General features: G+C 38.5%; 3 protein-coding genes across 6 annotated transcripts; all 3 read left to right on the forward strand.

The window, feature by feature from the left end:
- The first annotated feature begins 6362 nt into the window (after positions 1-6362).
- On the forward strand, positions 6363-36879 carry RGS17 (regulator of G protein signaling 17). 2 transcript variants are annotated; one of them, XM_053937389.1, is made up of 4 exons: positions 6363-6502; positions 28100-28189; positions 30053-30287; positions 33389-36879. In XM_053937389.1, exons 1-4 carry the CDS (start codon positions 6384-6386, stop codon positions 33575-33577), a joined length of 633 nt encoding a protein of 210 aa, XP_053793364.1. In that variant the 5' UTR covers positions 6363-6383; the 3' UTR covers positions 33578-36879. The 2 variants fall into 2 exon arrangements, with proteins under 2 accessions (XP_053793364.1, XP_053793363.1); XM_053937388.1 differs by having other exon boundaries at positions 6376-6502; positions 28112-28189.
- Positions 36880-39914: 3035 nt separating this feature from the next.
- On the forward strand, positions 39915-51402 carry MTRF1L (mitochondrial translation release factor 1 like). Of its 3 annotated transcripts, none has more exons than XM_053937384.1 (7): positions 39915-40368; positions 41751-41830; positions 43038-43221; positions 46772-46935; positions 47839-47956; positions 49758-49894; positions 50495-51402. In XM_053937384.1, exons 1-7 carry the CDS (start codon positions 40086-40088, stop codon positions 50708-50710), a joined length of 1182 nt encoding a protein of 393 aa, XP_053793359.1. In that variant the 5' UTR covers positions 39915-40085; the 3' UTR covers positions 50711-51402. The 3 variants fall into 3 exon arrangements, with proteins under 3 accessions (XP_053793359.1, XP_053793362.1, XP_053793360.1); XM_053937387.1 differs by lacking the exon at positions 39915-40368 and adding an exon at positions 40529-40724 and having other exon boundaries at positions 41693-41830; XM_053937385.1 differs by lacking the exon at positions 39915-40368 and adding an exon at positions 40529-40724.
- Positions 51403-55006: 3604 nt separating this feature from the next.
- On the forward strand, positions 55007-59400 carry FBXO5 (F-box protein 5). Its single transcript, XM_053937383.1, has 4 exons — positions 55007-55742; positions 56053-56143; positions 57324-57485; positions 58727-59400. The coding sequence occupies exons 1-4, from the start codon at positions 55021-55023 to the stop codon at positions 58976-58978; spliced, it is 1227 nt and encodes a 408-aa protein (XP_053793358.1). The 5' UTR covers positions 55007-55020; the 3' UTR covers positions 58979-59400.
- Positions 59401-71645: the final 12245 nt, after the last annotated feature.

Here is a 71645-nt window from a genome sequence, read left to right on the forward strand (position 1 = left end):
CTTTCCTCAGTGTACATTTTGGTTCTTACAGTGAAGCCTGGATGGGGTCTTAAATGAATAGTGTCTACCTTAACACTTAGGTTTTAAAGGCTTTCAAAATCCCTAAACTTAAAAACAATCCTTGTTAGGAATCAAGTGAATGCCAGTAAAGACAGTGAAAACAAGTATGGTTAAGAGATTGATAGATTCACATCTGGGTCTGAAATAAACTAGTATAAGGTACAAATTTATGTAAACTACACAGTTGAGATTTTGGCCCTTTATTTTCAAAGTCAAAAGAAGAAAAGCAGTGCGGGAGAACTGATGTGATAGATCACAAATAAAAAAAGAGATACTTTAAGGGCTAAGTTTCTTGCCTGCAGAGTAAATCACCCTCTATATCCTTAAGTCGTTGACTGCGCCTTTCTTTTGAGAGGTGATCTTTCTTGCCTATTGCAAAGTTTGAAAAAGGACAGATTGCTCTAGCTGATTCTGCACTGCAATTCTGCACTGCAATTCTGTCCCAAAATCTTAGCCATTATGTGTCCTACCTGCAACACAAGACAAAATGCCACTTCTTGGCTGTATAAAATGGTACATGTTTATCCTCACTATTATATGATCTCTCTCTTTCAAAATAGCTGTTAGATAATGGTTCCAGAAAATAGGATGGAAACTCTTCTCAACCTCCTGCAGAGTTTCAAGATTTTTCTCTGATTTCATAGCGCAGAAGCCTCTCCAGGGATGCGTTCGCAATGCTAAGAGGGGGACAGAAATTACTGCAGGGGGGTGATGTGCAAGGGGAGGCTTCAAAACAAGAAAAGAGGGCCAGATGGGACAGTGCCAAAAGTTCAGAAAATTGCAGTACTGTAATGACAGCCTTTTGAGGAAAGGGGGAAAAAAAAAAAAAAGAAGAAAAAATCTCTTCATCATAAGAGAGACATCAAATTAAATGATTGAAATGGTACAGCCTGTGGTTTTTGCCATGTCCAATACCTTGGGAATCTCTGGGGAAAAAAACCTTAAAAACCTATCTAAAACTTAGCACAAATCCTACAGGAGGTGGAGAGTCAGGGAAGTGCAACAATTGAAAAATTGCCTTCTTTTCATTTTCTAGAAGTACTCTGTGGAATTTGAAGGGACTGTAGTCTTTATTCAATAGGGCTTCCCAGGTATAAATGTAATAAACCAAATAATTCTTCCATCAGTTATTTCTTTTGAGCAGTCTTCCCAAGACGGTGCTCTGTGCACGAGGGGATTTTTGTAATAATTACTCCTGGGAACCCAGTGGAATAAGTGGTAATTACACTATCTAAACACAGAAATAGATCCTTGTGCCACTGGTTCCAGAACTAATAGGAAACCTTACTCCAAATTTCTAAGGGCTTTTTAGTATTCATAATCTTCCAGGACTGCAAGATTGAAGGGTTGCACAGACTTTCTTACTCTGCAGCTTATAAGAACCAGCCACCTGTCTCATAACTGGTATAATAAACAGTTGCTGTACCCTTGGGTTCCTTTCCTCAGCTACAGAGTAGGGCCAGCAGATGTTATGCAAAACGAGGTCCTCCATGATTATGGGATTGCTCAAAGGGCCATAAAACCAACCTACCCTCAAGAGAATGAGTCAGTCAAGCAAGCTCGAATACTATTGTCATTTCCTATCAGTACAAAGGGAAATCACATCACAGTTAGTAAACCATGCCACCAAATGGAGGCAAAGAACCAGATGCAAAACTAGCAGAAAAAATTGATACTTGTGACGTGATGGTCGGAGAGATGATATGTAGTGTACCAAGAAGAAAAACCATTCAATTGGACAAAAGGCCCACCTTCACATAATACTTTTGCCAAGCTAGAGGGTCTCAGGAAGAGTGAAAATGGTGAAAAAGCTAAAAGGTAAACTGAGATCTTGGAGACAGTGTGTATTATTTGTACTATTATTCTAGAATGTGTACTCAGAATAAGTTCACAACTTTCTAGTCCTTCATAATTATGGACTAACTTTCACACTTCAGAAAAATCATTCATTTCATCATAGTGACTTGCTGAATCAAAGATTCTAAATTTCTTTTTATGCCTTGGACCAAGGCACCAAAAATAAACCCTCTGTCTGCTCAGTCTCTAAATATAGCCAAGAATTAAGATATTCCTGCTTCTGCATCCTAAATAATCTAATGGAATCAATTACTGTTTTGCGTAGATGACATCTGGTATTTGCAAATAAAACATGAAACATGAAATCCAACCAAAATAAGCATGCAACTAAAGTTTCCAGCCATCCAACTACATCCTCAGTAAATGTAATAGTTTTGCTTCACAGGGTGGATTTTTCATGTCTCTTATAAACTTCAGCTTAAGCTCTCTGAGAGAAAGTAACACAAACAGAAGAACAAGGCTGATGACTTTGACTTCAGCCACTGGTTAAGCTGGTGAACACTTCATGTATACACTGAGAACACTGTCCCATTGCTTGGAGTTTCAGCCTCATTATTATTGAGCAGAATACCAGTCATGCCAAGCAAAATCACTTTTTTTGTACCATGAGACACAGCAAGGTTCAGAGTAAACACCAATGTCAGCTGTGGAAAGAAGAGAATCTGAAATGGATTAAATACAACTTTTTCCCACTGTGGCAGTAAGATCTTTCCCCATTATATTTTGCAGGTAAGAATAGTCCTACTATATAATACCCATGTATGCAACCCATTTCAAAATATATCCCATTGTAGCATGTCGCTGGCATTGCAATTAATACTTTATTCTGCTAGAGCCAGAATCTCCTTGGATGTACATATAGGATTTGAGGATGTTGCTTGCTCTTTCTTTCTTTCTTTCTTCCTTTGTTAGGAAAAAAATCTTTACTGTGAGAGCAGTGAGGCACTGGAAGAGGTTGCCAAGAGAAGTTGTGGGTGCCCCATTCATCTCTGGCAGTGTTCAAGGCCATGTTGGTTGGTGCACTGAGCAACCTTGTCTAGTGGAAGGTGTCCCTGCCCATGGCAGGGAGATTGAAATCAGATGATTTTTCAAGTCTTTGCTAATTCATTCTATGATTCTGACTCTATGATCTCTTTCTTTCTTTCTTTCTTTTTCTTTCTTTCTTTCTTTCTTTCTTTCTTTCTTTCTTTCTTTCTTTCTTTCTTTCTTTCTTTCTTTCTTTCTTTCTTTCTTTCTTTCTTTCTTTCTTTCTTTCTTTCTTTCTTTCTTTCTTTCTTTCTTTCTTTCTTTCTTTCTTTCTTTCTTTCTTTCTTTCTTTCTTTCTTTCTTTCTTTCTTTCTTTCTTTCTTTCTTTCTTTCTTTCTTTCTTTCTTTCTTTCTTTCTTTCTCTTCCTTCTTTCTTTCTCTTCCTTCTTTCTTTCTTTCTCTTCCTTCTTTCTTTCTTTCTCTTCCTTCTTTCTTTTCCTTCTTCCTTTTCCTTCTTTGTTTTATCTGTTCCCCTTTTTTTTGCTTTTCGAAATACAGCCTAAATAGATAAATATAACTTTACCTGCAATCAAGGACTGCCCTGTTCCTTCACCAAATAATGCATGGCCAGAAAGGGGATGGGTTATGTGCCTCTCCATATTCCAGATCTGTTAGAACATAGCAAAGCAAGCAGTTCTGCTCTAAAGACTGGCTAGACTGGCTCTGAGCAACCTTGGAGGAAGCCATTTCTCCTGAAATGCTCTACAGCGGAGACCCATATTTCCTCACGATTCTGTGTCCTGCTAAACTTGCAAACCTCTGAAACAGTTGGCCATGGTAGTTCATACCAAAAGATGAATGCTGGAGACTTTTCAGTGGTTGAGGTTGCTGGTCAGGATTAAAGGTGTGAACCACTCCTTTGAAACCCTACTTCTGACTGTCCCTCTCTGCCATATTCTGTGTGTTGGGAACTGCAGTTGCAGATTTTTCCTTTCTGCAGCTGCATAATTCCCACCCATTTCACCATCACTTGCTGACAGTGGGAGCAGGAATGGAAGAAAGTGGTCCCCACATTCTCCTTGCTTGCCTGATGTTCATTTTCTCCCCTGCTCTGTCCAAGCACTCACGTCTTCCCAAGGTAAATGAGAAAGTCACTGGAAGCAAGGTAAACCTATTTTTTTTCTTTTCCCTCTAGATTAAATTTCAATCATGCCTATTCTTTTATCAAATTCACCAGGTCCCTATACAAATGCTGCTTCCAACACAGAGAAGGAGAACAGCTCAGGTGAGGGAATGAGTGACTGTGAGCTGTGCAGGAGAAAAGGGGGAGGGATATTTATTTTAGTGGCAGCAGCATCTTGTGGTGTGGTAAAGTTTTTGTGAAAATACAGCAAAGTCACCAAGTGTCATCATCATGTCTGAATGGATAACCTTCTTCCTGTTCCCTTTATTATGGTGCCACATATTCGAGCCATAGTACATTTTATATATATATAGCTAAAATGGTGAAAAAAATGCTTGACTTCAGGTACACTGGTGGATTGAATGGGATTACAGCCTAACAAATCCCTAAATATGGATAACTTACTGGTTTCTGAAACTAATACATTTGGTTGTTTTTGTTTTTTTTTTTTTTTGTTGTTGTTGTTGTTGTACAAATATTTCTAGAATCACTATCTTAAAAGAAATGAACATTCAATTTGAAAATATCTGGCTTTAATTCCTTTAACTACAGTCATTGCACTTGCTGAAAAAAATACCAATTCACAGCATGACACAGCTATCTATGAAATAATTTAACTGCATCATGCACAGTCAGCAGAAGTTCTGCATTGTAATTTGGAGAAAAAGACTTCATACTGTCACTTACTCTCTGAGCTACATATTATGCTTCAACAATTTCCTTTCCTTCCTATCTGTTGAAAAAATATGGGCAGTTATCCAGTTACACCAGAGCATCCCTTTTAAACCCCAGAGGTTTGCATTTGACAAAAAAAAAAAAAAAAAAAAAAAAAGGCACAGGTTTTCTTTGCATGTCATTTTAATTTATTATAAACCATAAGTCATATCAATGGCATAAGCAGGTGCAACTACCAGTGGTAGTTTAATGGTTCTTCATTGGTTGATTTGACCAAACACTACAGAAATTACTTGATTCTACTCAGTGACAGTATCCATGAAAAAGGTAGCTATGCAAGAAGCCAGAATAACCACCAACATTGAGTTTTAGAGCATGGGTTTGCGTTCTGAAGCTTAGTATCCTTGCTGTGTGTGGTTGTGTGTAAGCTGTCTGGAAGGACACTATTGCAGAATAAAAACCTTGGGAGTTTTAGCAACCATGTAAGTGATAACTCTCACAGCTGCTGTTTGAGTGCGTGTAGAAGAAGTGGCATGTCTCTTGTTTGTCTGTGCATGGTGTACCCAGGTGGCAAATCTTGCCCTGGAAGTGTGGAGCACAGTGCATGCTGCTCACACCAGGCCATCTCGACCCACTTCTGCTTTAAACCAAGCTCCTCCCCACAGTAATCTGTTAGTACTTTTGCAAAGGCAAAAGTACCACATTTTACTCGAATTTATATGTTTGTACTAGCCATTACTCTGGGAAACTTAAAGTTGTTGTAGAAAGATGTGAGTCATCGGAAGGATCTTGACATCTAAACCTTCCTAAATAATGTAACTTATCAGTAAGTGTTTAACTTCTTTTGAAGACTAGATAATACATGGTATACTGCTTCCAGCTGCATGTTTGAAGTCACTAGGAGGAAAAAATCTTGGCCTAATGAAATCTAGGAAAAATTGGCAATGAGCAAAGAAGATATGTGACCAGAAAATAGTCTCAAAGGTGGAAAAGTATTTTATAAATGCATATTTATTATTCATTTTATTTACCAAGAATAACTCTTAAGTAGCAAGCCTCTCAGTTATGACATGTAAAAATCTTGGCCCTTACCAGACAGCTGCCCTCAATATAATATCACTTACATCAATTTCATTGGTCCAGCGTAGATTAAAGAAGTCAAAAAGTAAAAAAAAATCAGTTTCCAACTCATGTTGAAGGTGAATAATCATCCTGCTGTATTTTTAGCTGTATATTTAGTACAATGGAAACAGCTGTGATAGTCTTATGGTAAGGAACAAAGCAGTCTCTCTCAAGTGCTACAAAAGCTGTATGGCTTGCTGCTAAAAACACTGATAATAAACAGCTCTTTGAGTCCAGCCAAAGCAGTAAGAACGGGCGTGATTCAACGGCACAGGAGCGTAAGCGTGTCACTGAGATGTGCTCTTCTGGAAACTGCTTTTAAAACAGCGGATCTATTTCTTGGCTGGCTCAGGTGATGGACACATGCTTTTGTTGCCATGTGCTGTGAGAACCAGTTTCATCAGGCTTTGCTGTAGAAATGTGACAGAATTTATGTGAAGAATTTATGACAGTCTGTAGTAATTCTGTACATCTCTTATGTCTGTGTTCTTATAGCCACTTGGGCACTGAAGTAGCTGAAATGAGAAAGAGGCAGCAGTCACAAAATGAAGGAACATCAGCTGTGTCTCAAGCACCTGGAAACCAAAGGCCCAACAACACATGTTGCTTTTGTTGGTGCTGTTGCTGCAGCTGTTCATGGTATGTCCTGTAGTATATTTGCTTCCATATCCGCCACAGGTAAACAATGAGAATGGAAAGCACTGGGAACATGTTAACTTCTGGGAGAGGAGACACAATTTAACTTTTCACTTAAAAATTTGATTTAAATATTCCCTGATTTGGTTGGACATCTTGTGATGGGGAAGAGGAAAGAATAGTAAATCCGAGCTATATTTATCCTACTTAAGCCATAACTAAATGAGGAAATTTCAAGTAAAACTTGTATTTGTGAGTGAGAGACTCAGTAATTAATGTTTTTAGCTTGCATTCAAAACACTTTTTTCTGCTTGTACTTTTGATAGTGCAGTTCTCTGCATTCAGGAGAATAAAAGGGAGATGGTCATAAATGTGAATATGTGGTGTCCTATTATATTACTAATATAAATTCCATAAATCTGAAAACATGAGCCTTAAATTCCACTTTTAAATGGAGTGGCATAATTTTAGCGGCTGCTTGTCCCTTCCTCAACAAAGTGTTCACTTGTAAAGTCAAAGATTTAAAGTCAGTTTCAGAAATAGCTTTAAATTCTCAGTGTCTTGAGATGCATCAGATCTCTATTTCTTATTTTTATGAACACAGTATTGAAATATAAGGTAGATGACATGTGGTACTGTTCAGAGACTGTGCATCATATTAACCAGACAGTTCAGTTTGTTTGGAGTCACCATTCCTCTGTGTATGTGTTATTTTCACTTCAGTCACCCATCTGGCCCCAGTCTAAAACCTGAAGCTATTTTCTTCAGTATATTTAAAAATACATACCAGTATATATGCACTAGGGACAGGTTTTTTTCCAAGATCCTGACACATCCTTATGGCTGTGGCCGGGTAGACCTGCCTTAGCTGTTACTTCCAGTTTCACCAGAAGGCAGAGTATATTTGGAGCAAGGATGAGCTAGAGCTCATATTTTACCAAGTTAATTTGCAGTATGTTCAATCCATATTGAGAAATAGGTGGAAGTGTATTAAACAGGAAGTAAAGAGAGGGTATTTTGTCACTTTCCTTTCTGCTCTGGGACAAGAGCATAGTATCAGCTGTACTGTTACAGGCCAGAGATTCACTTACCTCAGTATCCTATTTCAGGAAGTGAACTTTATCAGATGCCACAAGATAAGGATAAAACAAGTAGATATGAACCTCCTCAAACTACCTACAGGAAAACACCTCACAACAACTGTAAATCTGCAACTTAAGGATTTCCTGGCCTGGAGTTTCTTTTTGTGTGGTTTTTCCTTAATTTGTCAAACCATTTTCTAAAGCGACTTCCTAAACTCATCTAAAATTCTGGCACCCAGGGTTTCCTCTAGCAATAAATTCTACAATGGACCTGTGTACTCCCTTTTATTTGTGTTAACCTACTAGAAAATAATTTCATTTGATGCTTCCTTGTTCTTATGTGAAGAACAGTGACTAATCCTTCCCAGGATGGTCAAGATTTTACAGAGCTCTCTCATATCTCCCTTCACCTGTTTTGTCTTCCACAGTCTTCTGTATTCTAATCTCTGTGATACAGAAACTGACCCAGATCATGATTTATCCTTATCTGTCCTATTTACTCACCTACCTTATGTCTCTCTATGTACCTTTCTTATTCTACTATTTCCTGTCTGAGATGTGTGACTCGATCTGCTTTTGTGGTTGACACATGGGTGCACCATGTTTTGTGTTTGCTCTTGAGTTTTGTTACAAATTCTTAGCACTCTGCTTATTTTTTAACAGCCCCAGAGATGATGTTTTCATGGAATTATCCACCCTGAATACAACATCTCTTTCCTGAATGACAATAAAACCCATCATTGTGCATGTACAGCTAGGGTTGGCTTTTGCCTTGCATGCTATAATATCAATAATATTCATATAATATCAATAACATTCATGTAATACCAATAGTATTCATATAATATTAATAGTATTCAATAAAATAGCCATCTAATTTCTAAAATGTAATGACAACTGATTTCATTTTTAAGCATGCTGCAACTCAAGAAATCTTAAATTTGACAATGATATTTTTATTTTGAAGCTCCTGTGACCCTTGGAGTGCTTCCAGTCCTTAGAAGGCAATGCCATTATATATGTAAACAGCTTATGCATCTTAAACCTAAATTAGAGTAATTATCGATTTAAAACATAGGATGTACCTTCAGCTGCTTTAGTATTTTTTTTACTGTATTTCAGGGTTTTTCAGGGCTTCAGGTTGGGATTTTTCTTTGCAAAAGTAGATTAGACAGAGCATGGAGAAATCCTGTTAGCTAGTTTTCAAGATTAAGTCACTTTGATAAGTGATCAAAGGAATAGTTACATCACTCATGTTTGCTAAAATCAAAAAGACAGAAAAGATGATGTAATAAGTATTTTCCAGCTTTAACTTCTAAGATTCTGTAGTAGAAACTCCATTAGAGGAAAGATGGGACAAAACTTTGAAAAATGCAGTATGGAATGTTTCAGAATCTCAGTTAAAATTAAGTAACTGATTGTGATGCCAAATTTGTTTTGTAAATCAGAACTGTCTGGGACGAGTACAGGTTATTGTTCTTGCCTCAGTTGTCTACACTAAAAAATTAAAAAAATAATAACTTTAAAAAAGTAACTAACTTTATTATTCTCTCATACATAGGGGATTCTAGCTAATTAATTCTCTAGGGTAGTTCTCTGTAATAGAAAAGCCTAATCAACAACTGTAACAGGTTCTCTGGACCTAATGTAATTACATGCTTTCCCTAGTTCCACAGGTCTTTTTATTTGAGTAACATTAATTTCTCAAGAGATACCTGCCTGCAAATGTTGCTGGATTCATTAATGGAGAAGGCAATGTTCTATAAAGATTAGAATTTTCTTGAGCTTTTTCCACCTGTGTGTGACTGATGATAGCTCTTACATCACTAATGGGTTATTGCCTCAATTTCTTCACCATTCACAGAAATGGGAGAAGTATGTGCAGATTTTATTAAAAATGTTCCCTTTTTACTGTTCAAAGGGTTAGTTTAGTAGCTCCTATACTCAAATGAATCATTAGAATTCTGAAAATATCTTTTGTGAATCATGTGGTGCTTGTTTTCTTCTGTTCTACCCCATGTTAAAATCAGACTAGGCAGTGTCTTCTGTTTGCACAACAGCAGAGGCAAATATTCACACCTTTGTTTGGGGAAATAGTATCTTGCCTAATAGACACTTGTTAAGAGCAAAAAATTAGAGAAATTATTTGGTACATCTTATTGAAACCCGTTTTTTTTGTTTTTCTTTAATATATATTTCTTAAAGTTAACTGCTGTTTGAAGGACTTCTCTATTGTTATGGGATAATCCTTGTAGGTAGTTCAGCCCCAGGCAGATGCTTACTCACTCCTCACCAAGAAGATGGAGAAGAGAATTAGAGAAGTGAAAGTGACAAAACTCTTTCATAGAGATAAAGAGTTTAATTGAGAAAGCAAAGCTGTGTGTACAAGTAAAACAAAAAATTCATTCACAGCTTCCCATCAGTTCAGCCATGTCCTGAAAAGCCATGGTACATCACACGTTACGGTGACTTGGGGAAACAGATGCTACAACTCTCAACCTCCATCCTTCCTTTTATTTCTGCAGCTTTTATTGTAGATCCCAATGTCATATGGTATGGAATATCCCTTTGGTCAGTTGTGGTCAGCTGTCCCGGCTATGTCTCCTCACAGCTTCTTATGCACCCCCAGCCAGTGACAAGCCCACCGACAAGGCAATGTGAGAAACAGAGAAATCCTTGATGCTGTTCAGTGACTGCTCAGCAGCAGCTATAACATTATTGTGTTACCAACACTGTTTTGGTCAAAAATCCAAAACATAGCACCATAAGGATCCCTATGAAGAAAATTAACTCCATCTCAGCCAGACTTAGTACATCTATTGGCATTGATAATCATCAGGACAATAAATTGCTCAGTTTACAGGGACAAAGTAAGATTTATTACCAAGCTTTGCTCAGATTAAAAAAGAATGGAGATTAACAAGACTATTAAAATGGCTATTTAGTTTTATTAAGTATGCTCATGATGTTGCCCAACTAGTTTAAGCTCTAAACTTGTTTCTGAGTACAAGTAGCGAAGGAAACACTCATCCTCCTCAGTGGAAAAAAAATAAAGTGCTTCTGAAGTTCCCAACAGGAAACACTTGTCCCCTTACAGCAGAAGCAGATGATACATCCCTGTGAAGATCTTCTGTAGACCTTCCTCTCTTCACTGACCAGACATAGACCTTAGGCATTCATTTCAGGAAGACTGCCTAATTAAAGTAGCTAACAGACAAGTACCAGTCATGTACCTATGACCCTGGACTGGATCACCTCATGTCTTAAGCTTCTGCAAAGCTCCCTTTCAATAGAGGACAGAAGAATGTGCTTCTTTATGAGACATAATTTCAATGACTCGGGCAACCTGAGACTTGCAAAATTTGCAGTAAGTCTTCTAACATGACAGTCGATAATTTCCTCAATTATGTTTTCTCCAGAGAGTTGCCCATTTAATACTTAGAGCTGTGACTTTATAGTTTTCAGCTCAGTTTGAAAAGGTTAAAGGAATAAGCCTGCTATTTCACTTCCCCAACCTTATTTAGAAATCCATTATTCCAGCTTCCTGAGCAGTCATGAAACTAGTTGTTTTCTTGCAAACACTTGTAAATTACATCCTTCAAAGAAACTCTTCAGGCAGTAGCACAGTGAGGTTGGCTTTTCAGCCAGTTTTACTTTGCTTTCTCCTTTGTCTCCTACCCAGAGCAGGAGTAATATCTTTTTATTCCCTCTTTCATAAGGTGCTCAGTGAATTTGAAAACTGGGGGACACTGATGCTCAATACTCTGTCTCCTTTTACTGTACACAGAAGGCTCAGAAGGGGTCTGACATCTACCCTGCAAGAGACCTTAGTATTATGGCAGCCTGGGGGACATGAAAAGGCTTCCAGAGGATAAGTGAAGATGATCACTTAGCTTCACTTGTAGCTTGATTGAAGTGAGTGAGCTGAAAGGCCTTTACCCAAAAATGTAACCATTAAAACTGCTGAAGACTTGTGGAAGAGAGTTTCCCACACACAAGAGATCCCAGGGAAGATAGGGTATTTGCCATCTTGGCAATAAACAAGAGTTGCTCTTGGCAAGAATCCTCTCTCCTCAGTTCTTATAACTTGTCTATGACTGCTGTAAGTTACTCTGAAATTTCTTCCTGATGATGTTGCTACACAAATATTTTTTCTTTATTAAAGGGAACATTTTTCTTGCAAGAGTTTCACAGTTTACTTGGGCCTACAAGAAAATATTTCTGTCACTTATGCCATGAATATGAAATGGCAGACACAGTTCTAAGAACAATTTTAACTTGCATTAATACTTGTTCTCTATATGGGGTTCAGTGTTATCCTCCTAATAAATAGTGTGCTCTAAATGAAAAAAAAAAAACAAACACTTTTTTTTTCTTTTTTATTTTTTTCACTTCCCACCTCTCTAGTACTTTGAGAAGAATAACATTTTCCTGGCATATTCAATCTTAGTTTGTTATCAAAAAATTGTGCCAAGGCTTTTCATGAGTCTATATAAGAAAAAAAAAAATTAATGAAATACATATAGCCACATGTTCATAAGTATGTCAAAAACAAAACCCATGTCCTTTTCCCCATGCCCGTCTGCAGCAGAACTTTTAGACTTGGAGCAGACTAGAAGTGGACTGGTACAAAAAACGTCACCCAGACTCCAGGATTTTGATAAAGCTTCTGGCAAGAAAAGAAAATCTTTGCCTTTGAAACAAAAGCAATGATTTTGAAAAATGTATTTTGGCTTTTCATTTTGTTTTAAATTCTTCTTTTTCTCCCTGAACACATAGGACAGCACATCTGAAACTCAATTCTCTGTGTTTTACCTTTTCATCACATCACATCTGTAAAAAAGCAAATATGGAAAAGTGCATCAGGAATTCTATTACTCTAGTGAAGAATACAGAAGTGCAGGCTACTGTACTCTATTTTACTGAAATAGAAGGTGATATTTAAAAAAATATTTAAAGGGAAAAGATGTTCCAATCTGAGCCTTTTTATACTTTAAAATATCACAGACCACCCTTACATTTTTACCACTTGCTATTGCAGAGGTCAAAGATGAAAACATTCCATCTTTTTCTCAGAGAATAATTTATTCTGAGGGAGAGAAGGCTGAGGAACTTGTGCTTTGTGCAACTACAGGACAGTATCATCTGACTATCAGACTGCAATGGGCAGTACTGGTGTTTTCTTAGGAAAGTAGCACCAGTTCTTTGATGGGTAGTATTTAAAGCTGGATAAAATCCATTATCTGTCTTGTCACACAAGCTACTGAACATGATATTCATGAAAATCAGTCTTAAATCATCTTGTTTTTAAATCCACATATCCTCAGTGCTGAACCCACGAGAGAAAGCTGGCAGACATTCTTGTTGTCGATGGAATGCACCATGGGGTGAGTGTGGACTGAGGATGTAAATATCTAGTCCTCAGAAATAGGCCTCTCAAGGTTCCCTGAGATACTTAAAATAAAAGAATTAAATTCTCAGCATTTGTAAAAATAATCAGAATACACACTAAAAATAGCTTGTCAAGTTGGTTTTTTTATACTTCTGTAAGTTAACAGTGCTTATTAAATACTACCCAAGAAAAGCATTTCTTTTCCCTTTAAAGCAAAAGAAAAGGATGATCTCTAAACTGAAAAAAAAATCAGAGCAGGGAAGCATGTCTTCCTAATAAGTATGAAATTTAATAAGCTTTTTCTCCTTTACAATTAAGAGAGAGGAAGTGATTTTGCTGGAAATTTATGGAAGTTTACATCCTCAGGGCAGGCTGGAGACAGGTGGCTCTATGCATGCTTGTTTACACAGCTCTCCTAGGGCAACACAGCCTGACTTGCCAACCTCTGGGCTTGTACCCTTCTGTGACACTGGTCCAGATTGTCAGTGTTAGCCTAATAATTCCTGGAAGCCGGCTCTCTCCTTGATCCAGACCACAAATTTACCTCATATGGGATTCAATATACAGCTTATCTCAAAGCTCCAGAGCTGGCAAGTAAAGGCAGGTTTGACCACTTCTTGCACCTCCCTGTGACGCAGATGTGAAATGCTGCCTTTTCAAAAGAGAGGGGCCCATTTCTTTGCCACAAGGTGTAAAGGTAGGTGGGCTCACAGATATGCTCACTGCTCCTAACTACTGGTCTATAATTTTTCCTGCATCTGCTTCTACAGAGTAAGATGTGAATGCAGGAAAATAAAATGTTACTGGCAAACCAAAAGGACTTTAGAAATAACATTTACAGAAAACAAAAATGTAATGTAAAAACAACTAAAGGAAGCTTAAAGTTAACCTATTCAATGTCATGAGAACCTGCCTTGGTCACTATGGAGCCCTGTTCTGAATCAATCAACTATATCTCACCTCCCCTCATCAAAAAGCAGCTAAGAAATCCCTTAACCCAAGCTAATTCACCACCTTTTGTCTTCTTTCTTCTTCTCAGCCTCTTGCTGCATACCTCCAAATTCCTGTTGGAGCACGAGCTCTTGCACAGCCTTGGAGTAGGTGCAAGGACAGTGAGCCACCAGCTCCCACAGCAGAAAGGGGTTTCCACAGGAAATTTGCCAAGAAGTAGATTTGATGCAGGCCATTGCTTTCTGGGACATGTAAAGTAAATTAAAATCATGACCTTCTCTGAGAAAAAGCTGTAAGCTACACACTGCATTTATTTTGGCAAGTGGTGCAAAGGGGTAATCACTAAAATGCTGCCAGTCTACCATGAAATCATGGTGGAATCACAAAGATACACAAGACACTACACAGACATTCAGCATATATAAATAATTCTGAATTAGTTTCCAACCAAGAACCCTGGTTGAAAAAAACTTTTAACACTGTAAACTAAGTCCATGCAGACTGATAAATGTTTCTATTTTCAAAAGTATGAGGAAAACTTGTTTCTCCCCATAATAAAATAATAAAAATAGAAGGCTAATGTGAGGAGTGGAGCGACAGCTTCTTCTGCAGCTGGTCTGTTAACTTTCATCACAAGCCAGTGTAGAATCCTCATTAACATCAAAATCAGCCCTGGGCTTTTTGTGCCAAGCTTTCCTAGTGTCAGGATTTTATTCTTAATAATTTAAACTTTGAAAGTTCATTTCATTTTGAAAAACAGATGGAGGCTCATGTGTTTACTGATATTTTTTCCCATCTGTGATAACACAAGCAGGTTAGAGAATGAGTAGACTGTAAACATAATAGACCAGCAAATTTTAAATAAATGTTTCTGGAGATTCACAAATAAAATGCAGATTCCTTTGTGTGTAATGCTACTAAGATACAAACCCCTGATCAGTCTAACTGCAGAAAATAGTCCTATTTCAAGCGAACATTTCCGTAAAGAAAATTACAGTGAAAAAAAAATCAGAACTGCAATTCTTCTAAATTGAACAATAAATACATTCTCAGAGGGGATTTGGGATTACACAAGGCTCCTTCTAATTCTGTGGTGCAAAGGATACCAACAGTAGCTCCTTAGAAGGAGAGAGCAGACGGAATCTAGTTAACTTTAGGAAATTATCATGATTCTGTCCTAGCACAGCACACAAGAGTGTATTCAGGGACAACTGCTCTTGAGGAGACTGGAGGGAGACAAAGCAGTGGCAGACTCACTTCCACTGGTGAAAAGCAGCTTGATGCCTCCTCTGAGACTGTTTAAGAAATGGATTGCTTCAGAGCATCAGCATCTTGGCTCTCCCTCACCCCTCATACCCATTTCTCACCTCCCTGTGCCAAAATGCTGTTCAGCTTGGTGTCTGTGGAACACTGGCTGGAGGAAGATTCGTAATGTCATGACAGATTTTCTGTCACCAGAGCACAGCTTGACTGTTGCTGTGGAGAAAATAAAAAAACTTAAGGAGTGCTGAGAATGCCTGAGTCCAGCTTACGCTGTGAATTACAGATATTAGGAGCTTGGAGCCTTTGAAATCTCCCCTGACAGAGTTTGGGCTACTTTTGGTTTTCTTATGACAAATTTGTTGATTAGATATTTACACAAAGATGCATTAACTCAGAAGTCCATGGAAAACCACATAAACAGTGAAGTACGTTAAAGGTCACAGTGGGTCTGAGATCAAAATATCACATGAAGTAAAGGCATGTTGATGGTGACATTTTAAAGGTGCCAAAGTCCCCTTGCAGACCCTCTGAACTTTATTCATTGTGGAATAATAAAAACTTTAATATTCAACATGCAAAAACAATAACAAAACACCCTTATCCAGGTTAAACACAGTGACAGTGTCTACTAAGTGTCTACTAAGTAAACTAAGCGGGGCCGGGGTCTAATGGGCTACAGTCAGCCTGTACAGTAAATTGTTAGCAAGTGTTAACTCCCTGGCAGAGATTTGGCCAGTGCCAAAGTGCAGTCTCAGCCAATGGCCTGTGGCAGAAACCCTGTTTTGGGTATGGCTTTAGGGGACTGGGGCTATGTGGTGCCAGTCAACCTCAGAACTCTCCCAGAACATTTTATCTGCAAGAATAAATGCAGCCTGTAGTTCCAAACCAAAAGGGAAAAAGATTAGGCTACTAAAATCTGTCAGCAGCAGAATTTCCATCTTGCATAGGTTTATTTTTTAACTGTGCATAAATCCAAATCGGTTTAAAATGCCAGTTAAAACAGGAATAAATGTCTAGTGCTTTAAAGAGAAAAAATGAGAATATTTCATGGAAATGAGTCTGAACCCCTAGTAGGAAGCACTTATTAGATGGAGATCCTCTCACTAGAAAAGTGGATCAGACATTCATTATGTGAGTCAGAAAGGCAAAGGAGATAAAAGTCTTGTCTAGGCACCCTTAAAAATTCCATAGCACATGTATTTGTCTAGATGGCAGCTCTGGTTCTTCTGAAATACCTGGTTGAAGGCTGGATACTGGCAGATGCTGAGCACCCATTGAAGGAATGAATAATTTCAATTTTGTTGACATCCATGCTGAAAGTGCTTCCCAGCTGAGGGCCTTGTCTAACAAAATTTGGAAACCAGCATGAACAAAACAGATGTTTGTAATATACACAGACTGGCACAGAGGGTCTCAGTCCTGTTTGTTATCTGGAAGAATGTAAAGTGAATCCCCCATCTTACTTGACTGTGATGTGGGTAAGTGTAAACTAGTTTAGTCCTGGCTAATTTCACAAAATATGGTGTTCATAAACATCATAGTAGGAACTATCCTTTGAAATTTCCAAAAGCTCTCTTTCACTGGATTATTTTGCAACACCTTACGATAACAAAAATGTGAATTTAGTATGAATGTTTCCAGGCATCCCTTCCCATTCGGAAAGTACATCTAAATCTATGGAGTCTATATTACCGAAGTAGTGACCCTATTCAAGCTCAATTCTTTACTGTTGCTCCTACTTTTATATCTGAAAACTAAGAATAATAATGAAAAAGCCACTACAGAAACTGCGACTAGGTTCATTTATCAGAATGAGTTGAGACCATTAGGTTTGCTTGCTAATGATTTGGGGGGCTTTTATTCATCTAGCTACCGTTTGAAGGGATACAATTTCCATTTCTTTGAACAGTACAAAACTGTCATTTTTAATTGTCTCAAATATATGAAGGAATCGTTTGCAAAATAGCTGTAGCCAGGAGTAAGGATGCTGGAGATTGTCTAGTAATTAAATGTATCCATCATACAGATGGAATATGAATGGTAATATTATTCTGAAGGAAGGAATGAAGCTGACAGCCAGACTAGCAATCTGTTGGGTGACCTGACAAGAGAAATATATCCTTAAGTTGAACATTGCCTAAAGCACAAACCATCTCTAAACTAATGGAAGAAAGCTAGAGTAACTCCACTAGAAATCATTGGTAAGCAAACTTCAGCAAGCCTTGGGTTTCTTACCTATACAAAAATTACATTACACATATGAGAACAAAAATCTCAAAAAATATCCTAAAAAGGACTAGCAGTTTAACAAAAGTTGTAATTACTTCTGTTGTGGCTATCATTATGTAAAAGTAATATAATCTCTTTAAGCTAAAATCCAGCAGAAAGTATATTTTCTTGCAGATTTTCAGAAGAGTAAAAAATATTGTAAGTAAAAAAGAGTTTAGGAAAGTCATATTGCTTTGAATCACTAGTTCTTTCCTCTCTTGCACAGCTACAAATTTTGCTCTGTGTTAGTCTGAGGGAGATATTGTCCTTTATTTCAGAAGTTCAAGTACAGTGCACATTGGTAGTTTCCATCTGCCTTTGAGCTCCTGCTGAGCTGCAATATCTGCAGGTAGTAAGATTAAATAAGTCACACAAGAGCAGAGGAAGAAAACAACACGTACAGCAAGGCTGTCCATTAAAAGGGCCAGTCTTCTTTCACATAACATTTAACCTGTATTGACCTTGAGAAAAGTTCTCTCCTTCACTCTGAAGTCATCCTGAAATGTAAATATAATTGCAATTTTTAAGTAGCCCCCCAGAATATTCCTCAGTTGCAGTCTCTTTTTAAATATGTTGTTTGTGGCACTACTGACCATGCCTGGAGCACTATATCCAATTCTGGCTCTTCAGTGCAAGAGTCCTGGGTATAGTGGAGATTCCAGCAAAGGGGCCTCTCAAATGATTAAAGGACTGGAGCGCCTCTCCTGTGAGGAAAGGCTGAGACACCTGACATCATTCCACCTGGAGAAGGTTCAGAAGGATCTTATCAAGATGTATAAAAACGTGAAGTGAGTGAACAAAGAAGATGGAGCCAGGGTGTTTTCAGTGGTACCCAGTAACAGGACACCAGAGGCAAGGAAAACAAGCTGTAACACAGGAGGTTCCCTCTCAACATCGGGAAACACTGAACTCAGTGCACTGAACTCAGTTTTAAGACTGAAACTCAGACCTTAAATTTTTGCAAAACATTTCTGAGGGTCTTTCTGAGTACTTTAGGAGAACGTGCCTTTTATCAAGGGTTTTCCAGCAGGTTAGTTTTTCCATTACCAATACACTTCTGAACATTTTCTAAAAGACAAAAGAATCAATATAAAAATTACATAAAATATCACCTTGCAAATATCAATCTATGATGGAAGAAGCATTGACATGTGGATTTTTAATTCTACAAGGTTTTGCTTTCAAATTTTTCATGGGGTCCAAAAGGAAAATATAGTTTGGACAAATTGTATAATGTGACTGCCAAACATTCACTAATTTCAACTTTGATGGAAAATACAGAAGCAAAATATAACTCATGGCTTTATAAAGAGACTTAATCTGACTGTCCCTTATGAAGAGAAAAGGTTACCAGATTTTATGTCTATTCTATTTTAAAATATTAAATATACAGGAAAGGGAAGAGAGTGAAACACTGCAGATTTGCTAAATCCTTTTAAGTACTTGCTTTACAGAGCACATCCCTCTGTGACTTACTTTAGTTTACTCATATTTCAGTAAGGATGATTTACCTTCACAGTGCCATGTGGGATGCAACTTAATAACCTTATATAATGATCTTACATAAACTCCATCTTGGCCAAGACTTCCCATTAACAAAGGGATGATTATACTCTTAAGCAGTAGATCATTTGGGTACAATTCTGCTTCTACTCATGCTGAGGAATAGCACAACATAATACCATAAGGACAGAGCTTAATGTCTTAACTGACTAGACCTTAATAGCCTGAGGTACTCCAGATACCTTAAACTGTGATTTCCACCAATCTCCTTTTTCTTTTATGGTTTATAGTTGAATCTATATTGACTTTTGACCAGTTAGGCTGAATGCTGCACAGTATTAAGAAAGCATAGCAATTGAAAACCAGTAAGAAATCAAGCCCAGTCTCTCCCAAATTCAAAGTATGGCAGAAAGATACAATCTCAAATGAACTGAGAAGTTTCTTATTTTTCATGGGAAAGTTCACAGCTCTCAACATAGATGATCTGGCCGTATAATAAACCTTTGAACAAAAGAACTCACAGAACTTAGTCCAGGTTTGCACAAGGAAGAAAGGTAGGACCCTATTCAACTGTAGTATTTTAAAGTGTATTTCCTTCTGAACTCTTAAATATCTCACGGGGCTACAAGCTATTCCTTCACACAGAAAAGCTGAAATAGCACTGCAATAGCAGCCCTAAAGAACAAATACGGGAGAATAAGCAATGATTCTTTCAGTCACCCTGGATTGCTGTTACAGCATTGGTGTCAGAAATAAGACAGTGAATAGGCCAAGATACCCATCTGTGGGCACAAAGGATTTTGACTACATCTCTATTCCTGTGTCCACACACTCCAGAGCCATACTGTCAATGCTACTCTTCTAGAAACCTCAAGCCTGTTTTAGGGAAAAAAAGGATACTTCAAATATAAAAGACAAATGCATTTTTTTGCTGTGCTTTGGGATTTTCATGCTGTAAGGAATTATTCTTCAAACTTCTCTCGATAGCTCTTAGTATAAACACAATTCTGAGTGAAAAATGGACATGCTGTTTGCAGCACTCTGAGAGATGAGGCTTTAACAAACACTCCATGTACCATGAAGTTAAGAGTTATAGCTGCTGGATTTCCTGATGAGCTGTTTTCTTAATAGAAAATCTCTTGTCTCATACTCAGAAAGCCTGCTGGAAAAGAAATCTGCTATGACAGAACGTAATTTTTCTAAAGAGCTTCTTAAACACAATATTTCATTTAAATCTATTATTTTACTACATTAACTAGAATTACTCACACAAGAGTAGTAAGAATAATGGTAATTAGCAATGAATAAAACCAGGACAACTGATTATTTAATTTTAAATCGTAATGATAATTATTTTTAGACCTATCAAAAGCAGTTATGAAATGTCATTAAACTTTTCCACAAACACGATTTTGTTAGAAACCCAATTCAGAAGTAAATTAATTTTAACTGTCAAATTTGTGCAAAACACAAACTCAGTTCCATTCAGTTGCATTCTCCATAAAACCCTGGTGGAAGGGCATGTGAAACAGCTTCTGCATCCATCCTGGGTAGGAAAAATCAGACCAGAAAGTTTACACCTTGCACTCCTGCTTGGTCCACAGGATTTATGGTATGCAGAAATGTGCTCATGGGAGCCAGAAGTCTGCCTGTATTTAATATTACTAGATCCTGAGCAGAGGATCCTAAGCTTTTTCATTGAAAGAACATTCATGGCAAATAGAAGTGCCCAACTGTCTGTTACAGACTGTTTCTCAACTGTGCGCTCTTCAAACAGAGATAAAAAAAGGGGAAAAATATGAACTACAACACTACACACATTTCAACATAAACCAAATCAAGGGGGAAAATACAACAAAGAAAAATTGGAAAAGAAAAAATTATAGGCTTTCTAGCCATTGGAAGAGACAAAGCATTGGAAGAAACAAACTGCTTATTTTATCTTACTTTTTGTGACCTATGAGAAAAAAAAAAAAAAAAACAGGCCAGTTATTACTGCAGCTCTTTTAGTTAAAGGCTAAAACAATGAGACTACACTGTAAGCTGAACAAAGAGCTGGGAGGTTTGTGAGTCCACATTCCTCATCTGATTCTTTGAAATACTGGTGGAATTTTAGCTGTAATACAAAATCTCTAGGATGGTTAACTTGCAAATATTTGCATTATTAAGAAATAAAGAATTGTTTGGGGTTTTAGTTACATGATGTAAGACTCACAGAAGCAGATGTCAAGTTTATAAATTCAACTTACATATTTTTTTCTGCTCTAAAACAGCTGAGTCCAAGTTGGAGTCTATGTTTGTTTGTTTTTTTCTTTTAAAAATAATTTGGATGATACATGCCTCTTGCACCATCTTATCACCTAAGGCAAATGTAATCTGGCACTCAAAAGACTCAGCACCACAGGTACCTGGACTTTTTGAAAGGAGTTTATAGTTTCAGTGGACACTGCCAAGTGGGCTGATTATAGCCTTATGGTAATTGTTGGCTTTGCCCCAAGAGACTGCTTTCCTATGTCAGTCTGCTAAACACAATCTCATAATTTAATTTTAAGCACAAGACAATTTTTTACTCAGAGTAGGATCTAGATATTTTTCATTACATTTCTAACTTGTTTTCAATATAAAATTTTACATCCTACATTTCTTTATTGAATTCAGTGAAGAGCTGTAAATCATTATCTTGTTAAAGAACTGGGATTGATACTAAAGACAAAAAAACTTTCACTTTTTTGATCTGTTTCTTATTTGTAAAAAAAATTATTGTGTTCTGCTGACTGAGTTAAGACCATATTCTGATCAGTTCAAGCAAATTATTCCATCAGCTTTTGACCACCATTTTCCTTCAAAGTCTGTCACAGACTACCAAGGCAGACATACGGGAATAACAAGTTTAGTACGTATCACTTGTGTTCATCTTGCAAACCTCCAGGCATCCATGCAAGCCTCCACTCTATAAATCATTTATTGCCATAAATTTGGCTGACATTTTGAATATACTGGTGTTATTGGGAGAGTTGTAGAGCTTTAGTCTTTCTTGCTATTCTTTTAAGGACATAAACTCAGGGTCAGATAAGAGATGGATCCCCTTTCTCTCTAATACAGCCAGGGACTTGAAGGATATACTGCAAGTTTATCTGAGCCTATGAAAATGTCTAGTACATGGCATTGCCTCTTCATAAAATAATGATTCTAGGTCTAGTTTTTCTCAGAATAATCATTCTGGATATTATTCATTTACTGTAACAAAAAAGAGGATTCTTTCCTTAACTTTAATAGAAGCAAGTTTTTTACCCTTTACCTCAGCTTAAAAAAAAAGAGCTATCATTGGATAATATTGTTCATGTAACATTTTGTCCTCATCTTATTTTTGTGACATTAAAAGGGAGATAGAAGACAATGATTTGAGATTAACATAGCTGTATTGTTCTTTATGAATGGATTACAATAATATTGCAATTATTTTTCATTATTATTGCTTTGAAAAGTGTAGCAAAATCACCATTCTCTGTGCATAAACAAACACTTGACTAGTGTTCAGTGACATCAAGCTTAAATATTCCAGGTGTCAGAAAAAAATGAGGTGACAAAATGATTTTGAGTCATAAGTTAAATCAGGTTTCATAAAAGTAATTGAAGAATCCCAGTATAGTTGTCTTTTCCATTATCACACAGCATATGGGATATTGGGACTACATATATCTCTGACATCTAACAGAGCATGCCTCAGCATTTAGGAGTGAGCTTCTGAATAGAATTGTGTGAACAATTGATTTTTCAGTGACTGACTTTTGAACCACAGTGTTGAGAACAGTTTGATCAGATTGAACTACAATCAAAAATGAAAAATGAAAAAGGTACTAGCATGCAGGTTTTTTTGCATCTGAAATAAAACCAGAAAAAAATATTTGTTCATATAGCATGTTTTAAGCTAAACACTTGTAATAAAAGGAAAGGAATCAGAGACCAGGGAGATCAGCAGGAGCACACCCATTTTGAATTGAAGAGTGAAGGTATTTACCCAGCTGGCAAAAGATTGAGACAAAGATGGGCACCAATGCTGAGTGTTTACAAAACCATCTTCTCCTCCTTTCAGGAAAATGCACTAAACATATGTTCTTGTTTTAATGTGTAGTAATTTGTTTGTTTAAAGGCTTTTTCTCTTCCAATCAGAAGAAAAAAATATATTTCCTGTCTGAATCTATTTTGTAAATTAGGTAAATTTGATAAATTGTGTTTTTCAAGACTTTTGAGGAATGGTCATTTTACATCATCTACCACTGTAATCTTAAAATCATAATTAAATCTTGATCTCTTGATGTCTTTTGTTTGGAGAGAGTTGTTGGGGTTTTTTAAGAAAGCTAAAAATATTACGTCTCTTGATCTGATGCTAATAAAAATTTCTAGGAGTAGCATAGGGTGAAGTGCAGTGCCAGTGAGATATATTCATTCAAAGGGTCAATCAGTGAAGGAAACCTATCAGCACATCTGTTATCCAGAAAATCTTATCTGAATATCGATTTTCATGTGAAAACAGAATTCTTCCTTCAGATTATGTATGAACAATTGACTTAATGTGACCTTTGACCTAGAATAAAGAAGATTTTTCTGTTACTTTTGTGGCTTGAGGGCTCATGGCCCTACTGCATGACATAAACAGGTCCAGCCTAAAATGCAGTCACTGCCCAGCAGACTACAAATTTCAGCCAAAAAGAAGAAACTGAGCACAGATCTCCTAAACGGCCAACCCAATAGCCATTCAGTGTCCCAGTTTGATTTCTACTCATCTGCATGGCAGTACAAAAAAACACCATTAAGGCAAGAGGTTTTATAATAGTCACATTATCTTCAGTGCCAGACCTAATTGCAAAATACTGTGAGGATATATTGCATATGAGGCACATAACAGAAAATACCTGAATGAATAGGACCTGGTGAGCCATGTGTGGGCAGAATATTAATCCTGGCACCTCTCATAATGGCATGGTTCTCTTGCCATAACGAAAACAGTAATTTCACTGATTTACCAGATTTAGGCTACTGGTATATGAGAACGTGACTCTTGGGAGCCAATTAAATACCATTTATTTACTGGATATACAGAGAATGAAAGATCCAGTGCAAACTCTAAATTTGCTCTTCAGTTTCTTAAAGGCAGTAGAATTACCTGCAGCAGTGCAGCAGTAGGGATGCAACTTACAAAAAGGCTAAAGCCTGGAAGAAGATTCAGTGAGATATTTGCTCTTAAATTAGTTCAACTCTTAATGATTCTATGCAATTAACTTGGCTTTTTTATCTTCTCATGCAATAGGGTGCTTCAATACCAATTTAGCTACATAATTACTCAACAGAATAATTACTTAATTGCTTAACTTTAATATTAACAGCCAAATAATAGCAGCTAAATGAATAAAGATCAGTTCTCTAAATCCCAACAGTACCCCCAAAACACATCAGCTAGAAACCTGGACACACTCACCCTTATTTGTGGTCATTTGTTCAATACGTATGCTTCATCAAGTAGTCCCTGATCATTAACTTTTTTACTATAAAGCAGGTGAAGTTGCAAAATAGAAATACCTTCACTCCAAGCAGAAATTACTCATAATAATACTGTTGCAGTAGTTCAAGAAACTTACTGGTTTTGTAGCAGTCAAGAACCCAAGACATATTTGAAAGGTACATCGAGCTCAGGCCACTGAAGTATTTTCTACTATACTCTCCAGAGCAATAAAATCAGCATAGCAGTGGGCAGAACAAACCTTCCATATGAACAGAGAACAAACTCATACTAGCGCTTTTCATTTAAACTCTGCCTTTAGACATCCCAAACTCTCCCTTTTTAAGGCATTAGTAGTTTTGTTGTGCTTTTATCATGGGTATTTTGCATCTCTGAATTTTAAAGATATCTGCTGGGTATATTTCAGCTAATAAATAATAATAGCACCAAAGATGTTAGTTTGCATCAGATGTCTCTCTAGTGCACCTCCCTTTCATTTAACTATTTTTTGGTAAGATGTATCAGCAATTTCCTTTTCTTAAACCCTTAACTAAGATCATTTTGTTAATCTTTAGCCTGTTACTTTTAGTCTGTCTAGTATTACACTGTACAGCATAATACTTCTGACACAGACAGCTAGCCTCAATGATGGATTAATGTATCAATGACATCAGCTCCAGGTATGCAGAACACCTTTGCTGCTGCAGACTGCTTGAATTCCACAGAGAAACATGAACAGATAAGGTGTTTCCAGCTGAATACAACAACATAGGAAAGAGCAGTGCAGTGTTGTCATTTCAAGTTAAAAGGTAGCAATCTGTTATTGTGATCAATTACTTAAAGGCTGCTTTCAAGCTAGCTTTGCAGTCAAATATTTTTAAATATTTCTTTTTCTAAGAGATCAAGAAGCAGTTCCTTGAGTGAAAACAGAACATACCTGAATTGAGTGTACTTCAGTATAAAAATGATGGTTTCATTCACAGGAAAAGCATATCAAAAATAACATATCTGATGGAACTCTATCCTTGACAGATGTAGATAAGTAAAAGTTGAAATGTAGTGCTAGCTTTGTCACAGGAAACATAATGCAGAATTTAGGCCAAGATGTATTACAAAAGTAACACCGTTTTAAATGCAATACCCAAACATGTCCCAACTCAGTGTGACACTTCTGTCTTTGAAGTGTTCTCTGTTTTGCAGCCCTGACTAACTTCAGCCATTAAACTCCAATTATGATTGCTGAGATGAAGGAATCAGGGTCAAGTGTGTACCTTGCATTGTCACTACGGTATAGATACCATAAAACTACATACTACGTTCCAGGCCCACAGCCTGAACTTTTTATTGTTTGTTTTGTTGTTTGGGTGTTTTTAAAAGAAAATAAAAGTGCATACTGTCTATTAATTATTCCTTTGATAAACAAACATTGCAATGAAGTCAACATGGCTTTCTTGCTCCTATTCCTATTTCTCTCTTTCACCACTCACTACTTCACTCATTGCTTCCCCTTCATCAACCCATGATGATTTTCCCAAGTCTGGCAGAGATTTTGCACGAGCAAAGCAAACAGTATTTGATCCCAGACAACAATTAAATTAATAGTGTATACCGACTGCTCTCAGATGAGTCACTTTCTACTTCCAGTAAGACTCTGCATCGAAACCTTGAATGTCTAGTGCCTGACAAGTAAATTATCTCAGTACAGCTTAGTTGCTGCTCATGTGATGGAAGAAGGAAAACAGGCAGCTTCATTCTCTTTTAGGCAGACTCAAATGAACACCCTATTGCATTCGCAACCTACACAGGATGTTTCCTCCCTCTGTGGGAGGGGGGAAATTCTTCCGTGGAAACAAAGGACACTCTGCTCTCTGCACTCAGCAGAGAAGACAAATGCTGCTCTACCTATGGACTGCAAAGGAGGGAAGGAAGGAGGGAGGGAGGGAGAGAGAGGTTTGTGCCTTCCCTGCTTCTCCCTCGCTCCAACTTTGTGCTCTAGCCAGATGCAAGGTGACTCTAAGCAGTTACATGTGTGGACTTAAAGATTACAAGACAGAAAGAAAGTGGATGACCCCTTTTTTTTCTCCTGTATATGGAACTCATTTTTGACTTTCCTGGGTGCTCCCTCTGTAGACTGACGAACAACAGGTCAGAGGAGACAGAAAGGCTATTTACCTGCCAACCCCAGAGTTCAGGATGTGTTGTTTCTCCTGCAGCAGTTGATGACACCCTAACAACCTTAGCAGCACTGGAGCTGCATTCCTACGCTGTAACAGGGGAAGCAGGACCAAGGGCCTGAACTAAGGTCTTGGCAGGTAAGTGAAGGAGCAACCAGTATCAAAGAGCTTCGTTTGCAAGTGTACGTCTCTGTAATGTTTAAGTCTTAATATGTGCTCTGCTTTACCTGGGAGCTTAAACTTCCAGTTTTCAGAATAGTATTTGAGAATACCTATTAGCTCTGCCAAATGCTTGAAAAAAATGTTGAAGAAACTCATAAATGCAGAGAACCTATAAAGAAAGATTATTTGTGCTAAAGATGTCTCAGAGCTGGGGTTTCTTCTTAGAGCTGAGCAGGAGTTATTTAGATTAGTGGGGGAGGGAGAAGCTTCATGCTACAAACATATTTTTGTAGCAACACTTAGAGTGACCGAGACCATCATTGTATGATGAATACTTAATATTCAAAATATGAGCTCTTGAGATTGGAAGGGGGATTTTTTGCTTGGTTGCTTGTTTTCTCTCAACTGGACACATAGGGAACACCTGATGAAAGGAAATTTCCATCTCCTTACTACATTCTACTTCTTAAGCTTAATTATCAGAACCAGGTTTTCCACATGAATATCTATGTCACTCAAAACATACTTTATTTCAGTAGTTATCAGGAATTGTGGGTTTGCTGGCAATACCATATTCCAGAAGATTCACAGAGAACACACACAGAGGAAGTCTTTACCACTATAGCAAATCTGATTAAAAAGATATTTGCAAAACAATAAATGATTCTAGTTAGCAGTTCTAAAAAGAAGCAAAAAAACATTAAAAATATCCTTGCATAAAGAAAGCCTTTCTTTTCCTTGCTTGTGATAATATGAGGGTGATGGAGGCCTTTCTGCTCAGTGGCCAGTATGTTTTACTTTTTGGAATGGAAAACAAATTTAGGTCAGAAGAGGAAATCATAAGGAGCTGCCACATGCTAAGTTCTGTATCTGAGCCATCTACTGCCACTGTATCTTGGAAAGAGAAAAGGCAACATTCATAAAGCCTGAAGAACTATCCAGAACTGGTGGGGCATCAAAGCCCCATCAATAACCATTTTAGATATTCATATCCCCCCTACTCATACTGTTGCTAGTATTCTCAGTTAACTAAGTGAAATCACTCCAAAAGTGACCTCTAAGTATTTGCCCATCTTCCAGGGGATAACTGTGAGCTTCTAACACACTGCATGTGCTAATAGCAGCTGTAAATTAATATTCATCATAGTTCAGGGGAAATGTCATTATAAAATTTTTTCTCCAAAATTTTAGACACAAGAGTGAAAAATGATACCCTATGGGTCTAATCTTTTAAAAGTTTGCATTACTATAGTCATTGTTTTAAATTAACTTTCTCTAGACAAAATAAAGTGTTGTACTACATTGCAGCCTCACTGTTAGGAATGAAGATAGAGGAGACAATGCAGGAAGGCCAACACATACGACCAAACTGGAGAGTATCCAGGTCATAGAAGAATGGTAAGTTGGTCAAACTGTTATCTAATAAGTGTTTTGTATTTAACTAATATCGAGATTTGTCTTGGGTTTAATTCTTTGGGAATGTCCTTTTTATTGCTTTTCCTCCAAAAAATTCTATACAAAAGGAAACAAAATCTGTCCTGACAATGAAATGACAGCAGAGACATTCACAAGTAAGGCTTATTTGCAGTTTCGTATTTGTGGGGAAGAACCACAGGGAGAAATGGAAGGTGCATACATGGTTCCATATGTGGATCTCTATAAGAAGCCTCTGCTAGCTGTGACAGCATTTTTTCCTGTCTCTCCAGACAAGAAGAAAAAATAATAGTCACAAGTGTACTTCATGACCAGAGTTTTAACATGGCTACCTTTCATAAAACATTTTGAACTATGATTTCACTGGAATTACACAAAAAACACATCCTTTGCAAACTAGGTTAAACACACTGAAAGTCTGAGCTTCTAATTCTGTCTAAAACTTGGGCCCATGTTTATTGTGTGGGGAAAAATGGTAATCTGTCAGGGTAATGGTAAATGGTAATCTCAGTTCTCTAATCCCATAAGAAGGAAATTAAAACTTTAAAGGACATATATGGCAACAAGAATGACCCAAACAATTCATTGCCTTTATTGCTAATTATTGTCTTATATGAGAAGACAATATCATAAATTTCCAGAAAATATAATAAGTCAAGAGCTTCCCAACAGACAACAAGGGAGCCCAGGTTGTTTGTCAGCCCCATTCAGCTCAGCAGGTTCTTTGCACTCTCCTCAGTGGAGAGTGCAAAGTCCTGAGAGGACTGTTCACCTTAAAATCTGTGTTTAAACTTTTTCATTCATTTTACAATTACTTTCCAGCTAAACAGTTTGTGATTTATCACAAATAGCTTCCCAACATCCAGTCTGCCTTGCATAGAGAGTAGGAGTTGATAAATTGACTTGAAGACAAATTATATAGACAAATGCACTTATTGTGCATCATGGTAACACAGAAGCTAATGACAACACCTAGTGTCTTGTGTTGGATCAGGAAGGAGAGGGCAAGTGCTCAAAATTAAATTTGAAACTATATTTAATTGTTGTTAAGTAATCTGGAGAATTACCTTCTTAAACTGTTCATTGGTACATTAATGGATTAGTGATGCCAGTAGGTCTTCTGATCACTTATCCAGTGCATCCACTGGTAAAAGCCACAAATAGTTTCCTTCAGGAAATGGAAATAAGGACTTTTCCCCATTTCTTCCCTTTCCTGTTTTGCCAGCAAAATCCATCACACCTCATGCCAAAAGATCATCATTCAGGTCAATAGCATGAAACAGCGGGAAGCTTAGTAACCCTTAGGTACAAGCACAGAGAAATATGCTAATTAAAAATCTCTCTGAATTACGACTTTGTTTGGCTTCATTAGTATGCTTTTGGCTGCCAAGTGCTTTTTGTTTTTCTTGTTCCTCCTAAACCAAATCGTGTACAGTCATCATCAGAGGCAGGCAGGGACATCAGGTGTCATCTAAACTCTTCACGAAAACGTCCATTTCCAGCTTCCTGGGATCTCCTTTAACTGCAGAGGCAGGAATTCAGTGCTGTTCTAGGATTTTGTCTTTGAGCCACATGGCTAAGAACACCAGTAGAAAACTCGTAAAAAGTCAAGTGCATGTCTTATAACATTAAACATATTTAGTGGGCTATTGGGATAATGCGTACACAAGTGAAGAGCAAACAAAATTCCCTGTTATTGCTGAAGCCTTGTTGCTTCCAGTTTTCACTTTGAACTAAAGTGCAGTTGAAAGGAGAATTTTTGGATGAATGTATGTAAACACTGTTACAAAAATAGAAGCATATTTGTAATTATATTTTTTTTTGCAGCCAAAACCCTACTGCAGATGAAATTTTGTCTTGGGCGCAGAATTTTGACAAGATGATGAAAACACCAGCTGGGAGGAACCTTTTCAGAGAGTTTCTTAGAACGGAGTATAGTGAGGAGAACCTGCTTTTCTGGCTTGCATGTGAAGATCTAAAGAAAGAACAGAACAAGAAAGTTATAGAAGAAAAAGCAAGACTTATATATGAAGATTACATTTCTATATTATCACCAAAAGAGGTAAAGCTGTAAATGTTACATTTGCATTTTCTGTTATCTCAGAGCAGAAATGTTATACACTGGACTGCCTGGTGAGGGTCTGAAAGTCTGTCAGATGAAAGTCTTAATATGAACATTAAATCAGGAAAGGAAGGGACAGAAACAGTAGAGATGCAGGCACTGGTCCATTTACCATTACCAGCCACAACACATCCAGGTTCTCTATAAGACTTAAGAAACTCCAGTAAAAGAAAGCTGATAAATAGGTTTGTCTCTTTAGTAATGCTACATATCTGATAGAGAGAGGAAATAAGTAATGCAAATGGATTTCTGGAGAAAAAGCACCAAACTTAAGGAATTTGAATCAGAATTATTGTAGATTTATCTGCAGCTACAGTTGTCTGGGAGAAAATCGGAATTTCTGCTGGTCATTCCTATGTGAGAGTCCAAGAATGAAGCTGACATATTTTATCTAATGAAATGTATAATATCTAGGGAATTTTATAAAACTTTATTCAACCCTTTAAGTGAAATAGACAAATTTTGAAATTATCTTCACCTGTAGTAAAGAAAAAGCATCCCTATCAATCCATGTTTTGTAATAGAAAGAGATACATAAATATATAAGTACTGTAGAAGAGTTTTTCTTAGGCCACATCATGTACCTTTATCTTCTTTGCCTTCTCTTTGTGCATTACATTTGAATTTCTACTCAATGGTTTTACGCTAATTTATGCTCACTGTGGACCTTGCTTCCTACATTTTACTTTTTCACTACCTTCAGTAATAATTTGCAACTTCATTCATACGAATGAAGCCAAAAGTGAATTATAGCTCCATTATCTTCTCTTGTGTCATAGTATCTACTTTTGCTTTGGAGTGAAATACAATTGCCAATACAGCAAGCTAATAATAAGTTTTTCTTCTAATACTGTATTTTTACCAGATAGGCATCTGATGAATGCTCAATTGTCTTTTTAAACTAAGACCAATCAGCATTTAAAATTCAAACACTAACTAAGCATTTTTTGACCTAGAGTTTAACAAAGCTACTCACAAACTTGGTGCTAGATGCATACAGATCTCATCAATCCAGTTGCTTCTGCCCATATTGGAAATCTTAGGAGGCAAAAAAGAACTGTTTGCAATGCTGTAGAACAGCATGGGAACTGAAAAATTCTTGTTCATCCAGGCATCCCTTTCCAGTTGTTACTTTTTGACATAAGAGCTGATATATTTAGCATGACTCGTACAGTAAAGAAGTTATTGAGGCAGAAGGTCTTAGTGTTCTAAACAGCTACTTTGTATTCATCTGTTTAGAAAGAAAATACCTTTAGTAATTCCAACGAGTTTTGCCATCTGGCTTTAGTGAGTCACTTTAAAAATACAATGCAAATTAACAGTTCCATAATTAATTTTGTTTTTTGCAATCTCTGAGTGCAATTAGCTTTTATTATGCTCAGTGGTTCAAAAAGCCACTATTCTGCCAAATTTGAGGGGTTTTTTATCCCAGCTATTATGTTTGATATTGAAGAACCAATTAGGTCGCAAACTGGTTTTTGTTTATATAAATGTGTGTGCCTGCATGTCAGGGGGAGAATTGCTTAAATCTTAGTGTGTCCTTTCTGTGCTGTAGAAATGCAATGGTCTGGGCTTGAAATCTATTCAAACATATTCTGAAGACACATGGCTGCAACATTGCCACTCAAAACTACCATAGCACTGTATTCCTGCCCACACTCACTGGCTGAGCAGCACCACTGGTCTCTCATAGCTGTGCCTTGTGACTGATAACCAAGTGACAGCAAATATTAGAGGAGAAAGCTTGTCTGCTCTGTTAGTAGCGTACTCCAATATGCCAACAAACCAACAATGCCAGATCCTACAGCTGGTACTGAAGATAGAATGAAAATGCATACTTACTTCTCAGTGCTGTATCATACTATACCATAGCACACTAGCGTATTTCAAAGACTTTGCTTCCCCATGTATGAAAGCACAGGCTCACACATCCAAATATATTCTGAGTTTTCCTCTTGGTTACCATCCTTCATGTATCAAGGTATCTTAATACATCTTAATACATGAAGGGTTGAAGTCAATCCTTCAGACAGTATGAATATCTTTGTATGGTAGCAGAGCAGTAGGGTCAGATTGCAACTTGGTGTAAATCACAGTATCCTAACTGATCTCTTCTTGCCATTTATCTACTCAGGATTTTAGCCCTTTTCTTCTTAGCTGAGTAAACCCTTGCTGGTCCCAGCTGGGCCTTGCTGCTACTGCCATTTCATTTAATCCAGAACGCATTAATTTACTCAGTTTTAGAGCATTTTGTGGATAAACTGTACATTCACTCAAATTTCTAAAGGATATTCTAAAATCATCTGGGCATTCATCCCAAGCATAATATGCCCTTTTCTGCCTATGCACAGGAGTTCATCACAAATGGTAAATAAATGAGAAGCTAAAACTGAAACTTGCTAACAAGTTCAATATGGATATATGATCTCCTGAAAGTATGAATAACCAGATTTTAAAAAGTCCTGATAAGAAGAAAAAATCTGAAATAGTTAATAATAATGGGAAGATTAACACAATAAAAATTATCAAAATCCTTGGGAAATTTGTAAGGAACAACTGTAGTGGTTAAAAAAAAAAAAAAAAAAAAAAAAAAAACAGAAAAAAATATCTAGGGCAGCCAGATAAGATTGATGAATAGAAATTTTCAAAAAGTTTAACCACAAATGCTCAGAAAAAAACCCTGCAGCTCTCTGAATGAGGGTAATTCAACATTCATTTCAGAGAAACATTTTTAAATGCATACAAATTATTTTTAAGGTAAAACAATATATTTTGGAAAACTGCAGTTGCACTGCATTTAATCTGCTATACAGCTGCATTTCATTGTACAGGTCTTAAGATGGATGCAAACACCAAGTAAAAACTGAAATAGAGTTGATGGTCTCAGTACATTACCCAGTGTGATGGTTTTGAAAGAAGTACAGAGCATTACTTGAATAACTGATAAACTCAGCATGTTCAATGGAGCCCTGAGAAATAAAGACAAATATTTCAGCTTTTCTAATGTTATTGTTTTATTATTCTGTGCTCATCTTCTTCAGGTTAGTCTTGATTCCCGGGTGAGAGAAGTGATCAACAGAAACTTGTTGGACCCCAGCCCTCACATGTATGAAGATGCCCAGCTCCAGATATACACCTTGATGCACAGAGACTCTTTTCCAAGGTTTTTGAACTCTCAGATTTATAAGTCTCTTGTTGAAAGTATTAGAGGCTCTACTTCTGAAACTTAGTTTTAATTTTGAAACAAAATAACTTGATTTTTTTTTTTTTTTTGGGTGGGTGGGATGGAAGAAAATTAGTTTAATAACATCTGGAGCTGGGTTCCTGGAGAACTACAGTTTAGCACTACTCAGGCTACTGTGAAGAAAAAAAAAACATATTATGGTCTCTGTCTACATTTTTACCAAGGTCCTCCTTTCTCAAGATGGCGTGGGAGGGGATCAATGGATTTGCCAAAATACATTTGTTTCACACTCCTTTCACCCTACTGCAGTTAAGATTGCAATGATGTATTTGTAGTTTTATGAACAGTCTCCTTGTGTATCCTCACACTGCATGTGCAAGGTAAAACTGCTTCACTTACCACTTAGTTGTTGCAATATTTAATCCAATAACATAAATTATAGCTGTATTTAAAAACTTTTTTTTTGTGCAATACAGTCCTATGGTACATAGAAACAATTACAGCAAACCAGAAAGAGGCTTGCATTTTTTAACATCACTAACTAAAAAGCCAGTTTTTAAGCTGTAGCATTACTCTATATGCTCTACTGAGTACAATACACTGACTTTTTGAAGCCAATATTTCTGTATAGAGAAAAAGAGCTATTTATCACTGTTTATTTAAAATAAATCAAGCGGAGGATTCCTCTGGTTGTTCACTGCCAAAACTGTGGCATTTTCATTACAGAGTTTGCAATGTCAAAGAAAGAGAAAAATAAAAGGAGAAAAAAAAAAGCACAAATCACTTAAAGGGATCCATTTCTGGGTGACACAATCTATGCGCTGATATTGTTTAATTGTTAAAGGAACAAAGATTTTCAATGTACATTTCAGATGTCAGATACTGTAATTGATTTATTAAAGACTGGCTATCCAGTTCTAACACTGTTGTATAATGTTATGTACTTCAGAAAAAAAAAAGAAACAAGAAACAACACAAAAAGCTTGATAATTTAGTTTTTTTAATAAAGAAATTTAATAAAAGATTGCCTACATGTAGCATTTTAGAGCATTTTAGAACATTTTGATGAACTGCATCTGTTCTGTAAGATAATTTTTTTTTTTGAAAGCTAAATCTGGTAAAAAATGTTTTTAAATAAAGTAACATTTTACAAGGTGGCGGGTTAAAGAAGACTTATCTTAGCTTCTAGCCTCATTGATTTTGAACAACTCCTTGAAAGAAAGGGGTTTGGAGAGTAATATTAAACCAAACTTTAAGGGCTTCTAAAACCACGGATCTTACCCAAGCAAAATGCCTACAAAAACACAATGGATATCTTTCCTGGGTAGAGATTCCTGTACTGAGCCCTTAATCATAGCTATGATGGCAGCACAGTACTCCCATCACTAGGCTGCCATGGTGTTTTTAATAGGTGTTTGCTTGGCCTTTTTATCAAAGAATGTCCAGTTTCAGGACACATTTTGATGTTTAAAGAAAGAGACAGTGACTTGGAACTTAAAAAAACCCCATCTTCATACCTACCACACACAAGCAAAATGAGTGTTAGCATCCCTCATAAACTGCTAAAGACATACCAAGAAATTGCTCTGAATACTTGTTTTATATATATATATATATATATATATATTTAATACTGGCAACCATACTAAGACTTAAGAGGCAAGGTTCTTCTCATTTATGTAGGACAAAACATGGCACGAGCCCATCGCTTTCAATTGGCCTGGAAGGTCTGGCAGTTATGTCCTTGAGTGGAATCTGGCCTGAAGACATTTGGCTCCAGCTCCTCAGTTACCTCCTGCGGGCAGCCTCCGGTGCCGGCTTTGGCGGGAGCTGCTGCTGCTGAGGCAGCTCTGCTGTGACACCGTAACTGAGAGGATGCAGGTCTTAGTTTATCTTCTGGGGCTTATTTTTTTCCCTTTGTTTTACTACCTCTCATTTTCTTAATTTATTGAACATGCTTCAGATAGCAGGTTTGGGGAATTTTTTAGTCATTCTTTTTACTTGAAACCTGTGTGCTTTTTTGGGATATATATATATATGAACAATTTAACAAACTGTTTCTTAAACTCATTTGGTTTTGTAATTTATATAGAATTCAGGAGATTATTAAAAGGGCTATTCTCTATTCCCTATGCAAATATTTTAACTGTTGTAGTGTTTGACAAAATGGGATCTAAAACAAAAATCTGCAAAGTAGAAAAACAAATCTGTTTACAGTGGCATTGCTGACTATCCTACCATATTCAGCACTTTTAAATATTGTTATTTATGAAAATGTAGTTTAAAATGCAAGACAAAATATTTATAAATGTTTCTTTTAATAAATACCTGTTTTGTCTGAAAGTGCTACCGTGTTATGACAACTTTATTCATGTTGGTTAGCTACTTACCATTATGAATAAAATATTCAATTATTATACTGATAGAATACGAGCTATGATGTTTACAAATCCTGAGGGGGGAAAATTCAGTGAGAAAGGACTGCCTCCTTCTACTGTGAAATGCTGTTAGGAAAAAAATAATTTTTCTTGCTTTTTTCTTAATTGGAATTTAACTGTGGTCCTACATATGTCTAGTATCATTTGACTAGTTATATTTACTTGGTACTAAACATATACAGCATCATATATGTATATATTTACATAGTGTAATTTCAAGTTGTTGGTGTTTGAGGCACAACACATTTGGTGTACACATCTAAGCAATGTGTAAGAGACAAAACTGCATGCATAAGTCTTGACAAATGTAGACTTGAATATTCTTAATGTTACTATTTGATGGTGACCTGCTAGTCATAAGCTATCTTTATAAGATATTCCACACAGGTAGAACTTCTTGTCAACACAGACAAGTCATCCTTTCAAGACAGGTTTAAAGCTAGATGTGCAGGCCCTAAAATATTAACTTGATTTCTAGCATAAGGTTCCAAAATCTGTATTTGGAAACTGTGACATAATTTTGAAAAATATTACACCAATCTTCAGTGTAATACTGCAATGAAATCACGTTCAAAACTTTATTGTCTAAAATCCTCTATTGGGAGGGATTTAAAAATTGAACATAGCATTTAAAGTTTCTTTCTTGGAGCAAATGCTCATATTAAAGCATTTAATGTACATTTCGTTTATCGGTTTGGGTTTCCCAAATTTTTTATGACAAAAATGGATGTGGTCCAAATGGACAATAAGTAACATGATCTCATTGCCTATCATACAGATCTTTGAACACAAACTGTAAAAAAGTCAAGCTATTAAACTGATTTATTGTGCATGCAGTGTACAATACACTTTGAAAAACTGCCTAAATACACTTATTCTATAGCTTGGAATAAAATAAGTATGTATTTAACTTGTATTTCAGTTTTTCATGAGAATGTATATAGCAAGTCCACTACAGAAAGTGAGCTATGTTTTTGTCACTTTTGCCCAGTGTTTTAAATTCCTGTCAAAAAGAACCTAATGCCAAAGGGCCAAAAATAAGCAGAATACTTCTGTACCCTCCTGTCCTTTAGGCTGAAAAGAAACTGAATCTATAGTGTGTTACACTTGTTCAACTTAGCTGTTTACAACCAGCTTTCATCTAACAGAGCTTAAAGTAGTTTGGGATACCCAGAATGAAGCAAAACTCACAGGCAGCATCGTGAGCATTCAGATTAGCCTGAAGGCACATGTGGTGTAAGAAGACTCAAGGTTTGGTGGAGAAAAGACAGGCTGGTGACACGCAGGTTAAACGCTACTATGGAAATGTGGTCATAGCACGTCCAGGTCCACAGCCAGTCCATAACACACTTGAGTACCTGTGGAGTCCACACAGTTCATTTGCAGGACAACAGAAAGTGGACACAAACCAGACTTCAGCGAGCAATAGTTACTTTTTAAATTAAAAGCATGCTGAAATGCTGCTAGGCTGCGGTCTAAACCGAGCAAATAAAGGAGACCAACAGTCCAGCTTCAACAGCCAGGGTTTAAGATGTCATGTCATGCTAAACTTGATTCCCTAGTCAGCAAACTCAATTACAAGGAGGCAATATCTAAAATCAGGCGAGGGGCTTTTTCAGAAGAGCAGCTTGCTGGACTGACCATGCTGTGAGCCCGCTTAGGAACCCACAACTCCCATGCGCAGGAAGTGGTTGCAAAAGCCATTTAGCAGAAGTATTCCACAACACAAATTCAAAAACAATCAAAGCTGATACAGGAAAGTCTCTAATTTTAGCAACTCTCTACACCACAAGGAGTAAAGTCTATATTTCCACAATGTCTGTGAGTCTATTCCTGACACTGTTGACCCAGTCAACAAAGCCTGAGCCCTTATCAAATCAAACAAAGCAAAAACTTAAGGTTGCACATAGGCAGACAGATGCAATGTCTCCTCCAAGTTGATCTGAATCATGTCTAAGGGTTTTTCTCAGCCTAGTGCTGTTATTTTTTAAGAGACCCAAGAGTAGCACTGTAGCACATCGTGGGACTTGGACACAGCAAGTCCCATCCTGTTCACCAATATGCTGAGTACATTTGCAGTGACAAAGCAAATGTCACAGCAAATGCCCTGTTTGAACATGTCCTGAATATTTCTGCCAGCAGTAGTTGTTGTTGATGGGATGTTGGTGGGATGAAAGAACAAAGCAATAATAGTGCCAAAATCAGTTAGACAAAGACTTGACAGAAACAGTGTCTACATATTAAACTTTATACCAAAAGCCTGATTTTGCCCCTTCCTTTATCCATGAACTCACCCTGTGGAAATCCACCCTTCTTATTTAAAACAGGGATATGATTCAGGTGATTCAAAGGCTGACCATCAGTCATTGACTCAGATTACTTTTTTTTTTTTTTTCCTCAGAAACTTTATCTTAAATTCTCCCTTACTCTAAATTTTCTGAGTATTCCATAGGTCTTTTCACAAGCTGGGCTCACACAGCAGTTAGATGCTCATTCATTGTCACAGAACATCAAAATATTTTGTCTGTTAAAGCATAAATTGGGTAATTTTTCCTTTATGATTCTGGAAGAAGACTTCAAGGAGCTTCACGGCCAGGCAGTAGTGGGTGCAAAGGAAGCTTTTGGTGGGTGAGATTTCATAAGTGATGGCCTGAGGTTTTTATCAGTGCCAGACAACTCACACAGACTGTACATTCTCCACAAAGATCTTCCACTGTGACTTTTACTTATAAAATATTGCTACACTGTACTTTACCAATACACCTTAGCCAAAGTTGCGCACTTAAAATCATAGGAAAACATTTTTATCTAACCATTAATTTTAATATTTAATGTTTTGAATAGCAAATTCACACACTAGCCTTTCAATTTCCATCAGAGAACACAAACTTTCAAGTTTTCTGACTACTAAAACCACTTAGGTTTTCAATTACTCTAGCTTTTGATATTACATTTGTGAAAATAACAATTTGCTAATGTTTAATAAGAAAGTAACTATTATTACAGCACTGTAATTTAGTTGTAAGATAAGATTTCCTAGTCCTGGTAAGACATGAACAAGGACAGAAGGAAGGCAAGGACACAACTCTGACTCCTCAAATGAGTGTAATACAAAATACTGCCTAATAAAATTTTACGGATAGTTGCATATTTTTATAATAAAATATATTCCTGAAACTGTTTTGAGTTTAGCCAAGAATCTCATTAATGATGTTGTCTAAAACAAGGTAATATGCACTCGATCTGCATTGCAGGAGGGATTTCCCCAGATCATCCCACAACATGCAGTTCCTAAATGGCTGCATCCTCGCTGCTTTCCCACTTGAAACTTACATGTAAAACACTGTACTCAGATGTGTATTTTGTAAATGGGTTGTCTTTTAGTTTCACTGTTAATCTCTGATGTGAAGGCACTTTGAATTGCCCTTTTTGGTTCCTCCGACAATTCATTTATTTTCCTTTAAATGCTTAATTTTGCACCTGCTTTCAGTACAGGGACATCCTTCCACAATTTTTGCACGGTTCTCCCCAGCGTACTTTAATTCTGAAGATTTTTTCTGAAGGGAGAAGGTCTGTAAGAGTAAGCCGGATATCCAAAACCCCAGCTCACTCTTCCCACCAATCTCACTTTTACCTAGGCCGACTTTAAAGTGCCCTGGCAGAAACCTCTGTACGCCCGACCGTCTTGCTCAGAAGTCCGGCTATAAGCTTGGGGTACGGAGGATTTGATGGGGTTTGAAGCTTTTTTGTTTTTTTTTTTTTTTTTTTTTTTGGTTCAGAATGACTAAAACCTCCCTCCGGGGCCTGCAGAGGGCGCTCGGGGCGCCCAGCAGGGGCCATGAGCCGGAGCCCCGCCCCGTCAGCGCTGGCCAATCGGAGCCCCCCCCCCCCCACACACACACCGCGGGATAGAGAGAACCGAGGGAAGCCGAACCCTTTCGGCTATTTCCGCCACCGGAGACCCGATGATTTCCGACTGCGCCCAAGCCAGCGCCGAGACTCTTCGGCAACTTCCGGAAACCCGGAAGGGAGGCTGCCCAGAGCGATCGGCCGTCTCCGGAACGGCAGTGACTGGCGGGCGACAGGGGAGCGGCCGCGCTCCGGCCCCAGCCAGACATGCGGCTGCTCTCGCGGGCCCTCCGCGCGGCGCAAGGCTACCGAGCCGCCGCGCTGCCCCCTCGGAGCTTCCGGGCAGCGCCGGTGGGATGGCCGCTCCCGGCGCGGCGCGGGCTGAGCGCGCGGCCCGGCCTGGAGGAGCTGTTCGCCGCGCCCTCCCTGCGCCGGCTGCTGGAGGCGCGCGCGCGGGGCGAGGGCGGGGCGGCGCCGCAGCTGGCGGCGCGCGTGCGGCGGCTGCGCGACAAGGAGCGGGAGCTGCGCGACACGCGGGAGCTGGCGCAAGGTGCGGGACGGGGCGCGCGGCGGGCCTGGTCTGCTTTCGTGACGTCACCGAGGTGCGGCGCCGAGGGGGCGGGCGCAGGGCGGAGGTTCATTTGCATGCGCTGACGCGATTGGGCGAGCGCGGCGCGCGGTGCCGCGCTCCCGCAGGGATGGCGGCGGGAGAGCGGCGCGCGTGTCCCCGGGCGGGGCCGCGATGGTGACACACGTGTCACCCGCGGGAGCCCGGGGCGGCCCCCTCGGGCCCTCCGGAGGCAAAGAAACAGCCCGAGCAGAGGTAGCGAGTACGAGTGAGTGGGGGAAGTACTTCCGCCGGCGTGGGAAGTGCTGATACTGGACCCTATTTCATATAAAACAAAGGTAACTAATCAGGGATAGAAAACTTATAAAGATTTGGTGGAGTTGTTTTTTTTTTTTAATCCATCCTTCCCTTGCTGCCAAGACAGCCCAGTCCACCTGCCTGTCTCCGTTTTGGCAGTCGTAGAAGTCAGCACGTGAATCTGCTGTCTCCACACTGTGATTTGACTTCGTTGTGTGTCAGTAGCTGCACGCTTTTAGCGCTGTCAAATAATAGGCTTTTTTTTTTTTTTTTTTACCGAGAATCAAACTTCATTTTGATAACAGTTAGAAAACTGCAGTGTAGAAAAGGAATACTTTAGCATCAATAAACATTCGTTAGATGATTAAGTATTCCCTAGAACGGTAGTATTCTGATTTTTGCATACAGTGATAGAGGTATTAGTCTTTTTAACAAGCAGTGCCAATTTTGCAGCCACTGTGCTCTTTAAATCCTTTATGTACTTGCCACACTGAAATACAGAAAATAGTTTTTTAGAGCCACAGAATGGCTGGTGTGGGAAGGACCTTTGGACATCACCCAGTCCACCCTCCTGGTCAAGCACGGTCACCCACAAGTTGCTCAGGGTTTCGCCCAGTTAGGTTTTGAGTATCTCCAATGACGGAAATTCATAACCAATCTGTGCAACCTGGGCTATTGTTTGACCACCAGCACAGTAATCATTGTTCTTTATGGTTGGCTTGGATTTTAGTTTTGGATGTTTTAGCAGAAATTCTTTTATTTCAGATTTTTCTCTTGTCTTATACCTGCACAGGATTAGAAAACACTTCATATGTACTTAGAATCTTCTTTACAGACCATATTAGTAATTCGATTTTCTAACAGGTTTAGTGTTTTGGGGGAGGGAAGGGTTGTGTAGTAATTTGGTTTTGGTGCTTTTTTTTTCGGGTTTTTTTTTTTTTTTTTTTTGGTTTTTTTTTTTTTGGTTTTTTGGTAGAATAAGTTCTTCATGTGGTTATTTTTTTAAAAGGTTTTCTCAGAATGGCACTGATACAAGTCTGAGGATTAACCATACTCAAATATTTCAGATGAGAATGAAGATTTCCGGAAGCTTGCAGAAACAGAAATTGCTTCGTGTGAAGAAGAGATAGCTGAACTGAAACAACAGGTTAGATCCCCTTATAAAGCCCCTGTTTCCTTCCCATTCTGAAATTAACAAAGCCAAATTATCTTCTTGTGGGTGTGGGAACTAGGTGATATTTAAGGCCCCTTCCAAAACAAACCATTCTGTGATTCTCATCAAGACGTATGTGGTAAGTTCCTCTACTCCTCCCCTAGTTATAGTCCTCAAATAGTGTCTGTTAGCTAAGGAAAATGAAAAAATCAGGTGCTAAAAAGACATTCTGTAAGCAAGTGCCTATTTGTACCTGAAAATGTTTCAATCAAAGTATCTTTTTAAATAGGTGCTATAGTTTGTCTCGTCTGGGTGTACCTTTATAGATGTTCAACTCTTTAGCCCTTGGAAACATTAATACATAGTGTTACTCACAGGTGGGTTTGAAAAAATGTAATGCTATGTAACTACTTCAGGCTGCCACATTATATAAATTTTATAGAGTGTCTATATTATTTAACATAAAAAAAAATCTTTACTTAAGCATACTTTCAACTTAATATTACTGTAGAAGCTGCTATGGTCACATTCTTTATTCCTTCAACAACAATACAACAGTCACTTTATAAATATTTTTTGTAAATATTTCTGATTCTGCCAAAAGAAGTCGTCATTTGTGGAAAGAAACATCACCTAAGGCTAGTAAAGGAAGAGGATTTAAAAGCATTTGCAAATCATCCAGAATTTTGATTCAGCATTCAAAATTTTGATCATTTTTTGGTTTTGGTATATTTTTCTTCTGCAAATCAGGCTTTTTTTTTTTTTTTTTTTTATATAAATAAACAATGCATTCGTGTTGTTGTTGAAGGACTGTGCTCCTGAACATCCATACCTTTTTAACTCTGCAGTTGCGATGGAAGTAAAGGGGAATCTGATTAGAAGGGAGATATTCAGCTGTGTTGCAAGAACAGGAGTGTATCCTGTGGTTTATCCTCACAGTGCTCCTGATGGATTGAAAACTTCTGTGAAGTTTTGTGGCTCTCAAGAGAGGCCTGTGTAGCTCCTGTGACCGTGAACAGACACAGGGAGCCTTCCTGCAATGCAGCATCACCCTTGCACACCTTTGCCTGGCTGAAGCCCGTCCTCATGGCAGGAGAGCACAGCCTGGATCAGTTACAGATGTGTCTGGCATTTTACACTGACTCAGGTGTGGATAGCAGTGTCAGAGAGGAGTCTTAGCTGGGTGCTTTTGTATTCACAGATAGTGTTGCTTTTGATTCCTTCAGAAGAAACAGATGAGAGTGATCTTGTCATGGAAGTAACTGCTGGAGTTGGAGGGCAGGAAGCCATGCTGTTCACCTCGGAGATATTTGATATGTATCAACGATATGCTGCTTATAAAAAGTGGAAATTTGAAATATTAGAATACTTTCCCAGTGAACTAGGTCAGTAATGAAAAAACTGTAACTTCCTAATTCAAGTTGAAACACTCATTCATACGGTATTTTAATTTCCAAAGTAAAGGAAACTAATTTGCACTATCTTAATTTTAGAAGTGGAATATTGTTTGAATGTCTGAGTACAGTTCTCTTCAGCTTCTGTATTTGGGCATGAAACTCCATTTCAGAAGAACTATTAAAATACTAAAGTGCTACAAAGAAAATTTGTCTTTCAGTACTTTCATTTCTACATTTTAAAACTATTGAAAGACAAGTGCTTGGCAGAAGGAAATTTAGAAAGTGATACAGACATATTGGTTTAGCTTTTTTTGAAATAAAGATTATGTAAACTTTATTTTGCTACAGTGTTCTACTTAATTATCTAATGTTTTATTGTTTATAGATTAGGTTGGTGGAAGATTGAAAAATCTGGTTTTTATTATGGATCTGTTGGCATAGAGGAATCAGTTTTATTTAAAAAAATTATTGGAGTTAAATCTAGAACATTTTAAATTTATTTGTCATAGTATCTCTATAATATAAGGGGAATATTTGGATATAGCTCATCTGTAACAGCTGTTAAAATCTTTATTAGAATTTGATTTTAAAAAGTGTTATATTTGTAAGCAGTTTTAGTATCTTTCTTTAGAGTTCTTAGCAAATATTTTATTTCAAGTTCATGAACGTGAACTCAGGCTCCCTTCTAGAGTGGCTCACTCCCCTCTAGAGTAACTGCTAATGATTCAATTAATATACTTTTTAAAAAAATTATGACAGTTGAATTCCTTATTTTCTATTATCTAGATTTCTTAATATTAATAAAGTTCTTGTATTGTTAAGAGCTCATGTGCCAAGTAAACTGTTTTTACAGTTTACGTGATGATAGGGACGAGAGGTTTCATATTAGAGTGCATCTTGTTGTTGAAAGAGCAAAGTCATGTTCATCCCCACTCATGACCAGGCAAACACTTTGCCTGGAGCTGAACCAGTTCAGCCTTCAAAGCCAACAGAAATCTGTTTATTTCTTTTTTTTTTTTAAGTAAATGGAATAAACATTGTACAGGGTAGATGGGTGTAAACAGAAAAGAGGAAGGGTCTGGGTCTTTTTTTTTTTTTTTTTTCACATACTAGGGGGAGAGGAGAGTTGCCTTTCCATCGATGCAAGGCTTGGATTGGGTAAACCCCAGCTGTCTGATACACCTCACCTTCAGAGCACAGTTTCAGTCAGCTTAAGCAAAGCCTGTCTCATCTTCCAGCCAGCTGTATATGTTTTCTTTCTCAGCCCTAGCAGTTTTGAGGCCACTGTGCTAATTTGGCTAAAAAAGCCCTGTTATGGAATAGTTCTAAGTCAGGTCTGACTCGGCTTACCGTCCTATGATTAGAAGAAAAAAGGAGTTGGGCTTGGTGGCTTGGCTACCCTTTTGGTGAAAGCTCAGTCCTTGGACAAGGAGCCCACACCCTCAGAGATATTCTCATTAATGCCTTCAATGAGAAATTGAACTAATATGTTAACCTAGTATAAATCTGTCTGTTTTCCCTTCGAAAGGGCTAGGTTTTTTAATGGTTATATGTTTATTTTAAAGTCTGTTTTGCTGAGGGCTTGTTTATGCACCTTAATAAACATTTAGGATATAAGTCTTGGGAAAAATAAAGGCAGCCCTAGCTTTTGTCATCCTCTTGCAGGTTATTTTTTGATTTTCTATAACCACATATTATCAAAACAGATGTTGGAGATAAATTGGGAGGTAGGGGCACTATACATGGCACGGTCAATGAAATGGGTATTTGAACCCTCAGGTTCCAAGTGTTTGTGCTGTGCTGAGTAAGAGTGAGGCTAAGGATGCTGGTGACACTAGGTTGTTACATCCTACCTACATTCCATTTTTATTGAGCACATCAAAATAAGATCCTATGTTAAAATGTCAAACTTCCTTATTTCAGAGAATTCCTGAATTTGAAATCTGAAGGTGAGCATGTGTGAGCAAGGTGCATGTTAAATAAAGCTGCAATGAAATACAGGTTACAGTCCACTCTTAAATGACTACTGACCTACCCCATGGGATGCCACTGTGAAAAAATAGCATGTTAAAGATTCAGCACACATGTTGAAGCACAAACTCACATGTCATTTATCCACTGCTTTTCACCCTGTAGAGGCAGGCAGAGACACAGATGTAGGCCTTTTCCCTGATCTAAGATGCCACATAAAAAATGAGCGCAAACTCATACTCTTGTTCTGAGTAAATCAGATATCATGATAGATTGGGACATTTTATATGAAAGGAGCAAATTCATAGTTATCAAGAGTTAACTATATTTAACAGGCCTACAGTATGTCTGCCAGTGTAAAAGGTCTATCAAAATTTCATTAGATTTGGCTGCAGTTCTTAATAAACCTGTGTTGGTAGTAGTCAGTTTGAAGCAGTATGAACTAAATACCTGTCATGTGAACCAGTTTCTTGTCATCGTATTGTAAGCACTGTAGGCACATGTGTCCCTACAAATTTTAAAAGCAGAAGGATAAAAATGATGTGAAATAGAAAGCCAAACTGCCTCTTCCTATATTTCACAAACATGGTTGTAAAACAATATATATTTTAATAAAGTTATGAGTGAATGAACACAAACGTGTCCATGGAGGTGAACAATCTGGCCTGTGCTTTGGTGGATGACATTTTCCTGCTGTGCAGGGTATTTTCAGATTCCATGTTGTCTTCATTTTACTTTTCTAAAAAGCTGTTGTCTTGTCCCTATGGTTGAGTTTCTTAGTCTGAGAGACAACTTAAACCAGTATTTCTGAGAAGCCTCTTATTTTCCTTAGCTGTGGTTTCATATTGCAAGGCTTGAAAAGCAATACTCTTTCAAGGCCACCCGTGTCTTCTTCAATCATTCCCTTGGCACACCATCCACTGTGCTGAGAGTGGGATTTGGGAATTGAGATGCATTAAAAACAAAAATGGGTGAAAGATATTAATTTATAATATATTATATATGGGTGAAATATATTCATTCATTTATATATAAATTATATATTCGCTTATAGTGCCATCACTTCTCTGATCCTTCACTTATACTGCACACCAGCAAACAAGGAATATCAAGAATGTCATAAAGTAGTAGAGCAACAAACTTTGTCCCAGAGCCATGATTGCTATGGGCTTGACTTCCAAGCTGTTCAGAGCTTGTAGGATGTTGCTGTCAAGTGTTTTGCTGGAGGTGTTGCTAAGAGGTGCAGGAATCTGTGTTCTGTTTGCTCCAGAAAAAAATTATATAAGTGTATATAAAATGTATTAAAAATGTATATAAAAATAATTAAATTGAACTCTACAAAACAGAATTTGACAGTCCTTTCCTTTTTGAACTAGTGTGTGAGTAAATATGCATAGTGTTAAGATTGTTCTTGCATTTTCAGCATAATTTTGCCCAAATGTTTAAATGGTGAATTCATCATTTTAAGAAACAAATGCCAGTGGTGTGTAAATACACTGTTGGAAGTATAACAGCATAGTACCAACAGTTCTAAAAGGTTTACAACTGTTTTTCTTCTCTATTTAAGGTGGCCTAAGACATGCAGTAGCCAGTATAGCAGGTGTTGAGGCTTACAAATACATGAAGTTTGAAGGAGGAGTGCATCGTGTTCAGCGGGTACCAAAGACAGAAAAACAAGGACGCATTCACACCAGCACAATGACTGTTGCAATCTTACCCCAACCCACTGAGGTAATATTTATCTTTCAGTATAACAGACATTACCAGGAGCAATGTTTGATCCCAAGTGTTTTCTGTCTCTCTTGATATTTTCACATAATGACTTTTTTAATCTTAATTTCAAACTAGGTTATATTTGTTATTTTATTTTTATCACAGGGATGAAATAAAGAATTTCTGTCTTTTCTCATAATTCTAATTTCAATAAAGTCACTGAGAGTTTACTTAACTATGACTTGAAAATCAACTGTGACTGGCATGTTGTGTAGAAAACTACATTTTCTGCAAAGTAACAAAAGACTGAATCATTTTACCAAGCTCATAGATTACTTCTTTTAGCACTTCCTCATTCCCATTTCTGTAGTGTCCTTACTTGCCTGTTCTAAAATGTATGATAACTCAGTTTTGCTATATTTGCTTGCTTAAAAGCAATGAGCTAAGAAAGCTTTGTTTTGATCTTAGTTTCATGTTGACGTAGCAGATTGACAAAGATGTTACTCCTTCCTGAACTTTCTTGAAATTGTCGTGCTCCTTCCTCACAGAGACTATTGCTCCACTCCAAAGCCAAAAAGGGAATGTCTTCCATTTCATTTAAAAACCATCTAATCAAGCTCAAATATTGGTTAACTCTGCTGGAAGAGAATGCAAAGCTCTCAGAAGAGAGGAAAATTAGTGCTAAGCTGTGGTTATGCATTAAGTTACTATTAGGCTGATTTTTGGAGTTCCATTGTGATGCATTCAAGTCTGATTACCAAGATTTCTTAATATGTTTATAAGAGGATTTGAATAAGCATTCAGAAGTTTGATCTTGCATGAATGTGCATTCTAAAATGAACTGACTGTGCATATTTGATATCTGTCTAGAAAGAAGCAACATAAAATCTTTTTTTTCTCTTCTTCTGTCTCCCATGACAGTTGAGGCTGCAAATCAGTCCAAAAGATCTACGGATAGAAACAAAGAGAGCTAGCGGAGCTGGAGGCCAGCATGTCAATACAACAGATAGTGCTGTACGGATAGTTCACATTCCAACAGGTGCTGCTTCATTCTTTCCTTAGTACAAGACCTACATTCCAAAAGTGCTGTCAGAATTTCTTTTGAAACAATGGTTTTATTTTCAAATCTGGGCAACAGTAGAGCAGACGTTTAATGTAATTTTCTTACCTATTCATACTACTCTAAATGCATCATCTTGTGCCCACTCCAGTTTTTAACAGTGAAGACTACTGGCTTCAGTAGGTAAGCTATAATTTTGCTATCAGACATGACACTCTAAAAGCAATCAGATCGTTTTCTAGCAAAAAATTATATTTAAGCTTTCAAATAATGAAAATGATACTGAAAAAATGGAGTAGGTTGAAATCTAATGTTCTGAATTTTCTTGACTAGTCTCCAAAAGAGAGATTGTGCTATTTTCATATTAAAACAGTACTTTTAATTGCAGAGTCTACTCTGAATGCCAGCTCCCATTCGTCTGCTGGCTCCTTTCCCATAGATGACGCACATAACTAAGAGGCCCATCCCTCTGGCTCAGGTTAGGAAACATAGCAGGGATAAGATACACCCTCAAACACTACCTGATTTTAGCTGTTGTATGGGGGCTTTTTATTGCCATTCCTAAGCCTTTTACTTCCCTTTGAGCAATTCACAACAGCCTTCCTGACTTTCATTGCATTTTAACTTTTCCTCTTCTCTACCACAAACATTCATCAGGCTTTACATGGTTTCAGGGTAATCCCAAACCCTCTTTATCTTCATGTATCCAGATTTTTGCCACCCATTTCTTTGTATCTGTTTAAAACATCAATTCATTCTGCACTTGTTGCATCTGTCTAGTAAAGCAGAAGGCAAGCAGTGGAGAGGTTAAAATTCTATTCACTATATGGTGACAAAAAGATACCCCAGATTAAAAATGTTTTGCATTGCCTGTATGTTTGGATAAAAACACAACAAACTAAAACCAGCAATTGATCTTAGTTTTTGCTGATGGCTGTTATTAGGATGTCTTATAAAGATCTTAAAAGTGTATTGCAAATTTTTTGCACTTATACACAGTTAATGGGGGACATTAGCTCACATTAGCTCCTGACTTTTTTCTGTTTCACCTTTCCCTTCTTTATTTCTCTGATCTCTCTTCCCTTAAAATTGTCCTGTTGGTTCTTCTATTTCTCTCATCCTGAATCTTTTTATAAACCTTCACCACGATCCAAAATGTTGTTTATAAATAAGTCTTTCAGAAAGTAATACTATGTAATCTTATAAAATCATCCTCTCATATTACCAGAGCTACATAATAAGTCCAAATAACAACTTAGTTCGTACTGTATTTCTTCTTCCTGCTCCTTTTTTGGGCTTTTCATTTCTTACCTTTAATTGTGTGTTTTGGGATGAGAAAGCACACCGTTCTATTTTCTTAAATAAAATAGTGCCCACTATTTTATATTCTGATCATATGCTAAGCACTCACTATCTTATGTATTTTACTGTTCCTTAAATCCTATGTTTTCTGGAACTGTGGCCAAAATTTATGACTAATGAAGGTGTCTTTTATAAGTCAGACCACATCACATATCTTTTATTTCATTATCCATCTGTTGTCCAGGTGAAATAAATTTCCACTGAATTAAATTTCTTGTCTTAAGGCTTAAAACATCAGTACAACTCAGCCTACACATCTCTCCCAAAATGTATCATTACTCATTAATAAACCTGGACTTCTACATTCCCAGTCCAAATGTAACAGCCTAATATAACATATAAAAAATCTTCCAGAAATTGCAGAGCTCTTTTAGTATGTGTTAATCTTAAATGCTAAAGGTCATGATATTTTTGACAGGGATTGTGTCTGAATGTCAGCAAGAAAGATCCCAAATTAGAAACAAAGAGAAGGCTATGCAAATGCTGTGTGCTAAACTATACAATGCCAAATTAGAAGAAGAAACCAAAAAGAGAAACTATGCTCGAAAGATTCAAGTAAGTTTCATTTAGTTGTGATATAATTCTGTACAAGCATATGTCTTTATGTTCAACAGCTTTGTTGAACAGCAAGTAGTAAATGGAAATATAGAACAGCAGGGGCCCAGGAGGGACTTAAATGAGGCAAAAAAAAGTAATAGAATCACAGAATAGTGTGGGTTGGCAGGGACCTTAAAAATAATCTAGCTCCAACCCTCCTACCATGGGAAGGGATACCTTCCACTAGGCCACTCTGGAGAACAAAATTTGTGGAGTCCCCAAGCTCTCTAAACAACAACATTACATTTTACTGCAACAATAAAGCCAGACTTAAAATTTCAGTTGTAGGTAAATCCTAGAGATCCAGTGAAACAAGCTGGATTGCAGCATGAAGAACCAGAATAGTATTAGAAAGAGATGCAGTATAATTGTTCTTTTACATGTTTGAGAACAATTACTGCAGCTGTAGAAGTGATCTGAGTGCTGTATAACTCTGACAAATTTTGTATAGTCATGTGAGGAAGAGAAACGTTTTGCTCTTTATGGCTAATCAATATTTCACCATTTTTGTAAGATCATGATGATGATGATGATAAACTGATTCTTCTTGTTCAATAGATTGGGACTAAAGGAAGATCAGAGAAGATCAGAACATACAACTTTCCTCAGGACCGGATTACAGATCACAGAATAAGCAGATCAGTGCATCATGTTGAGTCTTTCATGCTAGGGGAAGAAATGCTAGATGAAATGATACAAACTCTGAGAGAATATGCTGATTATGAATCTCTAATGGAAATTATTTCAGAAAATGAAAAAAATAATTCCTCGTGAACATTGTTCTTTCTCAGGCCATTACAACAGATGTAGACCTTAATCTGCAAAGAAGCTTCTCAGAGCACCACCCAGAAAATGGAACTTCTTTTCTGATAATGTAAAACATCACAACTTGTTTCCTAATGAATATTAAACAGTTTTCTTACTTGCTGAGTAAAAGACTATTATCTTCATATAAGACATTCTTGCTGCAGTAGTCCTTTGGAAAAGTTTATTTGATTGCACCAGAAGTAACAGCAGTTTTAAACAACTTCTATTGATACACAACTCTCAAAAGGTATGCATGCATTAAAAAGGAGTATTTCTAGTTCCTGTTTTCATTTAAACTATGGCTTAACCATCACACAACAGTGTGAAATAGCTTACTTGGGAGAACAAAAAAAAATATCCTATTTTGTTTGAGTGATTGGGAAAAAGTGATAAATAAATTACACACTCTGTCTTATTAATCACTCTACTTATTAATCACTTACATGTGTCATGGGAAAGGGAGTCAAAGTGTATCTCTGTCATGTTTTCAAGGCCTTCTGGCCCTTATTTATAAATACAAAACAAGCTTAGGAATATCCCTAGTGCGAGGAAAAGAAGTCATGGAAGCCAAGTGATGAATCGTGTGAACTGATTTTGGAATAAATGTTACTGCTCTTGAGTCAAAAATTAAAGTAATTGTTACAATATTGTTCAACTGATATTTTAGTGTCCAGTTGACTTCAGTTCAGTGTCTCCTTTATGGTTTTAATTGAATGCCCAGATTATTGATCTTCTAAAAGTTATGTGCTATGACCGGCACTTACTGGTTTTGTCTGTTTATTTAACAGCACTTTAAAACATTTGATATCTTTATCATTTTTTTTCTAGTAAACACTGCATGGTAACTATGATTAAGTTCCAAGTCTTTTAATTTAAGATGCATTCATTAACTTCAGATGAAGAAATGTCTGTGTGCATAAGATGAGGCATACATATTTCCTTTTGATAAGAATGAGTCCTAGGTCTGTATTTACTAGCAGTTTTATAACTCCAAACTGGCACATAAAAAAAGTAAAAAGAAACATTGACTCAATTTTTGTGTGAAATAATTAGATACCTATTGGAGCAGAAACTAGGACTGAAGTCTTCATTCTTACCAGATCACTATGGTAAATGGAACACTGAAGAGCACTCATGACTACAGACATGACTTAAAGCCAGCCTTCTTAAGCCAAGTGATAGATGGGAGTTTGTTGTTCAGCTTCATATTCTTCTAAACAAATAAGGGCCATTGACCAGGTCTGCATACTGGACTTCTGCATGAAACTTAGAGAATTGTTTAGGTCTTTGTCACCCTAGACCTTCCCTGATCTTCCAGCTTGGAGCCTGTCTGGGCAGATCCTGCCTCCCTATTCTCATTTGGCTCTTGAGCAAGCATTAAATGTCTTGTTTTGCCTTGTGAGTGACCAGGCTCTGATCAGTGTGAGAAAAAAACATAGTGTAATTCTGGCAAGAGGCTGACAGAGGTATTGCAAACCTGGTGTCTGACAGTGCTGTACATAGGCGGACTTCACTGTCCTTGGCCTGTCATGTCAAGCTTTACTGTGGAAGGACTTGAAGTCCCCTGCTAGCTGTGTATTAATTTTAATTCAAGGGATGTTGTCTCTGCAAATGCAACCTCCTTGAGCTGTGAGCAGATTGCCTCTCCAGCAGTGGTGGGGATCCCTGCACTGGTGTCCAGTCAGCCTAGCTCCCAGTAGTGCTCTTGCTCACTCTGCAACCACTGGTAGCATTGGTCATAAAAAATAAGTACAATTCTTTTATGTGGACTAGCCTAGATCCACTCACTGCCAGACTTGGATCGCAGAATGGGTCAGGTTGAAAGGAACCACAGTGGGTCATGCAGTCCAACATCCCTCCTTAAGCCTGGTCATCCTAGAGCACATGGCACAGGATTGCATCCGGGCAGTTCCTGAATATCTCCAGTGCGGGAGAGAGAATCCTTTCCCGGTTAGAGGAGCTTTGCACATTCGGAGCGTGCCGGGGTGAGTGAAGATCCCAGGCGCGTCCATTTAAACAAGCAGACACAGATGTAGCCGGGCGCCAAGCTGCGCTTAGGCGCGTGTCAGTGCCGGGACGCGGCAGCCGCGGGTTCCTTCGGGACCGAGAGCGGTGCGGGGCCGGAGGGCGGGAGGAAGGGGCGGGCGGGAGCGGCCGGCGCGCGGGAGCCGCGGCCGCGCCACTCGCGTCCCTCCCTGGCGGCCGAGGAGGGAAAGCGAGGGACGGGCCCGGCCCCGCCCGCCGCGCCGCGGATTGGCCCCCGCCGCCTGCCCGCCGCCCATTGGTCGCGCCCGGCGCCCCGGCGCCTCGCCATTGGCTGGCGCGGTTTTGGACACCAAATTTAAAGTTTTTAAAAAGCGCCCGGCGCGAGCGGGACGCACTCACTGCCTGCGGCGGCGCCGGCGCGGCCCTGCAGGTGAGCGCGGGGCGGGCAGCGAGCTCCGCCGGGAGCCGCTCTGGGGCTGCAGGGCTTCACGGCCAGGGCTCCGCTCTCGGGCCGGCTCGGGGGCAGCGGGGCTCCGCGGACAGGGCTCTTTGGCTGGGGTGGCGGGAGCTGCCGGCGTACGTGGTGGCGGGACCGTGCGGATGCTAGCGGCGGGACCGGATGGACTGGGGATGGGGATTCCTGGCGGCCGCCCGGTCCCACTGCTCTCCTAGCCTAGCCCCGCAGCTATCCCGCCGGCGGGACGGGATGGGACGGGACGGTGGAGCATTGGCGGCCAGGGAGCGCCCCGATCCCGCCAACAAGTCGCGTGTGGGGTGATCCCGGCTGCTCGCCGCACTGGTGGGGTCGGAACCGGCCGGGATGGGGATGGCAGCCCGGCTCCCGCCGGCGGGCAGCGGCAGGCGGGGAGGCGCCGCGCCGCGCTGCGCTGCGCTGTCTCCCGCCCGCCGGCCACGCCGTCGGAAGAGCATCTCCCCGGCGCGCTCCTCCCCGCCCCGCCACCAACGATTTAGGGGGCATCCTTCACTGCGGGGGAAATCCTCCATTGCGAGAGGCCCCCAAAGGCGCGGGGTGAAGTTCCCGGGGCCGTGGGGCACGGCGGAGCCGGGACCCAGTCTACTTGCGCCGACCCGGGCCATCTTGAGCGCTGGGCGGGAGAAGCCTGACAGCGCCGCGGGGCCCCGCGGCTAAGCCCGCTCCTTCGGGGGTCGGGGCAGGCCCTGGTGCACCAAACCGTGATTTGGGGACATTTTCTAAATCATCAGGATTTCAGCCCAAAAGCTTCTCTGGCCGTTCGCAGGGAAGGGGACAAGAAGGCTTAGGAAGGGTTTGCATCTCTTCTCCCAACTCACACGATACAAAGCCATAAGCCTATTTGTTCCTTTCTCCAACCGAACGTAGGTACAAAGAGGGAAATTTTTCTCTAAGTCGTTCATGGGGCAAATTTTTCTCGTGGTTCTTTCCAAAACTGCTGGAAGTGCTTAAATACTTTAAAATGCTTACTCAAATCGAGGATCTTTTATTTCCTATGGATTGCAAAGCATGTTGAAACTTATTTTCCCTTTAGATTTAACTGGGGAGAGATGACCTCCTTCTCCCCTCCAGCTTTCGCCCATCCCCCCGCAATTGTTAATATAGTTAGCACCACATTTCGCGGGGGAGGGGAATGGAACGGGGCAAGAAAAGCTCAATTCCCCTATAATGTCTATCGATCTCCCACCCTCTTTAAATCATGCTTAAACCTTTATTTCACTGACCATTGTTTAAGTATGGCTGCTTTCCTTTGTATTTTACTCACACATGTGAGCACTCAAGCTTTTCCTGTGCCACCCAGCCTCCTCCCTTCTCAAAAATGCCAGATATCTGGCTGCAGCAGCAGCATTGCTTCTGGTCTTGGATGCAAACTTCAGGCTTCTCTGGCCTGCACAGGCCTGCGGTCACTCATGGACCCTCTGCCACTGGTGTCCCTTGCAGGGACCTCAAGTGTCTTGACTGTTGCTACCTTTATGGTAGGAAGTGGAAGCACTGTTGTGTCTCATCTATGCTGGTGAAATGGTGACCAAGTAAATAGCTCAGTCAGTTTTCTTTCCCTAGTTATATGCAGCATAAAACTAGTTTTTGGGAAGATCTTACATAGGTTTAATCAGTGGCTGTTCAAATCCTTAGTTCCATTAGTTGTATTTTAGACACTAGAGGGTGAGTCAGATACAAGCATAAAATTCATAATGCAGAAGAGAAGCATGATAGAGTCTTTATAAGAAAAAGAATTTGTGATCTAGTTTATGCTGTGTTTTCATACTGCCCTTGTTTCTTGCAGAATACAAACAACAAAATGAAATCGAACCTTAACCGCTCTTGCAAAATGAAACGTGATTTTGATTGCACGTCTCTTCGTGCTGGGTTTGCACCATTGAAATGTACTGCGGAGAAAGCAAGACTGGAAAAATCCTGCCCCTTGAATTATAAGGAATGCTTTTGTAAAAGCTCTGCAGAAGAACATCAAAAAATGCTCCTTAGTGACTCATATCATGCAGCTACCAGAAATCTAGATCTTGAAGATGGAGAAAGACCCATACATAACAAAGAAAACAACCAAGTAATCCAGAGACTTGATGAAGGTATCTCTGAAATGGAGGCAATGCAAAGCAGTAAACTTCATGAGGATAGTGGTTATTCCTCTATGTTAAGTACTCACTATGCTGATGCAATAGAACATGAGGATAGTTTACCTTTGGCTGGGAATCTCTGTGGTACACCAAAGCATTGTCTCATGAAGAACCAAAACCAAGAACAGTTTTCAAAGAAGACCCTGTTGCCAGTAATCCATTATGAAGAAGTGATTTGCTCAACTTTGAAAAAAAGTGGTAAAAGAAATCTCAAGTCTTGGGCTGCTGTAGACAGAATTGTTTCTAGGGGAAAATTTGAACTTTGTAACTTAATTGGAAAGAAAATGGGGCTGGATAGAATAGACATTCTTGCTGAACTCTTCCAAAAAAACCTGAAGCATATATTATCAAACATTTTAAGGCATCTCAGCGAGATGGATTTAGTAAAGTAAGTATGTTGATGTCATTGTATTTCACTGGGAAAGGAAAAAATATAATCAGATGTTTTAATGTTTTAGATATGGAGCTTGTGACATTTACTCAAGGTTTAGTATTATGTGTTAATATATTAAAACATGAACTGACAATGTAAGCCATGATACATATGGAGAATTTGTCTTTTCCCTAAAAGGCAAATTAAAGACTACAACAGTGAACAATTTCTATCATTATGTAAAAGAAACAGGTTACAGTTATTCTTGCTATTTAATAAATCTCTTTCCTAGGAGGCAACTGATGTGTTTGTATTGTTGTTGCAGTTTTGCCAAAGTCAGCACAACATGGCAGAAGATTCTACAAGAAGATAAATGGATTTTCCAAATGTATAACAGAGCTGTGAAAAACCTTTCTGTAAGTTTCTTCATTGAACTATCAGTGGTTTTCTGCTATATCAAGTCTCCTCCTACGCTTAAGCGATCACAGAAAAGTTTCTTAGGTTGAAAACTGTGACTGAATTGTCTTAGTTTGTCCTGTTAGGATGCCTTGTCTCAAGCATTGCTAGTTACATCAGGGACTTTGGGGACCCCAAGGAAGGTTGACTGAGAAGGTGACCCAAGGAGAGATGCAGATGTTTTGAAGAACTATCACAAGTCCTGCGTTACAGAGAAAGGCAGTAAGTAGACAGTCATTGCCAGCACAGCCCACTGGGCAAGCCCTAGAGTCTCCTAGCAGGGGCTTGCTTGCTTCAGCATCCCCACTGACCCAGAAGGGAGGAAGACTGAGATAAACTGCTCAAGTTGCTCTGTGAATCAGGGTCTCCGTTTATAGCAGTAGTCTCTGAAGTCCACCATGAAGTCCACTATGAAGTCCATACCTGATATGGAAACTGAAAAGCTTTTTGCACTATGAGCTATTCCTAATGCCTTGTTCTATGAAATAAAAATACTTGATCCATCCACACTAGACTAGCATTTTATCAAGTCAGGATTCTTAAAACACTAACAGTGTTTTTCCTTCTTGAGAGATGGAGAGACAGAACAAACAAAGGCTTAGGATCTACCACAGGATAAGGTTGTTAACCAGTTTAAATTTTGTGTAGTATTTTACAGTGCTGTCGCGGTGAAACATTTGTACTGAATATTCATCCCATAAAGTTTGATTTCTTCCGTGCTATTGTATGCTTTTTTTTTAACTTTAACTGGAAACTTGAAAAATTGGTGGGTGGAGTTTATTTTTCCCAAAGAAAGCTTCAAGCATTCCTCTTCACAATAAAGAATTGGAAGTACTGATTTTTGCTTTAAAAAACGAAAATGAATAGGTTACATGCTCTGCCTAAATAACTGTGTTAATATGAAAGTAGGATTATGTACTAGAAGATGGTTGGTTTTTGACCAGGAACTAGGGAGCTGTTCTATGCATTTATAACAGAAGTGACTGAAAGTTATGGTAAAATAAGTAGCACTCCTTGGTGTGATGCTTTATTATTGGAAACCAGGTGGAAGAATCTAAAATTACTTAGTGACTTCTATTAAACAAAAAACTCTCGTAAGTTCTCTTCCCGAATTTAAGTCTTTGTTTTTCTTTTCATTAGAATGTCACTAAGGCACCTGAACATGCTGCAACAAGAGAGTACGTTCTCTACAGAGTGTCCTTAGCTTCCATTCAGAAAGCAACCCCACCAAAATACTTGAACAAAAAAGGCACCAGATCCAAAGAATCTAGGAATCACAGCAGGCTCACAGAGTTTTCTGAGGTAAGTGGCGATTTCCACTGATCTTTAATTTCTCTCATGTTGTCTGTCAAACAATCACCTCGTAGAGCGTATTTTTGAAAGTAGCATCTCCGGTTTCAAGTGTTTGTAATTCTTGTTAGTATGGCTGCCAAATTTTGCTTAGTGTGCCTATTTTAAGACCATGTCAGAAGCTACTGGAAAGAATATTGATATACTGGGATGTCTTGCATCGTTTTTTTTTTCCCCTCTTAAGAATTTCGCTTAGTGAATTTTTTTTGCTTAAATTTTGTCTTGCCAGATATTAAAAAAATATTGGTCATTTCCTGTTGTTTTCCATGAGTTTATTATAATCAATCACATATTTTCCAGATAAGCAATATCACAAAAACTGTCAACTTTGCTTCAAAACTGATGGACAATTAGAAAAAAAAAAAGAAAAATATCAAAGACTTAATAGTTCTTAGTTTCAATTAAAAAAAATTAGCAATGCATATTTCTTTTAATCGTTCTGTGGGGTATTTTGTGAACCTGGCATTAAAATTACTTTTTAACTACTTATTTATAGTGTCTTACATTTGTCAGTAACTGCCAACAGCCTGTTTCCTCTTCACCTTGTTTTTTTAGGCTGTTTTTTTTTCCTACATACTTGAAATGTAGACCTGTGCCTGTATCTTATAAGACTTTTAAAAATGCTTATTGAAAGCAATTTCTTGTTAATAAGCAAAAGATTTTCCTAATAGAAAAAGGTTTTATGCTCAAGTCTCATTCTGCAAATTGATGCAATAAGAGAAGATGATGAAAGGTCACTGGAAAGTATAATCAAGATGCTGTAATACTACTATATAGGACTTTGTAGCATCAGGAATGTAGAAGTACAACTGTTCAGTAGGAGTAATAAAATTTAACTCCTGATATATGCATCTATACACAACTACATCACCATCCTTGAATGAGGTTTGGAAGATTCAGGAAGGCTGTTACCCTCATTGCTCTGGATTTAGCCTGTCCTTTAACTTTTAAATTTTAAGAATTTTAAATTGGCTACCTCTATTCCAGTTCAAAATACCTGTAATTATATTCCTATTATTCCTGTTCTGAACTCCATCAGACTTTGATGCAACAAGAATTAGGCTAAGTTTTTAGTTTGTCTCCTTACATTAGGAGAAGTTATAATATGTTTGTGGCACTAACGTAGTATCAGGAAACGTTTGGAGAGTGTATTTACCCTCTACTCATGATTTTCTCTGTGCTTTTTCCAACAGGCTGCCAGGAACCTCAAAAACACTGAAAGCCTTAAAGCCTGCCATCGCTGTGGCTCACCTGCCAAGTATGACTCCTACCTCCAAAGAGCAACGTGCAATCGTGAAAGTTGTGGCTTTGACTTTTGCACTAAATGCATGTGCAGCTACCACAGCTCCAGTGACTGTGTGAGCAGCAAAGCAGTGAAACACAACTCTGCACCAGGGCCGCTTCCTGGGACTAAGAAAAGCAAACAGAATCTAAAGAGATTGTGATCCATTCCCCCAGTACAAATTGGCAAATGTCCCAAAAAAGGGTTTTTTTTAAGTCATCCATGAAGATAATGCTTTCTGCTATTCCATATTCATGTAAATGGTTAATTATGTTATTCGTCTGTTAATTTAATCATCCTGCTCAGAAAGGTTTTAAAAACCTTTCCAGTGCTGTCGAGTGAGGTGAGTGAAGCCCCTTTTAATGTGAAAATATGAGGGAGACTAGATTTTATGGTTTTTCGAAGCTTTGCCTTTGATTTTAAAATGTGGACATTCATAATAACACTTTCTCTGATGGCTTCTCTTATGTGAATCTGAAATTGCTCTTCATGTCTTCTTTCATTTCTTGAACCTTTTCTAAGTTCAAAAAAAAAGTACTGTATGTTGGCTATACTGCTAAAAAATACTTTGACTTTTTTTTGAAATCACAAGCTAATTTTAATATTTGTATATATTTGTAAATATTATTCATATTTGTCTTGTAAATGTGAAAATAAATGATTATTCTCAACAACTTGGTTGGCAAATCTGGCCTTCCTATTTATCGTCCTAAGTGCTTCTCATGCTCTTTTTGCATGTTTTCTAGTATGTCCTTCTTTAAATTGTTGGTTCAACAAAGAACAAGTCCTCCTGGGTTTGTATAAAACAGTGTACTGAATCCATTGTCATGTTGTATTCCTGCATCTTACCTAAAGGCTCTTATCAGTAATTGCCTATAGTGTCAAAAGTGCCAGCACTTCCTTTTCATTTCAATGGAAATTTTTCTTTTGGCTGGATTTATGCTGCTGTTGCCAAACTAGCTCACTGTCAGCAAAATATTCCTGATCCCACAGTAAAGAAAGGCAAGCTTTCAAGAAATAGACTCATATTTTTGTGGAATTATCTGGGGTGGTTTTTTCCCTCTTGGGTAAGTAAATAACTGACTGGGAGCACTGCACTGTAGTCCTGCTCCTTGAACTATAATGTGTGTAGTAACAGGACAAGTGGGAATGGCTTCAAAGTTAGGAGAAAGTAGATTTAGATTAGATATTAGGGAAAAATTCTTTACGGTGAGGGTGGTCAGACACCGAAACGGGTTTCCTTAGAGAAACTCTGGAAGTGTTTATGGAGCTCTAAACAATCTGGTCTAATGAAAGGTGTCCCTGTCCTGCAGCAGGGGAGTTGGAACTAGATGATCTTTAAGGTCCGTTCTAACCCACACCATTCTGTGAATCTGTAATCCTATTATACTTTAATTTGGTATTTAGATAGTACCATATTGATATATATAAAGCCACAGCAAGTGTTAGGCTGAGCACACAGAGATAAGAAATCTTACAAGCAAAATTTGTTAAAATTTTCATCTCTACTGAAATTCCTGTGTCCTAAAGAGTGCAGATAATGTGATGTGAACAGAAATGCTATTTCCTATAGTAATTTCAAGGAATATGGCACAGGCATTCACTTGTAGACTGCACTGTAGGATACATCTTGAATTAAAATCATGTGTTTTTAAATTGAATGTGGTAAATCAAGTGTACCTTTTCATAGTTTGGAGCTTACTAAAGAAACAATGCACTTTCTAGTAGGCCTAACAATTTGTACACTGAGTAAAGAACAGCTGCTCTTTTTCTTCCTTTTTTTTTTTATTTTTAGCTGTAGAAATTATCTGTTCATGAAGAATTTTGAGAAAAATTCCTTGTTACCTCCAGATAAGAGAGAAGATATGGACATTTTTTACTAATTTCTGAGTGATAAGGAGCAACTATCTTTTACCTGAAACCTTGTTAGAAAGGTCAAATTATTTGACTTAATGAAACTTTGGCCAAGCTGTAATGGATCTGCTGCAAAACATTGTCGGTCTTTCCACTTGTCCAACCATTTTTTATTTATATGATCCTCAGAGCCTTGCCTACCAGCTTCAGTTTAAATCAGAATAGACATTCAAGATTGCAGCCTTCAACAAGTGAGTGACATCTCACTGTTGAATGTCCTGATCCAGATCAAGAGACCTTGATCTGTTATCAACAGTTCCAATTTTCTTATGCATAGGATCTGTTAGGGTGGTACAGCTATTTCTTTATCATAATCCTGCCCAGCATTTCAAACCTTGCTCAATAACACTGAGCAGGGAGCCTGAATAAAACCATGAATCTTACTGAAAGTAGCAGGATGTTTGGTCTCCTCATAAATTTCAGTGAATGGTGGGTGAGCTGCAGAAAAAGGTGGACAATCAGTCCCCACCCAGGCCTGCTGGTGTCTGCTGCTGAGGGAGAAAGCAGGTCCTCAAAGTGAGGATGATGAGTGTTACTACTAGTAGGTGCCCCAAGGAGTGCTGAGGAGAGTGATTTGTGTGCCAAAGGTGTGAAAGGCGTAGATGCAGATTGTTGTGAATGTCTCTGCTGAGCTATCTTGGACTTGCCTTTGATATGCAATCGTTGTGAGTCATACCTAGGGCAAGAGCAGGGCAATTGCCATATGGAGATCAGTACTCCTCAGGTACTGCAGCTGTTGTCAAAAAGCACTTTCAAACTCAGCAGTTGGCAGCCCCAGTGACTTTGCAGGAATGTGATAAGCTGCTTACCCACACTGCATACTCCTTTCAGATCTACACAGGGTGATAAATGCCTGCATGCTGCCAGAGTCTCCTGGTGCAAGTACAGATTTCTTCCAGTTGCTTACTTATCTCTAGCAATGGCTCTGCATGGTGAAGAAGGGTGGGACGTTTCTCTGCTGTGTAAATTGCTGTGTCTAGCAGCTGTTCCCCCCAGCCTGAACAGCTGTGAAGACAGATTATTCCTTCATACTAATGCTAGCTGGGAGACAGACAAAGGTAAGCATTTAGGACTTTCTGAAATCAATATTTAGTATCTGCATTTTTCAGGTCTTTTTTCTTGCAGTTACAATGGTGTCCTGAAAACCCCAAGGAGCTGCTCGAGGTGCTTGCACCTTTCTGCAAGTCATTAAAGGCAATTTCTGCTCTCACCACAACAAGGAGAGAAGCTGAAGAGAAGTGCCTGATAGTGATGATAGTCACTTGTATAAACAGGGACAAGTTTGGATGCACTTATCAGTTTAATATGTCCTCCAGCAGAAGCCTTTGTGCTTTGAGGACTGGGACATGTAAGAACCAAAACGAGAAAAAACAACCCTTAACTCTGCAGCTACTGGCACCGTAGCCCAGTTGGTCATCTCGGAGCCTGATTTCTAACATGTTGCAAAACTGCAGCAAGTGCCAGATACGTTCTCCCTAGCCAAAGGTTTCACTGCAAGTAAGCAAAATTTTAGCATGTTGAATTTTTTTTAAGTGTATAATCATAGTTTTATCAGTGACCACTCTCAAAAAATGCTGTATATTTAGCCCTACAATATAAAGTCTGCCCTGACTTAGAGACTGTAAAAAGATGGAATCTAGATTAAGATTCTAAATAAGAATTCTATTCCCACCTCCCAAAGCCAAGGGCTTTCCTGTTGAGGAAATTATGTTGTAGTATAGGGATTTTTTAGAAATGAAATCTGTTCTGGAAAGGGAAAACCACGAGATGGTGCTCTTGACTCACTCACTGCGTGAAGTTGGATTCACTGAGTTCCTTTTGCTATGTTCGCAGAGAGTATATTCCCTTCTCCCCTATTAACAGTAGCTGTAGATGTAGTTACTACAGTCATGGGGAATCAGATTAAATCTGCAACCAGACAGATTCGATTACTGATTCTAATATTTGTTTCAAACATATTTGTGTAGGATATGTATACCTTTGCTAACCTTAAAAATACAAAGGAGCCTTTCATAAAAGCTTTGTTGTGTGGAAAATGCAGGTGCCTTCTTCAAGGAGTGATTAACTGCCCTAAACGTGACGTTTGTTTTGCCCACCTTGTGCCCTCATAGTGACAACTGGAGAGCAAAGTCACCACTCCTAAGCAGTGGGTGCAAGCTATCCTATGAAGCCCTTGGTGCAGGTTTGGAGGAAGAGGCAAACAGAGCTTTGCCTGGGATTTGACATAGTGTTCCTGCCTGATGGAGGTTTGGTGAACATCTCAACAGCACAACTGCTGTGGTGCCACCTTGACATGTCTTCTGGCAGGCGCTAATGGTGCCAACTTGCAAAATATCTGACAGTCACAGCATGCATACATCACTTCTTGTAGAGTGCCTCCACTGTGCTTCTGGAGGGGCTGGCATCCGGAGCTGAAATGCCATTACCTGAATGCAAGGATGGACCAGGCCACTGTGATAGAGGCTTGATTTTTGAAGACACTTGCCATCATGATGCCCATTCTCATATATTTGAAATATGATATATTTGAAATATGAAAGACTCCTTGTGAGTCTTTACCTAAGGATGTACAAATTGTCAGGGCCACTCACTTTTAGTATAACCTTGTCAGAATGGTTTCTCCTCTGAAGTAGTCCATGGGAACTTAAGGGTAAAAAGGTCAAAATATAGTGCTGATGTTCCCAACACAAAATAAAAGCAGCTAGGCTCTATGAACCTGCTAGCACAGGCAGAAATAGTTGCAGGACTTAAATGATGGAACAGACGTTGTAGTGGCCACTGAGATCATTCAGCAGCAGCTGGGGTTTTGTCCTTTAAGGTTTTATATTGTTCTGCTTTTTGCATTCAGAGCTGCCCTCACAGTACCTCAGTCCAGCATTCAAATTAGCCATCTGCAGCCTTCAGCCAGCTGCAGCGTCAGGGCCAGGCCATGGCCTGAAGAACAGCCCCAAAGATGTCACTTGGCCATGCAAGTGTATGTCTGGGAAGAGGGAGGGAACCCTGCCCCTCCACTGCCCTATTTCCCACCTCATAAGTGCTGGGCTAGCTTTTGGGATGTACCCTTGGCTAGTGTAACTGTGCCAGGCCAGGGCTGAAAAACAAAGGCCTCTGGGCATTTGATATTTCCTCATAGCCACACCAAGGGAGTAATGGTTCATGCTGGTTTGGAGATAAAAAGCCTCTCTGGCTTCTTTAGGCCCTCAAGTCAGACTCACACTGAAAGGGTCAGGGGTGTCTCTAACCTAAAGTATTTGCTGTGGGCATATAAAGGTCAGGCAGCCCCTGGCTGCTGTGCAGAGGGACTGGGCTCAGGAGACGCTCTTGTGTTTCAGGAGGAGGTACAGCTCTTCCAGGGCTAACGCATGGCATCTCCACCTTCACATGAGGGACTGGGGATGGGTACAGCTGTGGTGGCCACCACCTCCCAAAACTCCCCTCTGCTTTCTGCCCATGCTAGCTCTGCGCCCAGCAGAGAGTGCAGTGCCCCTGCTCAGCAGGGATCAAGGCTGCTTCCAGAGGCTTCACTGGAGCTGGCTGATGCATGAATCATAATGCAAACATGATGACACAAGAGCTCTGAGACTTACCTCTTGTGTTTAGTGTCATTTTCTCAGGGTCTACCTTGGCTCAGTTAATTACATTGTACAGCAGATTTTTGTTAGTCATATATAGATCTAATTTTCAAGATTGTCCCTTGGTACCAAATTAGCAGAGAAAACATCAAGTGCAATTTGCTTACAAACATACTTTAAACACCAGCTGCTTGAAAAAATGCATATGATGTTTGTAAATTAAAAAGCTTTGTGTTGCCTTAAAAATACTTGCAACAGGGAGCATAACATTTACTCTCTGCAACATGTTTACTTATATACTCAACAATAAAAAAATCTGTGTGCCAGTAAGAAATCCAGAAAGTTTGAATTGCTTCATGTCCCTTTCTTCCTTTGTGGCACATCATGGTTGTGTAAAAAAATTGTGATATTAAACTGTAGTAGTAAGAGCCCTCTGAAGCAGGGTAAGAAAACATGTAAGCTGTCATATGTTTAAGATAAGTAAATCAGTAGGAATACCACAGGACTTCCAATCTCACTGTATATACTCTAGCAATGGTTTTTGGCAAAATAAGCAGTTCATGTTTGTTCTGATCTCCTCACCTCTGTTAAATAGCAGTTATATTCTTAGTATTTGTAGTTGATATACAAATGTAAAATATATAGAATAAGACATCTCAATGTCTTACATCACTACCACAGCACCACCACTCTGCTATGAATTAACCATGTAGTAGATAACAAGTACACCTTTTAGTGTACACCTCTTAGCGTGCTAAGACTCATAGATTTATTCTCTTGTCAGTAGTGATAATCTTGACTTTTCTCAACACTCTTGTAAATAGCTTATATCCTGAAGGCTGACTTTCTTAAAAAGATTAAGATGACTTTTTTACTGCTTAACATATCAGAACAGAAGATGTATTCTTTCCTTGGCGTAACAATCAAGAGCAAGACTTTCACTGTTCATACAGAACCCTTTATCCTCACTATAGCAATGTTTTCCCAAAGTATCTCATGTAGATGATAATTCAATATATTGCATTATGTTTACATGCCAGTCTCAAATATGATTAAAATTCTTTCAGGTTTCCTATCCATACACATTGACACTGAAGCAAATTAAATGCCTTTTTGGTACTTACTTTACTGCATACCAATTTCTAAAATTCTGGTGACCAAAATCAAAGGTACTGGTTGTGCACGTCTCAATAAGATTTGTATTTTGTGTTACCTGGTGCTCAAACAAGCAATGAAACTTCTGGGAATGTGAAGGGTCTAAAAAAGAAAGATTACCGGTTTAATTAATTAATGTTTGAAATTTGGTTACTTTATTGCTGATATATATATATATATATATATATATAAATACAGCTATAGAATTACAAAAGAGATTGTATGAAATGATAAAACCAGGCTCAGCTCATTCAAGACCAAGCGAGGGTCAGAGGTAACAAATACCTTTATTTTTCTTTCTCATATGAAATTCACCTTTTGAAGCAATTTCTTAGCGCAGGTAAGTGATGTACAGCCTTTCTAAGTCTACATCACATAAGTCTACTGCTTATGCAGATGATAAAACCAGAAATTTCTTATCCTCTATAGAACCAGGATAAATATTTATCACTGCTGACTGGGCTGAAATAGTTGTCATTCCAAGTGAAAACACATGTGACTTGACCAGTGGATTAGGCTTCCAAAGTTTAACAGATGTTAATTATGGAGAGGATGGTAGAGGGCAAATATTGCTTTTCCTTTGCTATCTTTCCTGAATAAATTAAGTATATGATTTAATATGGGCTTACAAGGACTGTAAGCTAAAAAAGAAAAGCCATCAGCTAAATTACTATTTATTTCTATTCCTTTGATCTTAAATTAGTAGATTCTTTTTCAGAGAAATAATTAAATATAATTGTAAGGTTCAAAAATATATCTGAATGGTTTCATTGCCATTTGAACAGAAATTCTTTCTTATGAACCAATTAAATTTTTATTCAGGGAATAAGGTTCTCCTATTCCAGAGTTATCTGTATATTTAATTCCCGTTCACAGAAGATTTATTCAATTTCAAAACAAAATACATTACACATAGAAATTAGAAAGTCTCTGTAAACTATTGTGCTAGGACTTAGTTGCAAGTAGGGACATTATGCAATAAATTTTTTTAAGTACTGAGTTTAGTTGTAATTTGCAGAATTTTAAGCTTATATTTTTTTACCCCTTTTCAGGATGTAAAGTGTAAAATGTGGGAAATGTTTAATCCAGTATGATAAGAGGTACTTGCTTTAAAAAATCAGATTTTAAACTGGTGTGTAGGTGAGAGTGTTCCCTTTCAGCCCACCACAAGTATCACAGTTTGCTGGAAGTAAGCCTTACACCTGGTAGAAAAAGTTTGAAGGACTAGAAATTAAAAGAAGTCAGCAAATATTTTGGCTATCATCTCCAAGACTTGTTCAAAGCCAGTAAGAAAGCACATAATTTTAAAAATTAACATGGACGGAAACATGATCCAAAAGGCTTCTCCATAAGCTTGCCCTTAAGGGCATGAAAGCTCAATACAGGATTGTGATACACAGCCTACAGGCAAGAAATTGATCCATAAATCTTTGTAAATTAAGCCAGTATTTGCGTTACTGAAAAATGGATTTCATCTGCCGGTGAACTCAGAACACTCATAGGCACGATATATCTATCCTCTGTAGGAGCTCGGTTTAGAGATGCTGCTATATTATATTAGAAGCTGCTACAAAATTGCCACAAAACCCCCTACTGTATGTATTTTCAATGTCATTCTAGTCTTGATGTGTTTTGTAGGTAGTAAATGTTAACTCTGAGGAGGATGAAAAGGCATCGTGATAATTTTTGTATTAAACCTCAGTTAGCATGACTTAAATTCAGAGTAGTAGTAGCATGTAGGTTTTTTAATTTATGCTAAAATTTAAACACCATGGAAAGCACCTAGAATATATAATTTAGGAGATGTGAGAGATCATAGAATTTAGTCCAGACAGTACAGGACATGTCTATAATGAGACTTTATTATCTTCTTTATATATGCTGTGTAATTTCAAATTTGTTGATTTAAAAGGTTGGGCAATTTTAAAATAGTTGTCTGCTTAATATGCCTTTGATTTTCATCACCTTATTCTAGCAATGCTGATGACAAATTTCAATACTTTTCAGAATATTTTACTATCTTTCAAGCTAAGACTTTCTGAGTCAGCAGACTCAAACTTTCACAAGGTCATCTTACATAATGACCACTGGGGAAAAACTCCAAAAGAAAAACACTTATTCCCAACAGCAGAAAAAAGTTTTAGTAAACCTTTCTGCATCCCAGAGTATTCAGAAATGATGAAATGGAACAAAAGTTGCCATCTTGAAGTTTGGTATTTATTACTTGGAGTCCACCAGTGTAACGTCCATTTCGTGAACATAAAACATGGTATGGCTTGAAGGAAGCCTGAGTTGAAGCTGGGTCTCTCCTTAATTAGTGAGTGCTTGTCCAAGAGATTCTTTTTGCATATAAAACTAGTCCTCAGATATCTGTTTTGCCTTCAGTATAAGTATTTAATGAGGGTGTGCCTGTAGAGCCTTTCTCTTTCTATTTTTCCAGACTTGTGATTTCCCTGTCTATGCTCTTAACAAACAGGTAGCAAGACACGCTCTAGCCAAAACCAGACATGCAACTGAGTTAGCATCATCTTGAATGCAAGCTGGGGAGTCCAGGATTGCCCCTCAGCTTTTCTCTTTACACTGGCATGACATGGGTACCACATGCACCCCATTTCTCTTGTGTCCCATCATTCACACATGCAGGTACTGCATACACAACTCTCCTGCTCTCAGCTTACAGCACTCCACCATGCAAAGCTCACAGCAGGAACACTGAAAATCATTTACTGTTATTTTAACCAAAGACAGGGCTGTAGAAGACTTGGTTCTTCTCTTGGACAGAATCATATTCAGAGCAAACAAAGGCTGAGTTTTTAAAGAAAATTTTAAGTACTTTTGTACTCCCCCATTTCTGGTCAGGTGGGAACAGGCTGGCAGGGAGTGGTGCTGTTTCCCAACACTGTATAAACATTTCCACAGCAGTGGAAATGTTTATTTCCAAGCACTGCTTGGGCCACTTCCTCCCTAGCAGCATGGAAAATGCAACCACCCACCTTCACACTATTGGAATCATGTATTGGAACCCCATCTCCTGAAGCAGCTGGAGACTACACTTTTTAATTTGAAAATACTTGGTATGGATAACATCTTTTAAAAAACAAAACAAAACAAAACAATCAGTGCTTTAACATCAGAACAGCGAAGACAGAACCATCTTCTTACCTGTTTTCTGAGTGGATGTAAAACAAGCAGGTGAAAGCACATGCACATACAATTCTCAATCTTTGCTGGGGCAAAGATACAAACTCACAGAAATCATTACACTAATGCAGTGATACTTTCCTTTCCTTCTGCAAGGTTGGCTATAAAAAGTGTAGGAGCACATGCCATCAGTGCCACCCTACAACCTCGGTACTAAACTTGGCCGCAATTTCAAGTTTGCTATCATGTTAATCTTTCTGTGATGCCAAAAACCATACCAGTACTCACTCATTCCTCCAAAGCAAGAGTCCTCTACAAAAGAGGAGGAAGGCAAAGAAAAGGTCATAAAAATTAAGTGTGTAAAAAGATTTTTTTCTTTCATTAGATATTTGTCATACATAATGGTTTTGAGCCCTATTTTGCCATGAATTAAAGCACAACATTCCTACATTGTTGATTATCATTAATTTCCAAAAGTAATGTCAGAAAAATATCAGAGTTCAACACAAGATAATATAACTGAATTTATCTATTTATTGATGCATTCATGAGTGTTGTTTAGAACACACTTATTTCTTGGATTACTACCTTGTTTTATAGTCAATGCTGTTTGGTTTTAAATTCTACTTCACTGAAGTTACTTCTAATCTTTCAGTTCCTAGTGCTTCCTAACTTATTAAGAATGTAAAGCCATCTCTCTGTATACAGACTTGCAGGCATGATGAGCTGGATTCAAAGTTAATGAATTTTCCTTTTAATTTTAACCCCTGAGTATGGCCATGACCTTCTCCTCCTACATTGTTGAATTATAATGAGGTTGGGGGTGGTTTAATCTATTGCTCCTGTTGTCCATGACAGCACTGCTATATTATTATTAGCAGACACAGACTACATATGCATACTTATCCCTTACTTCAAGAAGAGATACTTTGCAATCTCTATGTAACAGAGCCATGCTCAGCATCTAATTATCCCAGCTTAGGCTTTCTAATTAGAGTATGTTCTTAATTTGTTGTGGAATGCTAGTCACCATAAAAGCAATATATACTATGCGGAGTCGTGCTGTTTCTACCGGCTCTGGGCAGATCCGGCGCCTTTCGGTGCTCCTCCCTCCGGAGCTCAGGCTCGCCGCTTCCCTCCTGTGTGCCGCTGCAGCTGGCACGCCGGTCGGGGTCTGCTGGGTTCTGTCACCCACGCGAGGGTCCAAGGCAAAGAGGGAAGGAATTTGTCCAAATCACCCACGAAGGAAAGCAGGAAGGCTTTATTGTTACAGAGAGTTGAGGTGGGGGGCCACGACCCGTGCATCCCACGCCACGTGGGGGAAATGGTGCCGGCACCGGGGGGAGTGGGATGATATAGGGGGTGTGACAGGGAGGGCAGGCACCCTCCCGCCCAATGAATACAGACGCCGTGGTGCTGGCGTGTACTACAGCGACCAATTAGAACACAGCAGGGGTGGACACGGGGCCCTGGGGCGAATGGGGTTGCAGGATTGGGGTGACAGACACCGAACTCCTCAGGACTGGATGGGGGAGTGGTCACAGGAGTGACAGGGGAACACTCCAATGGCGGACAGCCTGCAGCTAACAACTGTGGGGGGAGAACAAAAAGGTACACAGGACTCAGCTAACTAACATCAATAAGAACCCCTAATCTAAACCCAAACCCAGGATGCAACAATACTACACTACAAGGCATTCATAACATAGCTGAATTTTAGGCATCAAATGTATTATGAGTATGTTACAGAGGTTTAAGAACCACTACTGAGTGTAATAACAGTCCTGGGACTCAGTTTTAGTCCTGGTTTTCAAGATGCACTTTAGTTTAAAAGCTATCCATTGGTGTTCAGAATAATTTTTTCTGCTTTGCAACATGAGTGGGTTTAGAGCATACCCATGGCTACAAGCTGGCAAAATAAAAGTGTTCAGAAATGTCTACAGTAACTGAGGCTAACTAGTACAGATTAGCCCGTGCCTGTGCTAATGAATCCCCAGTGCCTCCAAAAGAGGTTGACTATGTGCATGTGACCTCTTTGTGGCGCTGTCCATTCAGTGTTAACTTATGAACAGTACCTAGGAATTATTTGGGAAAAAGTTACTTGGTACATGCTAATAGCACGGTTCTAGCACTAGAAGACAGCATTCCTATGCCCAGGTAACTCCTCAAGTAACTTATCATTTGCTTGCATAAAGACAGCCATAGTGGACCAGCTAAGCTGCTGTAACATAATCAGTTGAGGTTTTAGAATACAGAATGATCTTTACTGAAACTATGTCATTTCAAAATGATTGGAATTTGCCCTACATTCTTAATTATATTTATGGCAGTGAGATAATTTGTTGGGTAACAATCAGTTCACATTCAGATTTTTAACCAAATGTGTGCAGTTTCTGTTGTTTCCCAAAGAATAGTAACACCAGATAGATGGACTGTAGGAACTTTAAAAACAATTACAGTGAATAAATTATCATGCATGTATAGATGTGATCTCCTCTTAGGAAAGATGTAGATCTCTAACAGTGCCATGGAAGAAAAGTGCAAGAATGATACACATCCTCAGATAACTGAGCTGAATTGAAGGGATTCTGTTCTTTTTTACCCTGGGCACATAGAAAGGATGTATTTTGTGCTGTTCTGGAAGGAGTAAACAGAGAGATAAAGAGGGTTGTGTGTGATGATAGAAGGGCAGGGAAAAAAGACTTCCAATCCTGAGCAATGTTAAGGAAATGGAAAGAAAGCCTTTTTTTTTTTTTTCCCGAAATTCCTGCTGCAAGTTATGAAGAAGAGGTGGTGAAGAGCTGAAAGTATGGCTTAACTTCCTGACCTTGCACTAGCTATGCCTGAGCAATATCTGCAATATTCAGCAAGTTAAGATTTAGCTGGTAATACCCAGACTCTGCATGTGAAAACAGTGCATAGATTCCATGTCAGCCAAAGATTCCCAGGGATTTACCTCCCAGATGAAACCTGTAATTTATGTTTGGTGAGACAGATCTTTCAGCTGTTCTAAATCAAAACACCTACATGATTCACAGCATATGAGGC

The sequence above is a fragment of the Vidua chalybeata genome, chromosome 3, assembly GCF_026979565.1.
Source record: "Vidua chalybeata isolate OUT-0048 chromosome 3, bVidCha1 merged haplotype, whole genome shotgun sequence".
In the NCBI taxonomy this organism is placed as follows: Eukaryota; Metazoa; Chordata; class Aves; order Passeriformes; family Viduidae; genus Vidua; species Vidua chalybeata.

Bases quoted from the DNA above. Each gene is read 5' to 3' on its own strand.
- RGS17 (XM_053937389.1), top strand. From the start codon at position 6,384: ATGAGAAAGAGGCAGCAGTCACAAAATGAAGGAACATCAGCTGTGTCT. The intron at 6,503-28,099 runs GTATGTCCTGTA...ACTACATTGCAG, and splicing joins TGTTGCTGCAGCTGTTCATG to CCTCACTGTTAGGAATGAAG. The intron at 28,190-30,052 runs GTAAGTTGGTCA...TTTTTTTTGCAG, and splicing joins ATCCAGGTCATAGAAGAATG to CCAAAACCCTACTGCAGATG.
- MTRF1L (XM_053937384.1), top strand. From the start codon at position 40,086: ATGCGGCTGCTCTCGCGGGCCCTCCGCGCGGCGCAAGGCTACCGAGCC. The intron at 43,222-46,771 runs GTCAGTAATGAA...TCTCTATTTAAG, and splicing joins ATACTTTCCCAGTGAACTAG to GTGGCCTAAGACATGCAGTA. The intron at 47,957-49,757 runs GTGCTGCTTCAT...TATTTTTGACAG, and splicing joins GATAGTTCACATTCCAACAG to GGATTGTGTCTGAATGTCAG.
- FBXO5 (XM_053937383.1), top strand. From the start codon at position 55,021: ATGAAATCGAACCTTAACCGCTCTTGCAAAATGAAACGTGATTTTGAT. The intron at 55,743-56,052 runs GTAAGTATGTTG...TTGTTGTTGCAG, and splicing joins AGCGAGATGGATTTAGTAAA to TTTTGCCAAAGTCAGCACAA. The intron at 57,486-58,726 runs GTAAGTGGCGAT...TTTTTCCAACAG, and splicing joins GGCTCACAGAGTTTTCTGAG to GCTGCCAGGAACCTCAAAAA.